The sequence below is a fragment of the Magnolia sinica genome, chromosome 5, assembly GCF_029962835.1.
Source record: "Magnolia sinica isolate HGM2019 chromosome 5, MsV1, whole genome shotgun sequence".
Taxonomy (NCBI): Eukaryota; Viridiplantae; Streptophyta; class Magnoliopsida; order Magnoliales; family Magnoliaceae; genus Magnolia; species Magnolia sinica.
The window spans coordinates 51,682,628-51,753,131 of NC_080577.1; the positions used below are offsets into that span (position 1 = coordinate 51,682,628).

The 70,504-nt window shown below is 42.3% G+C and overlaps 2 protein-coding genes across 4 annotated transcripts; both read right to left on the reverse strand.

Annotated features, from left to right (window-relative positions):
- Window positions 1-17,027: 17,027 nt before the first annotated feature.
- Window positions 17,028-23,280, reverse strand: LOC131246041 (protein ASYMMETRIC LEAVES 2). 2 transcript variants are annotated; one of them, XM_058245908.1, is made up of 3 exons: window positions 22,713-23,277; window positions 20,809-21,561; window positions 17,028-17,342 (listed from the first exon to the last, which is right to left on the reverse strand). In XM_058245908.1, exon 2 carries the CDS (start codon window positions 21,457-21,459, stop codon window positions 20,854-20,856), a length of 606 nt encoding a protein of 201 aa, XP_058101891.1. In that variant the 5' UTR covers window positions 21,460-21,561; window positions 22,713-23,277; the 3' UTR covers window positions 17,028-17,342; window positions 20,809-20,853. The 2 variants fall into 2 exon arrangements, with proteins under 2 accessions (XP_058101891.1, XP_058101892.1); XM_058245909.1 differs by lacking the exon at window positions 17,028-17,342 and adding an exon at window positions 19,849-20,185 and having other exon boundaries at window positions 22,713-23,280.
- Window positions 23,281-30,557: 7,277 nt separating this feature from the next.
- LOC131247308 (ethylene-insensitive protein 2.2-like) lies at window positions 30,558-48,502 on the reverse strand. 2 transcript variants are annotated; one of them, XM_058247677.1, is made up of 3 exons: window positions 48,303-48,502; window positions 46,788-46,874; window positions 30,558-30,683 (listed from the first exon to the last, which is right to left on the reverse strand). In XM_058247677.1, exons 1-3 carry the CDS (start codon window positions 48,333-48,335, stop codon window positions 30,573-30,575), a joined length of 231 nt encoding a protein of 76 aa, XP_058103660.1. In that variant the 5' UTR covers window positions 48,336-48,502; the 3' UTR covers window positions 30,558-30,572. The 2 variants fall into 2 exon arrangements, 1 of the variants encoding a protein (XP_058103660.1); XR_009171623.1 differs by lacking the exon at window positions 30,558-30,683 and adding an exon at window positions 31,112-31,157 and having other exon boundaries at window positions 46,760-46,874.
- Between the last annotated feature and the right edge of the window lie 22,002 nt (window positions 48,503-70,504).

Below are 70,504 nucleotides of genomic sequence, written 5' to 3' on the forward strand. Positions count from 1 at the left end.
TATGTGCCCACAGTGCTCAAACAAACATTTCCGGTGTCAAAATTTGGCCATCCATGATATGCCTGTGGAGGCTACGACCCTGATGAAGCAAGGGCGAATATCAACTGTGCTATGCAATGTCAGATACATGAATCATACAAATCAACCATGCATCAATCCTGCTACTCCATCACTCAGGAAGTCCCATAACAGCTTGCCCAATGGCATAAACCACGACCAATCACATCTCAACCAAGCACACATATGATGCACATGAGAATGGGTCATGAAGATAACAAAGTACGCCATGCGATGATATTGTACTCTCCTCATAATAAGGTAGGGTCTAGGTACTTAGACAATTTTACATGACATGAAAGGAGCACAACTACTAGTAGGGGCCCAATAGTTTGGGGTAGCCCAGTAGGACTAAATAAACAATACCATGGGCCTGCCTAACAAGGGTCTAAGGTGGACATTCAACAACCAATGAATGAGAATGGGCCTAATAAATGGGCCTAGAGGGGTCCACAATGGGGACATTTAACCACTGTTGTCCCCTAGAAGGCAGCCCAACAAAGATTCTACCTAAAGCAAGGCCTAAGGCCTAAGTACTACCTTAAAAATAAAATGGGCAACGATACATATATATCATATCACATAATGGCCCCCAAGAAAATGGCTCAAAGCCCTCACACAACATTATGGGACCAAAAAGGCAAACTATGGCCTAAGAACAATGTCACTGAATCCATGCATTATGTTGGGCTTAGTGGGCAGCCCATGAGCCCAAGTACACAGGAAAACACATATCCAAGATGGGCTAAATGGGCCTTACAACATTAGCCCAAACCTGGATAAATTAGGTGGGCAATCGAGGACCCAATCACATATTCAAATCAACCCACAATCCAGTAAGATGATGAAAACAGCCCATATACACAACCGGGCCAAAGCTGGACGTCCCCAGCCCATCTGGGCCTGCTGGACATCCCAAAATCTGGTCTATTTATTTAAGACCAAATAATCAACTAAAAGGTGGGCCTTACTTGGCAATAATTAAGCCCCAAAAGGCCTTAGAATCAAAATATAATATATGCACACAATACTTCTCCACTTGGTGGGCCCCACATCCTTCAAATATTCACGCACATACACAATTTCTTTCTTAATACCTTGCTAGACTTTCAGCCTACTCAGTTTCCTGGGCCTGCTGAGGTCCAACAGATAATAATTTTGGAGAAATATAAATTTTATAGTGGGGCCCAACAGATGGAGAATGTGGATGCAACACATAAACTCAAGTGGGCCTGGGCGTCCCAAGGGCCTGGACGACCAGCATAAAACACATCAAGGTGGGCTCCACACGTGGACGTCCCACTAAGGGACGGTTTACACTTTAGTAGGCCACACAAGGGAGGATGGTTGGGAATAAACACATACATCAAAGTGGGCCACAAGGGGTGGATGGCCATGCCAGCCCATGGCTAGACGTCAGCCCATCTGGACGTCTAGCATGGTGTTGTCATCCTACCCCCACCCTAAAATTTTGATGATTCAGGTGGCCCACATGCACTTGACGTGGGTCCCCATAAGTGGGCCACAAAATGGGGGAAAGAGTATGGCCATAGACACTCCTAAATAATTTTTATACAAATGGACAACAAGGTTGTAAATAGAATTCTACTGCTGGAAAATGTTGCTGGCCCCATCTTTTACACCCAATGGGGTGGGCCCAGGCCTGCCAAATCAAAGGAAAAATAAGTGGATTGTATGTACCCATATATGGACAATAAATGGAGTCCACCAAAGTCGCCCACTATCCCCAAAACTAAGCTAATACATGTGTATTTTTTGTATGCAGGACTGCTGGACAGTCCAGAAAATTTGGACCGTCTAGCCCTCTTGGGCCTACTCTAAGGAGCTCAAATCAAGGGTGGATGGTGTGGGCTCTATCCTACATCAAGGTGGGGTCCACACTTCAGAGAATACCATAAAAAATCTGGAAGAAAGGCATTATAAACAGGCCTTACAACAACATAAAGAACAATACAACAATGGGCCTAAAATCTGGACAACAACATGTTGCTATCCATTTCCAGCCTATTGTAAAACAAATGGAGGGATTAAAGCTTAGATTTAACAAAGTGGGGTCCACCTAGACGGGCCACATATACTCCAGACCCAAGTCCCTTACAAAATCATCCAAGAAATCAGGCCTTAGTGGCCATCCAACCCATGCAAACAGGATGGGCCTAGACGTCCACCAGGTGGGCCTGGACGTCCCAAAAATCTGGACAGTCTGGAATTTATGGACACATCAGGTGGGCCACATACATCAGGAACAAAATAGGGGAGGAGAGAGAGAATCACGACCATAGGGAGGACTCCGCCACTATGAGTCCTCCACAACAATCACAACCACATTTGCATGATCATGGGTCTCATACAAGCATGACCCCATATAAAATCAAAAATCTGAGGTGGGGGTGTTTATGCATGTGTAATAAAAAAAAGAGGTGGGGATACCATCGCCACCATGGATCTAGGGTTTAGATGACCCACAAACCTATAAATCAAAGAGAAATCTCATGATGGGGTCTATGGAGAATGGCCTCATCATGGCAATCATGTATGCATAATGTGGGCCATTGGCCACACTCATGGAGTTATGTAGGACCTCCACCATTGATTGGTGGGTCCTACACACTCCCAAACAAAAGAAAAAGGTTCATGCAAGAAGAAAGGAAAGAAATTAATCATATGAATCACCCACCTCAAGACTTCTTCTTCTTTCTCCACACTAGAGATCTATAGCACCATAGGAGAGGTTTTAATGGCTAAGATGGGATTTGGAGGATTTTAGGGTGAAAGGGGCTGGAGAAAAAGCTCTCTCTCATGGACGTCCAAGGAGGCTTAGAGAATAAAATGAGAGAAAAGAGAGAGAAGAGAGGGAGAAATTGTAGCTAGGAATGAAATGATGAGTTTTTTGGAGGATGGGAGCATGCTTGCAATCATGACAAGCAAGGCATGCTCTAGGTTAGGTAGGGATGATATAATGCTAGACTAGGGAGTCCCATTTTTGTATAGAGTAGGTTCCTTGATTTTTATTTTGTGAGTTTCTCCCCGTGATCTTCATGGCTGTAAAGCATAGTTACCATTGGAAATAGGGGGTTCATGTTGGGTGAGGTCCATTTCATTTTGTTGGGACCCACCTGTCGGGCTGTATATCTCTGTGTTTAGTGAATTTGTGGTAAGAGCCCACTTCCTAAAAAAAAAGGAAAAAAAAGACTAGGGTGGCTATAGGCTAGCTTGTAGCTTACATGGGGAATGAGGAATACTAGGGTGGGCCCACATAGGAAAACGTACAACAAGGTGGGTCCCAGATCATGATCAAGGGTCCAAAATTTGCTTGGCCTATATCTTTTGATCTACAACTCGGATTGACGCACGAGGCACGGCATTGGAATCACGACATCAATGCAGTTGCAACGGTATAGGTTTCGGGTCGATCCGAGTCGGGTTTACGTGATGGGACTTAAGGATGATCTCAAATGAAATCTAAAGGTCGTGAGTCGTCGAGATTTGACTAGTAAGACCGCGGGACCTAACGAAACAAACGGACACTAAGGTTAAGGGTCTTACAATTGCTGCCAAGTATTGTCTTCGGGCTAGATAAATTTACCCTGACTTACTTGTAGAGTGAAATAACCAGTCAACTCAAGTTTTTGATGGGCAGGATCCGAGGAACTCAGCAAGCCACAGAACATACACTCAAGTTAATTAGGTAAAAAATGCTATGTATGAGATGTTGTGTCAATGTGTCACGCCCCAACCTTAAAAACCAGGCTCAAAGAATTCTTGATTGCCGAATCTGGCACTGACAGCCTCCGTAGTACCCCATTCTCGGTTCCCAACTCCCATACGCTAGATTCCAATCCTGGGATCCTATAAGGAGGATTTTCAGTGTGAAATTTTTTTTTGTAGAGGAGCATAACCACAAGTGTACCCAAATCACAAGAGCAACAACATCATCACATATCCACTAATATAAATATTACAATATGGTGCTGAAAGGGAAATGCATAAATAATAAAATCTTCAAACCATCTTCCACAAGCTCCTGACTCAACGCTGCTACACCCTAACATCACCTGCACGCAATGGTCATGCATAAGCTTACTAAGAAGCTTAGAGGGTGGTGGGTGTGTACGCAATACATGTACCAAGCACACAAATATCAGAGTAAGAGGAAATACTGGCAAGTCCATGAATACTGTCAACCATAACAAGGCTATGTGATGCCAGATATAGTATGTTAAATGTCATATGCTGAGGATGTAATGCAATGTGCAAATCCTGACAAGTCCACGAATACCATCAACCTTCTCTAGGCCATGTAATGTAGAAACATAGTAAACCAAATGCCATATACAGAGGATGCAATGCAATACAATACATAATGCAAAAGAAATGATAAAGCTGGAGTGTGTAGTCGGGATGATAGTACGTGGTATCGTAAGTCGTGGGGTTCATCACAAGGGACTTCTATCCAAACCAGTCCCATACCTAAATTTAGATAGCTAGACTCAATGTGGTAAACTCCTGATCTCAGGTTGGTCGCGCGCCTAACCGAAATCGTGGCTATTGCGAAGGTACACATAATGATTTGGTTGCGCACCACCAGCTCGAGTGGATAGTGAATGAATGAATGAATGAGTCAAGTGCTGAGTACACAACTACTGCTCAACAAGTCCACATATGGCCACCACAATGCTTCCGATGTAGGACAAGGTTTCACCTCATTGTATGCACAGTAGTCTGCCAACCACTAGTAGCTTACCTAGGCCCTTAAGCCCCACCCACATCAACGTCCGCTCATGTGTGCCCGCACACATGTGCAACAGTGATGGGGCGTCACAATATCAGTACCGTACATCTCTGAGATATCACCGGGGTTTAGTACACTCTGCACTGACTGCCGCCTCCCTAGCCGCACAGCCTAGCAAGTGGAAGAGACCTCACTTTTGCCTAACCAGTAGTCTGCCAATACCTACCCGGCTCGTCGATAGCGGACCTATTTACAAGTTGTTCATACTCATCCTAGCTTATAGCCCCCTCACTTGGGTGGATAAGGCCACACCTTATTCCAACCGACGACAACATAGTGGAAGATGCGGTCTACTGGTATTCGGCACTCGAGTACTCATGTATCCACTCGGTCTAGACGTTGGAGCATCCCCTAGCCACGGAGGTTTAGGAATTTTCACCCACAGACATCTAAGTGCCCATATGCTGAGTCCCAAACATTTTCGGTGTCCCATCTGGTCATTCACGATATGCTTGTAAAGATCACAGCCCTTGTATCGCTAGGCATACAATGATCATGTAACACAAAATGCGAGATGCATAAATAATATCATCCAGTCATGCATTAACCTACGCGTACCGCATAATCATGTGGAAAAACTCCATCTCGCAAGGAGTCCCCTAAATAACTCAGCCCAATGACAATGCTATGATCAAACATTCCTTACAACAGACATACAATTGATGTGTATGAACATGTATCATGATGTAATACTAAGCATGTTCTCAATGTGTCCTACTAGACTAAGTACACTAGCATGATTATAAGATATAACAGGCGATGATTGGCCTTAACCGTATGTCACTTACAAGAATAGGGGCTGAACGATATGCCCCACTAGACATATAGAAGTCTATATGGAATGGTCTATGTTAGACGATCATAACTTACTCAAGGTAATAGCATAACATATATCCTAAGGCGGGGTCCACTAAAAGGATGGTGGATCTAACCCATGTATTAAGGTAGTCTCCACACAGTGAATATACCAAATCTGATACTACATATTCTTCCATCTACGGCAAGGGGTGATGATGAACTCTCCTCCAAATAGCAAATGGCCTAGATAACACACTAATCTCAAGGGTGGACCTCACACTCGTCTTAATAAGGAGATGGATGGTGTGGATGATATGTACATGTTACGAGGTCCTAACAAATGGGGTACAATGGTAAGATACATTTCTCATGGTGAGTCTAGTGGGTATATAATGAGGTGAGTTTATAGGGTGAGTTAAAAGGGTGAACAATTGGGATTCCTCAATCTCTTATCATGAATAAACTAGGCTTCCTTATGGGGCCCGATACATACACAAAGTGGGCTTGGTGGAGTTTATACATCTAAGACGATGTGTCCTTTTAAGCGGATTGGGTAGCTCGCTCAACACCTAAGTGGGCTTAAAGAATGGTCACTAAACTTAGGCAAAACATGTATCTAGGTGGGACACATTGCTATGGAAGGCCCGATATGAACACAAGGTGGGCTCCGAGGTCTAGGATGGCCTTACAAGGTATGGTGGAGATCGTTATCATCAATGGGGTCCCAACGGTTTCGGATAGCCCAATATTTATATGGTTGGGGTGCTAACACAATGAGGTCTATCTACCACACATGTGGGACCCTATTCAAGGTTGGTTGAAAGAAGAAGGGACAAGAAATGGGCTTCATGGTGGGCATTTAATCACCACTATTCGCCACCACTATTCTTATTATGCGGTCTACTTGGGATTTGGATCTGACTCTTAATGGGCCCCACGACACTGATAACTGGCAAGAATGGGTGGACAACGTGTATATACACCGTGGTGGGCCTCTCAAAATAGCCCCATGGTGGGACGCCTAGCCTAATTGTTCCCCTAGTGGGCGTCCACCTGAGATTTGGATATGCTGCATAGTGGGGCCCATGGCCCTCTAGAGATGGGAAAAAGGGATGAACAATGTGTTGTAACACCTTGAATTTCGAGGGTCGAGCAAAGCTCTACTCCCGAGATTCAGAACATCACTTATGCAGTATGGATGATAATATTCAGATTTCGTCCATTTTACTGAGTTAAGCATGCGTAGGATTATACTGAACAACATATCATACTCTAGATATAATCAAGTTAAGCAAGTGAAAATCTAAAACATATCTATTTAAGTATGTAGGTGTTTCACAAAACCTCATCCAGAGTATGAGTACGTAACCGGGTCCAATATATACATGTATCATTCCAAAATGAATAAAAGATGAAAATGTAAATGTGTCCAACTAAGCCCAGATATCCCAGTGATCCCTGCGTATCTGCACGAGGTCTACATCGTCCTGCCCGAGAGTTGAAAGTAGGAGAATTCCTCCTCCTCATCCAAGAAGTCCTGCTCATTACATAGTCTTCATCTGCACCTGCATCTAAATCAAAGTCTGGTTGGTATTTTAAAACACCGTCCCAAAGTGGGAGTGAGTGGTCAACTCAGTGGTTCTATAAAGTAAAAGTTAACATGTTATCAAGTCAATCAAGCAGTAATGATAAAGCAATCATAACATTCACTTCCTAATTACTCTTTTTAATGTAGGAATAGAGTGCAGTAATGATGCATGCCCTCACATCAAAGCTCCCTCACCTGCGACTTCGATAACCTATTTCGCATATGACAACACTTCCTCAAAATGGTGTAACTCTTACTCCTTTTAAGCATATCCTAACTAATGTAGTGTGATGCATGGTCGTGTTAGCCAAGTAATTAATTAAGCTCATTCATATAATAAGTTTGAGAAGCTAGGGTACCTCCTTTTATATCATTGACCCAAATCGAATACTCGGCATTGGACAACTGTAGTAGTCCTACTCCTGTGTTTTAGATCCATTTAGGTTTGTCACTCCTAGTCAAACACATACGATAGGTAAGTTACATGAAGTTGTGCTTGCGGTCACTACGGGGAGGCTCATTACCTCAGCGTAGGCCGACATCACGAACATGGTGTCCCATACCACCATGCCCAGCTCACGAGGCTCATCACCCCAGCATAGGCCGATAGCTCAAACACGGTATCCCATACCACCATGCCCGACTCATGAGTCTAGCGGATCATTGTACCATGGTTAAAATGGATCTTTACATTGGTGAGGGGTACCTTAGATTCAAGTAGTAGCATCCATACATGGTAAACACACAATAGGTCAATTGGTTCGTTAGGCAAGCTCGATTTGTACGGGTGCACGCTGACTTAATCGACATGGATCATGTAAGCACCCCTCATGGCCTAGCCACTGTCGACAATCGTCATGCGACTCGGATCATCGAGTTTACCCAAGGTGGCGAGACAAATTCGGCCACCCGAACAAGGACTTTTACCGATTGCCTGGGCTACGTTTGTAGCCCCAATCCTATCCAGATGCTGCTACAACCACGTGTGATATCCATCTCAGCATTCAGCAAAACAATTCAAGTGGATTTCTCATTGGGGCATTTCATCAAACACATAGAGCATGTTAATACAACATGCTTTCATTAATTGATTTCATAGAGAAAAACATACATATGTATAAGATAACAGGGAATCCTACCTTAATACTTATAGTAAATACAAATCATCAGCAATTTCTCATTTAAACAATTTAACAAACACAAAAATTACGTTAGTTACAACACATGTTTTATCAATTCTTTAGACATAGAAATCCATATACACATAATAATGCTGGATCCTAGATTAGAAATCATGGCAAACACAAATCATTTTCAATTATTCATTTAAGCATTTCAACAAACATATAGATTGCATCATTTACATATTACCGTTCATAGGTGTATTTCATATGGAAATCGGTGTATTTAAGGCAATACAGTAGCAATCAAGGTAAACACAAATCATTGGCTGACATGAAAGCATTGATAGACCGCAACCTAAGCGTTTAGAGTCCACACCTTTTGTTAGTATGCTCGACTCGGACTCTGTCCAAATTCTACGCTTTCAAAATGGAACGCCGGGCACCTAAATGGTGAAACTGGTTAGCTAGGTTAACGAAATCTATCCTAGATCTCTACAACGATATTTGGGTTAGTATTTCTTACTCGAAATCATAGCCAAACGAGATTTAGTAGTGTAACGGGCGATGATTCGGCGTGTGGATTTGTGGTAGAAGGTTTCTGCACCGATCTCCCACAATCATTCCTCTCTCTTTCCTCTTTTCTCTTCTTTTTTCTTCTCTCTCCCTTAGGGTTTTACAAAATTCGTATATGGGAGAGGGACAGTGAAATGAGAGCTATTTATAGGCCTAGTTGTGATATAAATGGCCCCAGGGCCACTTTATGCATGGTTCATACCCAGGGGGCGGCTGTTTCTGACGAATAGGGCTCATAAGGAGGCCCACGACTCATCTACATCATGGGGTACACTCCCTGACAATGGATCCATGCTAGGACATGATTTTGGTGCGATCGGATAAGCCCATCGACCATGGAGAGCCGGTGTCAGATCAACGGTCGTACGTACTCAATCGGGGCCACTGTTATACGGATATGTGTAGGGAAATTTCCTTTCCCCATGGGTGAAGTTTGGTCAGAAACTGATGGTCCGAAATCCTCAACTTTGCATGAGAGCGAATGGCCCAATTCACTTAAGCTCTAGTTTATTTTCTAAAGATATTCGTGTTTCTCACGCACTTCACTCAGGGTTCATGTTGGACGTTTCTGGACAATATCTGAGCTTGATTCCTGCGATGGTTGTCAAGTCCAGTAGGACGGACATAGTCCTATAGTTTCGTGGTCATCAAACCCCCGACGTGCTGTCTAGGTCCGTTACAGAGTTTCAATGTACTCCCGAGAGTGACAGGCCCTTGGGATTTCTCCAAGGTCTTAAGATGACATTGAGTCAGTAGTACTTATGGTTTTAGGCCTTCCTGTTTGTGAAAATGGTGGCCCAAGCTTAATCCACCGATTATTTAGTTTAGTACTTAACTAAATCCTGTCTAAATTATACGACAGGATGCGGTTCTTGGGTTATTCTACTTGAGGTTGTACTTGGGTCTTTGTACGAATTTTTCTGGGATGTTACATGTATATACATACATCATGGTGGGCCGCACAAAGCAATGGGGCCCATAGTGGGACGCCCCAGCCCAAACTGTGTGCTGGTGTGTGTGTCCACTTAAGTTTCGATCTGCTGCCTATATAATCTGGGCCCCCATTATAAGGCGGGCCTAGGAAAACTAATAGAGGGTGTGGGGATCCCACTTGCCATCAATGGGCCCCAAAATGGATGGACAACATGGATATAAAACATATACAGCACGGTGGGCCACTTTGGATGGTCAACCCAATTGTATGCTAGACCTGACGGGCGTCCAAACAGATGGGAAACTTGGATAAAATACGTACATATGGTGGGACTCGTACATCACCAATGGGCCCCACCAACTGATGGTCAATGTTGTCATAAAATACATGCATCAAGGTGGGCCAGCTGTTGGATGTCAGTCCAGCAGCGTCCCTACCCTGCTGGGTGTCCAAGCAAATGGACGGCCTAGATGAAACACTATATAGGATGGGTCCCATATGGGGATGGTCCCTCAGGGTGCGGGACTGTCCAGGTGGGCCTTGAGATGGATAGACGGAGTGGATAAAACATATACATTATGACAGACCCCAGCCCAGCAGCTGCTAGACGCTGGTCCAGCAGGAAGTGAATCTACTAAGCTTTGGGCTCGCCCCAAGGGCCGTGTAGGTGAGATCCTTACATCATGGTGGGTCCCGCTTGGGCGTGGGCCACCTAAGAGGTGGACTGACCCCGCACTCCCACCCAGATTAGGTGGATCGGCCAGATATAAAACACATACATCATAGTGGGCTTGACTGCCTGCTGGACGGTACCCTGCTTCTAGGTCTTTCTAGGTCTTGGGCTCAGCCCAAAAAATGTTCTCACAAGGTGGACGGTGTGCATACAGATTACATACATTAAGGTGGGGTCCACGTGCATGGCCCACCAGCTTAGAATCAAGCTGACCTTTGTGTTTTCCCCTTCATCCAAGTCTGTGTGACTGACTAGTCACACGGGCCTAAAACAGCCAGCAGGTTGGCCCTGCTTAGTGGATGGATGGGATGTAATACATATATCAGGGAGATGTCCACGGCTGCTTGACAGCTTGGATTAAACACGTACATCACGTGGAGTCCACAGTTGCTGGACGACTTAGATTAAGCACGTACATCACGGTGGTTCCCACCGTCCAGATAGCTGGATGGTAAGGATATAAAATACTTACATAACGGTGGGTCCCACCGTCCCTGCTAGACGGTGTGAATGCCACACGTGCAGGGTAGCCCTGCAGATGGTCAGCATGGGTTAGAATACATACATCAGGGCCCCATGGATGCACAATGTGGATTTAACACATACATCACGGTGGGTTTCCACCTCCAGACAGTTGGATGGTGTGGATTACAACAGATACATTAAAGTGGGTCCACATGTGTGGCCCACCAGCTAAGGATACAAGCTAATATTTGTGTTTTCTCTACGGTCTAGGCCAGTCTAAAACAGACAGCAATGGCCCACCAACCACACATATCAAGGCGGGGTCCATCTCGTGGACGGCATGGATAAAGTGGGCCATACAATCATCATCATCATCAAGAACGAAGAGAGAGAGAGAGAGAGAGAGAGAGAGAGAGAGAGAGAGAGAGAGAGAGAGACGTGTGATGGAGGGCTCCACCACTATGAGCCCTCCCTTAGAGATACAATACATACATCATCTTAGGTCCCAGTTCTTGTGGGCCCACCAATAAAAATCAACGGTGGAAATTCCTTTCCCGCCAAAATAGCAAGGTTTAGATGACCTCTACATGTTTTGCATCAAATAAACATCATGGTAGGGTTCATGGAGAATGACCCCATCATGAATTTAAACATATGAATCATGGTGACCCATTGGCCACACCTTGGGTCCAAAATGAGATCCGTACCATCAAACGGTAGGCCCCACTTGGCCCATCACTAAAATCACAATCTAATCCTACAAAACACCCACCTATGATCCTCTTCTTTAGCTCCTTGGAATCCTTACCTCCTAAACTCTCTCTTTGATGGAAGATGATGAAGATTGAAGGGTTGGATGGTGAGATTTGGTGGTAGGGAGATGGGCCTTGATCTTGGATTCTTTTTCTTTTTTTTTTCGTTAGAATTTCTCTCTTGGTTGTTTAGGATTTAGGTAGAGGAATGAGGTGGGATGGAGTGAAAGATGGGAGAGAGGAATGGTTATGTAAGAGGGATGTGATGAGAGGTATGGGTGTGTAAGGAGAGATGACATGAAGGTTGACTTGGGAATGGGAGAGGTATGGGTTGCCATGCTTTGTTGGTAGGAGAGGGATGGGCTAGGTATGGATTTTGATGGCTTATACTTGATTGATTGTTGTGATAGATTAGGTAGAGATTCCTCTCTCAGGATTCACAAAGCACGGTGTTTCCTTGAGATATACGCGGGCCCACAACTCCTGGCCTGGGTATCACATTGGTGCGTAAGACACGGCATTGGAACAGCGGTGACGGCGTGGTCGTGAGGGTATAGGTTTCGGGTCGAGTCGACTTAGATTTACGGGATGAGACTTAGGGTTGCGCGCAAATGCTGTCTATAGATCACGGGTTACTGAAATTCAACGAGGAGGATTGCAGGAGTCAAAGGAATGGTACAAATTAGGATACGAGCCTTACACAATGGATATGATTAGCAGGGGGATTGAGAGGAGAATGGATATTGCATGATGTCTTATGGAGGACTGGATCAAATTGATCTTAGACTGGATAGTTGGTTGAATTGATGTGTCACAAGGATGGGATTATTCGGCTTGGATCAAAGCTTTGGTAGCTCAGGTGGCTAAGGCCTGGGCTAGGCTAGGTTGACTTGGGCTGTTCTCTTTCCTGCTGCTCTTTCCTCTTCTCGGTGGAAGGATGGAATGGCTTGAGAATTCCTAGGATGGATGAGTTTCTTGGGTATTAAGGGATTATCCAAATGAAAAAGGGAGGGGCTATTTATACCCCTCAAGCTTGGTTTTCTGGTAATTCCTAGCAAGCTAAGGCAGGACAAGGTTTAGATGGCCTGGATTTAAAATTTCCATGTGGTGAAATCTCAATGGTTGATTTGGATGGCATAGGTTGTAATTTTGGCTAAAGGGAAGGGGCATCAAAGTCAATTCTGTTTGGCACATGGTTGAGGGTTGCAAAAGGATATAGGGCGCACGTACCACACCCTTGCCAAAATAGGGGCCTTGCCACATGGCATACGACACTCTGGTGCCATGCCACACGGGCTCCCTTATTTTAGAACGGGAGCCTCCCCAAGTGTGTTGTTGGAGCTCCAAATTTGAAATGGGTTTTGGCTATATGGGCTTGATTCTTTTCTTGGTTTTATGCTTTAATTTAATTGTGGGTTGACTAGGTAGACTAGTTGGATGGGTTAACTGGGTGGGTTGACTTGGTGTATTGACTTGGCGAGTCGACTCGGTGAGTTGGCTGGATTTTTGGTTTTTAGGGTTTAAAGTTCTAGAGTTAGGTTTAAGGTTTAGAGGTAGGTTTTAGGGTTTATAGTGGATGAGTTGATGGGTTTGGGTTTGGGTTTGGGTTTAATCTAATCTAATCAGCTTGTCAGCTCGGGGTGGGGGTGTCTATAGTCCTGCAATGATATATGCATGTGATTTACATCATCTATCCATTTTACCATCTCATTATAGAGCATGAGACAAAAAAATGTAGTAGATCAAAAGCTCAAGTGGACCACCCCACAAGAAATGGGGGTTAGTGATGTCCACTATTCAAAATTGAAACCTTCGTGGGGGCCCATAAGAATGTGTATCTATCATTCTACCCGTTCATAATATCACACTAACATGTATGAAGGGTATACATAAATATCGGCTTGATTCGAAACTTCCGTGGGCCCCAAGAAGTTTTCAATGATTAGCATTCAATTCCCACAATTTTCTTTGGTGTGGTCCACTTGAGCTTCAAATCTGCTTCATTTTTTTTAGCTCATGCTCTAAAATGAGCTAATAGAATAGATGGACAATTTGGATAAGATACAAACATCATGGTGGGCCTCACAATTTTTATATGTGAGGATTGTAATAATTCAATTATCTAAAATTGGAAGCTTTTCAAACAAGCTCACGGTAACATCAACCTTTGGACGGATGCTGCGATTACATAAGTAAATAATCACGGTCTATTTACTTGTAATTACATACCTAAATGAGAAAGCAAACACCAGTTGAGGTGGCCATTATGGAAATAAGTGGAATAATAATTATATTAATCAATGAAATAACTTTTTCAAAATCCTTCAGGAAAGCTTTTTAAATAAAATTTTCATAAAATTCTATAGAAAATAAAAATGAGAGGAGGACATGTAGAAAAGTTTTCAACATTTTCTATGAAAAAAAAAAAAAGAAAAGAAAAAAAAAAGTTATATTCTTGAAGTGGAGATGGAAAACGGGAACTATCTCTAAAAAGATGGGAGATAATATATTGAGCGCACCGTTGTTTAGCGAGTCGGACGTGCATAGAAGTCAGTGCTTGAAAATTTCTCAAACATGACACAGGATCCTAGTAGTCCAGTTCGCCAGACTTCCGATATGACTACTCCCGATATGACTACGCGCGCATGACAAGCACCTTTTCATGTACAAGGGCATTTTTGTCTTTTACTCTTCCATCCTTTCGTATCAGAATAGCCGATAGGGTGGTTGGACTCTATGATGCTCGAACATGCTGCCCCCACCAGACGATCATCCAAGCCGTTCAAGTCAACGCTCCCGATAAATGTGCCACTGATAAAACATCGTCGTCATCATCATCATTCCCAGGCATGTCTCAAAATCTGGAATGTCGTTTTACCTTACTTTTGTATAGAACCCTTGTGATCTCTCTCATACAAATACAAGGCATGGATCATCACGTGCTGGGCCCACATAGCCGCCTCTCGAAGTTTGGATGATTTCGACTGTGCCCGCTACATGATCACGTGCGTTAAGTAGCTCAATTTAAAGCATCCGTAGATTAGGACCAATGCTACATAGGTCTCACATACAACCATTTTTCATCCCTTCGATTTCGGTTTTCCAATTTCATTAGCGTCGTCACATGTGAGCTCTTCACTTTTTCTAACCATACATTCTATGGACAGTGATAGTACACTTAATAACATTCTTTCAGGGACGGATGGGAATTGCCTGTGCCCCTAACCATCCATTTGTTTTGTGGAACCCACCATCCATTAGTTTTTCTAGTTCATGTTCGAACGTGACTAAAAAATGAGAGAGATTCAGAACTCTTAAATGGGGTAAGCCACAAAAAGACAGTAGGGACATAACCTTTATGGACCAAGTGTTGAATGAGGCTAATGTTAGCATTTTCAGTTTAGTTGACAAAACCTCATGAACGGTTTGGATGGCACATAAATATTATGGTGAGCCCCATTGGGTGTTTCCATCCTCACTCTTTCCTGTCATATGGCTCCTTTCAGTTTTGTGCCTCAGGCATTTTTCAAATCATACGGTAGTATGAGCTGAAAGAAAAAAAAAAAACTGAAGGGAACAGATGTCACACAGACTGCAGTGGCCCTCACATGGCTGCAGGAGGTACAAGCAATTCCCATCTTCCTATTAGTGTGATTCTGGGGGCATAACCATCAACAGCCAGCCCCACAAAAGTGAATGGCTTGTAACTCGGCAAAAGCAACAATATCCTTTGGCTGACCAGGTGATTTCCGTATACTTAAGGAGCACCGGTTCTTCCTCTTCCAATGCAAGCAAGCAACCAACGTGCATGCCGGCACCAAGGAGTATATGCCATGGATGTATGCATGCATGCATACAATGGATGACAGGGCATGCATTTAAGGATATAGCCATCATTACACAGGTACGTCATCATTATCATGGCATGCTATTTGACTATGTCTGAATGAACAGTAAGTGTCTTTTCTTTTCTTTTTTTTTTCTTTTTTTTTCTTGTTTTTTTTTATAATTTTTTTTTTTTTTTTTTTTTCAACGATCTCCCCCAGTGCCTTGGTTATGATTTTGCATGTAATAAATGGGCTTCCTGCAACGGCCTTTCATGCCTTTTGATTTAACGGGGGTTTGGAGGAGAGGATTTTGGGGTCCAGGGCCAGTGCCAGGCATTTATTTTCCCAGGGAAAGAAGACCTTTCATACCCTCCCTGTCTTGAAATATTGTCTTCTCTTCTGTTTTGGAAATACCTTTTGCTTTGCAGAAGTGCAATAAATTTACAAATAGTAGGGCGATGAATTGCATGGATAGAGGAGTTCAAATAAAACCCTAATTTTCATAGTGTGAATGTTTACATCTACATCAGCATAAAAAGGCATACACCCATTTGTCATTTGGGAATGAAAATGATACAAAATGAAAATTGGGAGGGTACATCTACCGATAAAAAGTGAAGGTTGTATGGGAATCTAAAGAAAACGAGCTTGTATGGGAGTTGAAAGAAAACCCTAACTTTATAGTGAGAATGCTTATACATAAACTGGCATACACATTTGCAATTTGGGAAAGAAAATAGTACAAAATAGTTTTTTAGTTAGTAAAATGGAGAATTTGTGGGTGTCATGGAAAATGGAAATGTGGGGTTGCAAATTCAATATGTCGCGGGTTCGAAACAGTGATTCTTCAAAACACAAAGGGTCCATCTCTCTCTCCCTCTCCCCCTCCCAATCCGTGACGTGATTACAAGATACTGAGGATGGAATATCAGTAATTTGTTACTATTACTCAAATTTGGATTAAGAAACATATTCTACAATTTGAAAGAGGCAAATTTTCTAAGTTATTGCTAATGAAGATAGATGGGGTTTCATGCTAGCTAGATCAGCAATAGGCACCTGTCCCATAAATCTAACATGTTGCATGTGGGGTCAGTAAGCTAGACCGTCCATTCACAAGCCCTACCTTTCGACGGCCCACAATTGAAAATTACACTGAATGGCTAGCCCACTGCAGGCACACAACAGCCGCCTTAATTTGAATAATGAAAATGAGAACGTGCGTGAAAAATCACACAATTAGGATCACCACTAGGTCCAATTATCAGCCATTAATGGACACGATCGACATGATAGACTTAATAGAGACGGTCTAGAACTGCTGCCCAACCTTGAATGTGTTGATCATTAGCTGACAGACACCTAGAAGATAAACGTCTTATTAAGTGTAAGGGAAAATGGATAAGAAGCCTTGAAAGTCAAGTGGGTAAGCAACACGAGTCCAACTGACCCACAGTGCAATTTAGAAGGACCCACACAGCTATAAAACAAGCATTTCTTGCCATGAGCTACAATGCACACTAGAAAATACAAAATGTCTATAGAATAATAAAAGGCTACACTAATTAGAAACAATAAAATGGAAATAAAATTCTATCTTGTTTTCACTTTCATGATTTGAACAAAATCGAGCTTTCTCTCGCTTTTTATCCGTTGGAAAAACTCCATCCTCCTAATCCTGCATTGCCAAAAAAATACAAGTGATTAAAATGGAATTATGCAAAGAGGAATTGTAAAGTCCCGATTGCACCACCAAGGAATAGTCTCCTGATGCGCCTGTTCGTTCATGTAGGGCATATGATGCCGAGATCCAAACCATGTATATCAAGAAACAAAGGAACTTCCAAGATGGGACGATCCTATCCGTTGGGCCGGTAGATAACACAATAACGGTGAAATCCTCGAATTTGAAAAGTTTTTGGGTCATTATCGGTCTTTCCATGGTGGGGCCATCATATCAATGGCAGGAAACTTAATGGTTTTCAGTTTTGTAAAAGTGTGTCCCACTAAAAATCTCTCAAACGGGAGGATCCAACGCGTATCTGGACCATCCAGAATGGGATATTCATATCAATGATATGGATAAACAGGATCATGGGTCCCAGTTTAAGGCACTCGCAGAAAAGATATCCTAAGGTTAGGATTTCTAGTATACCTCTTTTGGTAAAAACATCCACTGGAAGAAGATTACGACGTTTGAACTTTGAATACCAGAAGCTTAAGGGTTTTTGCTAATGTACGCTGGATAGCACAAAAGCGCCCTCATATGATGTTTATAATCAAACCCCAAAAAGAATTGAAAGGCCCATCAATATGCACTGTACCTTTTTCTTGCATTTAGTGTGCAATCATTTGTAACATTTGAAAAAACCCTAATTTTGGAGCCTCACTGTCGTTCAAGGCAATAAAACCCTAACCCTAGTTCCTCAGCTTTCCCAACATTCTCTAAATGGACCAACAAATCTAAGACAGATTTCCCATCATAACAACGATGGTTGCTAGTCCCACACATACCACCACACTCCAAAACGCAATCTTGTATGCCAACTTTGGAACTCTCCACACACGACTTTACAGGCACTACACGCGCCAGCTTGGAGTTTGTGTAGGACACCCTAGCAGTCCGTAAGGTGGGCCTGGCCATGAAAATGGCCATACCTTAAATGTGAGTTTAATGTGGACCATTCACGAGTTTTCTTCATTTTTCTCTTGTAAATCGTCCATTATCTTTCGAGATGGGGACCACCTTATGCACTGACTCAGATATCCCACACGCATGGGATGTTGGCACGTGTTCTTCGAAAGGAGGGTGTGGATAGGTCGCGTGTATGGGTTGCAAAAGTCTTTAACAAGACTGCAAAAGCATAGTGTAAATAGCCACGAAGAAATGATGAGAAGATCTCCAAACGCATTAGAAATATCTACCTGAGCTTTTCAAGAAGGGGAAAAAAAACTGTGAAAAAACCAAATGCAAAGAACATCACTTAGGGCCCGTTTGGCCGGGTGGATTGGAAGGGATCGAATGGTATTAGGGTGGATGGCATGGATTTCTCGGTAATGATGGTGTTGTCAGTGGATTGTCTTGAGATCCATGGGATTGCTATATACCTGATTGCTATATCCAGTCTGTTTGGCACGCCCGGCCAATCCTGGGATTAAACGTTCCCATCCCTTCCAATCCCTCAAACCAAACACGCCCCCAGCAAATTTGAACGGATTAGGGTGGATTGGATGGGATTTAAAGGTAATGATGGTGTTGTCAGTGGATTGTCTTAAGATCCATGGGATTGGGATCAGATCGTTTGGCACGTCCGGCCAATCCCGGGATTTAACTTACAATCCCTTCCAATACCAGCAAGTCCCTTCCAATCCGACCGGCCAAACGGGTAAGGTAAATGGACTGATTCTTTGTATTTTCAATCAAAATCAAAAGTACTTTCCGTGTATTTCATTTATTTTTGTAATATCTTCTGTTTTAGACTACTAGAGCCCTGCCCATCCACACGTGCAAATATGGTACTCCTGTTCTTCATCAGATCTCTCCATCAGGTGGGCGACACTTTTTATATCTTCTGGCCTGAAAGTCAGGCCATTTCACACTTCTGGTGGGCCGGAGCATTCCAGACCAAAATGGAAAGCCAGAAAAAGAAATCATTTTAATAGTCGGTTTACTTTGCACATTGCAGCCCACCTAAGGAGCGAAACAGCATGGTTTTAAGGGCAGAAGATCACAGCATTGTTTCCAAACAGATGGAAAGCCCGGAACTTGCACATATGTTCCTTATATGCATATCTGTGCCTGTGTGTGGATGGGCAAGGCCCCACATGCGTCACAAAACATCTAAAAAGTACTTTATAAGATTTATTTTATATATATATATATATATATATATATATATATATATATATATATATATATATATATATATATATATATATATATATATTTGCCATTTATGAATTTTCATAAAATTTCAAATTTCCTATAAATTCTTCTCACCTATCAATTAAAAAAAATTTCTGTAAATTAAGAGTACACTTCTCTATCTTAAAATTTTAGTAAAAATATCAAATTCTGTTATGTACTTGTCTCTATTATCATAAATTTCACTTACATTTTCTTCTTTTTATAATGTTTCACCATATTTTCTAGAACATTTCATGAATATGATACTTGGAGTCCATTGTTTTATAATTTATATCTTTTACGTGTGTGAGTGTGAGATCTCTACAGCTAAACTTCTAATGAAATTAATGCTGATAGCGCATTCGTAGCATTTCTTTTGAAAGCATAAGCTGGAAGTTTATGAAAACAAGTTAGGGCAAGACAATATCTTATAATATGTTGTATTAAATAGAGTAATTTCTCCACAATTGATTTACAAAGATAATGAATCGAGGCCGATTCACGACAACTGCTGTAGATGATAGTTCCGTCCACTTACCTGCGTGTGGGGCCCAACCTGTGGTGTGTGCATGTCATCAAATCTGTCGAGTAGGGGCTGCTCTAAAATAACACAACTGGATTTGGAAAAAAAAACAGGGTAATCAAGTCATTAGGTAGTCCCAACCATAGAAAACAATGGGCAACCATCCAAAAACTACACGGCCCATTAGGTAATTTCATGGGCCTGATTTTTGGGATTTCCAATTTTCATTATGGGGTGAACATGGGGAGCGGGTTGGTTTGCATATGCACACCACGGTGGGTGTGCCCCGATTTGCAATTTAAATAATGAGTAAAATATTATAAATTTAAATATCTTTTAAAAATATCCCCCAAAAAAAAAAAGTTCTAACAATTATTTTTCAGTATGATATTCCGAATGCTTTTATTTATTTATGTTTGTCTCTAATGAATTTCCTATACCTTGAATGGAAAATCAATATTATATCTTTCTTTTAAAAAAAAATATATATTTGGACTGCAAGTCTCATTTTCGAATGAAGAGGATTTTTATTTTTATTTTTATTTTTTTAATGTCCCGTGTACTTACTACAAAATTGCATATATTGTTTCTATGTGAAACCCTATTTCAGTTTTGTGGTGTTTTTCTGTTATAAGGTTTCATCGTTTCTACACCATGAATTCTTCCACAAAATCTAAATTCGTAAAGGAAATGAAATCTTCAATAGAAGTATACCTGTGATGAAGTTAAGCTGAGTATAAGATCCATTCATCACTAGTCCTAAGAGGGCCCGATGGTCCGGCGTTCATCGCCACCAGCCCGTGGCTGAGGGAACTGACCCAACGGCCCGATGCTCGCAGACACGTTCATGGCCAGAAGGCTCGCATCATATGCACCATTAACGCCCAGCCTTGCCATCTCCGAGTCATAATTCCGCATCATCATCTGCTGCTCCCGAGCAAAGAACTGGTCACGGCCGAGCCCAATACCCATCTGGGTATTGGCAGCAGCGGCGGCGGCAATAAGGCCATGCCCTGCGATGCCAACGTTCTGGTACTTGGACAGCTCTGATTTCGCGCAACTGAGGTCCATTTGCAGCTGCCTCAGCTGGTGCTGCAGCAGGGAGATGACACCAACGCAGCCATAAACAGGGTCGCGAAGGCGCATGTCAGCCTCATACGCGAGTGAATTCACAGCATCCTCACGCTGGTGTGGGTGGAGCTCGTTGAGGAGCTTGGTAACATTGCTGGCACCGAACACCTTGTGTACATTGGCAAATTTCTGGGGCTGGTCCGGTGGGAAGTAGGGTGCAAATACGCACTCTGGGATGCACTTGCGGCGGAGGAACTTGCAAGCAGCGCAAGGTGAATTCGACGACGACGCCATTCGCTTGTGGCAGAGAGAAATTACTTGCGGAATAGAAGGGTTTCGTTTTTCTTCTGGGTTTTGTTTGAATTGGTGGGCCAGAGGGGTGCAGTGCAGTTCCAACTGCAAGAGGAAAATATGATGATATTCAGGGATCTTTATCTTTTTCTCTCTACCATGAGAAAAGAAATTTCAGGAAGTGGCAGAGTCGTAATTTTTATAGACGAGGTGGGCCTTTTACTGGGTGTTGTGTAGATTCATCCAGTAAATACGATGACGAACACTTGAAATTCGGTTTTTCTCCAGAGGCATAAGAGATTATAAAAAAAGTGGCAAACACGTAAAACTTTCAAAGTGTGTGAGATTATTATTATTATTATTATTTGTGTGTGTGTGTGTGTGGGTGTGGTCTTGTGAAAAGGATGTATGAAATGCAAACTTAAAATCGCTGACGAGGTAGAAATGTAATATCTTGTAAAAACGTGTGCTTTTAATTTTCATTTCTAGGGTTTTTTTTTTTTTTTTTGTAGAGAGAGATGTATGGATATGTATACGTAACGCTAGCAAGAACAAGAAGACACCTCGGCAGTGGAATGATGGTTATTTTTACAAAGGATATGGACTTTTCTAATGTCATTGTTATTTTACGTGGTAGAGAGAAGTGATATATTCCTAAGGATTGAAGAAAAATCGATGGAGATTATAATGGCAGAGAAGGAGAAGCTGAAGGCGGTGGCAGAGGCGTAATTTTTGTTAAAAGATATGGCATTTTATATACATTTCATGGGGAAAAAAAGGAGAATAAAAGGACATAATCCATGAAGAGAAGAGATTGCGTACCTGTGAAAGAGAGAGAGAGTTCGAGTGTTGGACAACAACGACAGCGGGCAACTATAGCGGCTGCAATGGCAACGTCGTAATTTCTGAGAAACAGGTGGGCCTTTTACTTTCCTCTCTATCTATTTCGAACGATGATTAGGAAAAATAAAGAAAGAATGAGTTGTAAATTAAAGAGAGAGAGAGAGAGAGAGAGAGAGAGAGAGAGAGAGAAACGGACAATACGGGAAACAAGAAAAGATCCGACGGATCTGAACGGATTTTTAACAAAGTAAAACGAATTTGAAGTTGAGATCCGTCCGAGATCTGAATGACAAATCCACTTCCGGAAATGTCACCGGAGAAGTCAGTTTCCGACAACGACTTCCACTGGGTGGGAGAGAGAGAGAGAGAGAGAGAGAGAGAGAGAGACGAGATTGAGTTAGCGAGAATATTACCGCTGGGTTTGAATCGGATCTCGTGAAATCAGCCTCCCTTTCTACGAGGAATCGCGTTCCCAAGAGCAGATCTTCGTTTCTCTATTCGATTAAAGAAATCGAAGAGAAATGCTGCCTAAAAAGGAGAAAAAGGAAGCGATCCGAGAAGGGTTTTATCTCGTCTTCTCTTCTCGATTTCTACATTCGCCTTTTTCTATTCTCTCTTTTTCTCTTTTTTTAATAGCTTTTGGACGATCTTCGATTGCAAACGACTTTCACCTTTATCTCTGAGAGAGGGACTTCTGCTTTTTCAATCTCTTTCGTTTTCTTCTGACACTTTCTTCGCGATTTCCCTTTCACGCAGGTTCTCCCCGTTTGAGAGAGAGAGAGAGAGAGATATTATCAGAGAACGAGCATGGAAAGATGGTGGAGAGATTAACGGCGAGAAATATGAGAGAGCGAGAGTGAGAGAGGAATGAAATCCGGCAGCTACCCGTCGGATATATGACGTGGCAAGCGATGAATATGGAGGGAAATTCCCGCATGGGAGTCGCGAAAGGCAACACGTGTGTATCACATGAGCATGTCGTGACATGACTGCCCCTCTCTCATAATAATAAAAATTTCCAACCCTACTTGCGCCAGCCTATGCTCCTTTGGCTCACGTGTGTGCGGTCTAGGACGTTCATCAAACTCCCTACCTTACGGAAACGGATTGGCTACTCCACCTGCCACCAGCCAATGGCTGGTGGTCGGTGCTCCGTGGGCTCCACCATGATGTATGTGTTTCATCCATGCGGTCCATCTATTTTTCTAGATAATTTTATGATAGTAAACCAAAAATTAGATATATCCCAATCTCAAGTGGACCACATTATAGGAAACAGTGTTAAATGAGTTTCGTCCATTAAAAAATTTTTGGGGCCCATAAAAGTTTTGGATCAAGCTGATATTTATTTATTTTCCCTTCATCTGGGTCTGTATGACCTAGTCAACAGATTGGATGTCAAATAAACAGTACACTGGGCCTTCGGATCATTTGAATGGTGGATATCCAATCAATATATATATATATTTTTTCCTGTGGTGTGGTCCAAATGAGATTTATATCCCTCTAATTTTTTAGATAGAGTCCTAAAATTATCTTTAAAAATGGATGAATGGAATGGATGAAACACATACATCATGGTGGGGCCGACATAGCACCGACCACCAGCCACGGGGCTGGTGTCAGGGGGAGTACCCAATCCGTTCCCCTACCTCACGTGTGTATTCTCTCTGCCCTAGAAATTAGGCTGCTCTAATCATTAGGGATTTGTGGGTATATTTTAAGTTGAACGTGGACCGTGAATAATCTTAACCGTTAATTTTCTTACATGAATGTCCATGGGGGCAGGGACCCATGGTTGGTCCACCTGATTACCGTTCTAGATGTCTCGCACGGTTATACACGTGTCTGACAGCAGAGTTTAGCACTATCCACCCGTGCGACCCTAGCAGGCTCGGAATAAATATTATTTAAAGCTATTTATAACATGACGAGGGATTTTCCCTTTGAACCATTCGTTTCAAAGGAACGCACGAAAAGAACAATCAAGAGCTCCAGAGCCGACATTTACACTTGGGAGATGATACAGTAGAGCGCGAAGAACCGAAACACGGCACAACTATCTTTCAAAGAGTACACGTGGCAGCGTATTTCATCGATCGGGTCCATCCAGCTACTCCTCCCTAGTATGGATGGCTTACGTGACATGCATCACGTTTCTTCCATTTAACCGACTATCTCACCACAGACCATTTTCATCTCCTATCATTACAAATCGATGGATCGGATCCTTTAGTAGATAAGGCCCATTGGATATGGATGGACCAAATTGATAAATAATTGAGCACCTTTCCATGTGTATCATGGAAGAAGGGTTCTACCATTCTTCGGTAGCGGATTGCCCACCCAGTAACTTGGTACGCTAACCGTACTGAGTAAACTCTGTGGGGCCCACCGTGATTTATGTCTTTTATCCACGTCGTCCATCCATTTTACCATATAATTTCGAGCATAAGCTCAATATTGAAGCATATCCAAAGCTCAAGTGGACCCCAATATAAGAAACAATGTGAATTGAACGCTGACCGTTGAAAACTTTTCGGGGTCACGTAAATTTTGGATCAACCTGATATTTGTGTTTTCACTTCATCAAGTGTTATCTTATGAACAGGTCCACTGACAAATAAACGTAACTGTGGGCCCTAGGAAGGTTTCAACGGTAGACATCATTATTCCCACTGTTTCTTGTGGTGTGGTCCACTTCTGCTTTGGATATGATTCAAGTTTAGGATTATAGACTACAATGATATGGAAAAAAGGATGGACGGGGTGGATAAGGCACATACATTTTCACAGTGAGCTTCACAGAAGTTTACTCACTAGAACGTAAGCATACCCAGTTAGTACGCGATCCTCTTCCCCATTCTTCAGGATCTCACTTATCTATCTTCCTACGGACGCGGATTGGTTACTTACGTACTGAGTAATCTTTTTGGCGCCCACTTTGATCTGATCTATGTGTCTCATCCACGCCGTCCATCCATTTTTCCGGCTCATAATTCTAAAATTAAAACATATCTAAAGCACAAGTAGACCACATCTCATAATACAGTAGGAATTGGATGCCTACCATTGAATAATTATAGGGTCATAGAACCTTTGAATTAAGCTGATATTTTGTGTTTTACCATCCATGTTTGTGTGACCTTATAAACTGGTTGTATGAAAAATAAACATAACTGTGGGCCTTAGGAAGGTTTTAAAAGTGGGACAGCATAACTGTGGGCCTTAGGAAGGTCTTAACAGTGGGACGTCATTATCTCCACAGTTTTCTGTGGTGTGGTCCATCAATAGATGAGCTGGTGTAATAGATGGACGGTGTTGATGACAAATCTAGACGACTCCCCGCTCCGACTCGCGAACTTCGAATTGCTTCAGCCTCTTGGACCTGCACACTTGCAATGAGCAAAGGAGACCCTGGTCTAAGCAGAGGATCCTCCGATGCCTAAGTCAGGTCAAGGGAATCTGGGTCTAAATTGAAGAGTAGAGGGAGAGTACAAGATGTTGCGTACTTGTAACAATGGAGTTTTCCTTGTATTTATACTTGACCATCGGACGGACTGGGTCCGTTAATCTCGACACAATTCGCTCATACTAAAAAAAAAGCCACTTTTACCGATGAAAATTTTCGTCGCTAAAAGTCGATTTTTCGTAGGTAAAAAGTTTTACCGATGAAAATGTTCGTTGGTAAAAGTCCGAGGGTAAAGGTTTTTACCGACGAAAAATTATTTCGTCGGCAAAGGTATGACTTTTATCAACGAATTTTTTCGTTGGTAAAAAATTAAAAAAAAACTTTTCCCGACATTTTTTTTGTAGTTAAAAATATTACAAAATTTTTACCAATAAATTTTTTCGTCGAAAAAAATAAGTAAAAAACTTTTACCTATGAAAAAATATTTACAAAACTTTTACCTACAAATATTTTCGTCAGTAAAAAATCAATTAAAAACTTTTACCGGTGAATTTTTTCGTAAGTAAAAATATTAAAAAACTTTTACCAACATATTGTTTCGTCGGAAAAAAATAAGTAAAAAACTTTTACCTACGGAAATTTTCGTAAGTAAAAATATTTACAAAAAATAAGTAAAAAACGATTTTTTAAAAATATTTCACGATACTTTTACCTATGAAAATTTTCATAGGTAAAAAATTTGGATGATTCTTTTACCTACGAAATATTTCGTAGGTAAAAGTCTCTCTCTCTCTCTCTCTCTCTCTCTGTTTTTTTTTTCCAATATTCTAGCTCAAAATTCCTAATATACACCTGTCACAATATATTTTATCATATTCTTCCTGGTATACACCTGTTATATAATATATTTCATCATATTCACATTCGCATCCATCTAAACCCAAACTACGTAAATTCATCCAAACATAAACTACATGCATCCAAACATAAACTACATCCATCTAAACCCAAACTACGTAAATTCATCCAAACATAAACTACATTCATCCAAACGTAAACTACATCCATCTAAACACAAACAATCTTATCCATATCACATTCATCCACGCATAAATACATATAAGTTTAACATCATAAATAAAAATAGAAAAAGTAATTCATAGCCTATTTCCTGGTGGGGCTCACAAAATTCAGTGTGGTGAACACATCGCCGACTGTGCACACACACCTAGGTCCTTACTCATGCCTTCATGGTAGATTCAAAATAGTTTCAATACAAGGTCACGAGTTCAAGTACCTATTGTGGCTGTAAGCGACTCTGGTGTGTGAGTGTGTGTTAAAAGAAAAAGAAAGAAAGAAAGAAAATGCTGATTTATCTTTTCGGGTTGAGCCTAATGGTACTTAGTGATTTCTCATCAGGTAGAAATTATTATTAGTTGTTTTTAGAAAGGTGAGATTAGGCCACTTATAATTATATTAATATGATAAAATGTTGTATGTGAGCAGACACTACGAAATAAACAATCTTATGGGAAAAAAATAAATGAAAAGAGAGAAAATATAAGAGAGGCGATCCTTATCTCCTTTGATGGATTCAAGCTGCATGTGCCCTACCCAACTTCCTATAAGGAGAAGTTATATAGTTCTTGGAATAATGTTGGTGACAAATCTACCTTGTCTATTAATATTATCATAATGTGTTAGGACATGACTCCAAAATTGAGATAAATCCAAATCTCAAATAATCTATGCTATAAGAGATAATGGAGATGGAAATAGATGCATTGTGCTGCTTGAGTTTGAGTATGCTTGCCAAAAAGTAAGATTTTCTTGTTTGTTGCCATGTGATTGGGCTACATTATTACATCAATCTGGTTCGGGTTCGGGATCGGGTTTAGGTTTGGGTTTTCAAGTTTAGGTTTAGGTTTAGGTTAGGGAGTTGAGATTAGGATTAGGTGTAGGTTTAAGTTTAGTGATTTGAGAATACATTTAGGTTTTAGGTTTAGGTTTAGGTTTTAGGTTAAAGGTTTCGGTTTAAGTTATGTTATAAGTTAAGGTTTAGGGAATTGAGAATAGGTTAAGGTTTAGGTTTAGGAAATCGGGTTCGGGTTCGGGTTTAGGTTTGGGTTTTCAAGTTTAGGTTTAGGTTAAGGAGTTGAGATTAGGATTAGGTGTAGGTTTAGGTTTAGGGATCTAAGAATACATTTAGGTTTTAGGTTTGGGTTTAGGTTTTAGGTTTATGTTAAGATTATAGGTTTAGGTTATAGGTTAATTTAGGTTTAGGTTATAGGTTATAGCTTTAGGGAATTGAGAATAGGTTAAGGCTTCAGTTTAGGAAATCGGGTTCGGGTTCGGGATCAGGTTTAGGTTTGGGTTTTCAAGTTTAGGTTTAGGTTAAGGAGTTGAGATTAGGATTAGGTGTAGGTTTAGGTTTAAGGATTTGAGAATACATTTAGATTTTAGGTTATAGGTTTAGGTTTAGGTTATAAGTGTAGGTTATAGGTTTAGGTTCAGGTTAGGTTATAGGTTAAGGTTTAGGGAATTGAGTTTATGTTATAGGTTATAGGTTATATGTTATAGGTTAAGGTTTATGTTTAGGTTATAGGTTTTGGGATTTGAGAATAGGTTTAGGTTATAAGTATAGGTTTAGGTTAATGTTGTAGGTTATAAGTTTATGTTAATGTTGTAGCTTATAGGTTTAGGGATCTAAGAATACATTTACGTTTTAGGTTTAGCTTTAGGTTTTACGTTTAGGTTAAGGTTACAGGTTTAGGTTTAGGTTTAGGTTTAGGTTATAAGTGTAGGTTATAGGTTTAGGTTTAGGTTAGGTTATAGGTTAAGGTTTAGGGAATTGTGTTTAGGTTATAGGTTATAGGTTTAGGTTTAGGTTTAGGTTATAGGTTTTGGGATTTGAGAATAGGTTTAGGTTAATGTTGTAGGTTATAGGTTTAGGTTATAAGTTTATGTTAATGTTGTAGGTTATAGGTTTAGGTTATAAGTTTATGTTAATGTTGTAGGTTATAGGTTTAGGTTTAGGTTTAGGTTTAGGGATTTGAGAATACATTTAGGTTTTAGGTTTAGGTTTAGGTTAAGGTTACAGGTTTAGGTTATAGGTTTGGGTTTAGGTTATAATTGTAGGTTCTAGGTTTAGGTTTAGGTTAGGTTATAGGTTAAGGTTTAGGGAATTGAGAATAGGTTAAGGTTTAGGTTTAGGAAATCAGGTTCGGGTTCGGGTTCGGGTTTAGGTTTGGGTTTTCAAGTTAAGGAGTTGAGATTAGGATTAGGTATAGGTTTAGGTTTAGGGATTTGAGAATACATTTAGGTTTTAGGTTTAGGTTAAGGTTATAGATTTAGGTTATAGGTTTAGGTTATAGGTTATAGCTTTAGGGAATTGAGAATAAGTTAAGGTTTAGGTTTAGGTTTTGGTTATAGGTTTAGGTTAAGGTTAAGGTTATAGATTTAGGTTTGGGTTTAGGTTATACATTTTTAAGGTTTAGGCTTAGGTTTTAGGTTTAGGTTATAGGTTTAGGTTTAGGTTATAGGTTATAGCTTTAGGTAATTGAGAATAGGTTAAGGTTTAGGTTATAGGTTATAGCTTTAGGTAATTGAGAATAGGTTAAGGTTTAGGTGTAGGATTTTGGGTTCGGGTTTGGGATCGGGTTTAGGTTTGCGTTTAGGTTTTAGGTTATAGGTTAAGGTTTAGGTTATAGGTTAGGTTTAGGTTTAGGTTATAGGTTTAAGTTAAGGTTATAGGTTTAGGTTTGGGTTTAGGTTATAGGTTATAGGTTTAGGGATTTGAGAATACGTTTAGGTTTTAGGTTTAGGATTAGGTTTTAGGTTTAGGTTTAGGTTATAGGTTTAGGTTATAGGTTTAGGTTTAGGTTTAAGTTTAGATTATAGCTTTAGGGAATTGAGAATAGGTTAAGGTTTAGGTTTAGGAAATAGGGTTCGGGATCGGGTTTAGGTTTGGGTTTAGGCTTTAGGTTATAGGTTAAGGTTTAGGTTATAGGTTAAGGTTATAGGTTTAGGTTTGGGTTTAGGTTATAAGTTATAAGTTATAGGTTATAGGTTTAGGCCATAGGTTTAGGTTTAGGCTATAGGTTTAGGTCTAGGTTATAGGTTTAGGTTTAGGTTTAGGTTATAGGTTGAGGTTTAGGTTATAGGTTTAGGTTTAGGTTATAGGTTTAGCTCATATTTTTAGGTATAGGTTATAGGTTTAGGTTTAGGTTTAGGTTATAGGTCTAAGTTTAGGTTTAGGGAATCAGGTTCGGTTTCAAGTTTGGATTGGGTTTAGGTATTCTCTAGTATTATCTACTATTGAACCTAGTATTATCTATTACATACTAGTAACATACAACCAATATTAGGGCACCATACCATAAGCTATAAGAATTTCATGTCCTCCTAAACAAGGTATCCTCCATTGATAACACACACACACACATATTATACGTTCTTTATTTTCATTTACATTTGCAAATACATTCATCATCCATCCAAGAAAATTGAGATAGGTGAAAGATACACATAAAAGAGCAGACATGAAAAAGAAAATAAAATCTACCTACACGATATAAGAGTGGAGGTAAAAACCATGAGGCATGATATTCACACCGAGTAGACTCATGAGTGTGTATGCATTCTCCCCCTTCAAACTTGGAAGATTCCAACTCATATTAAGGGGGATTTCTAGTTGACTGATAAGCACTCCAAACACGTAAAAAAGCAGTGCAAGGCTTGCTATGCTCGCAAACAGCTTTTCCATCTTGCATTTGTCCTAAAAATCAAGCACCAGTTACAACCATCATGATATGCATATATAACTAGTTGGCATCAGTGCTAGATAGAAGAGTCAATCTCACTAAGAGGGTATAAATAGTGGAAATAGCACAACATCAATTGCAGATAAAAAGACACATATGAATAGGTCCTGTTCAAAAAGAAGATTGAGTCCACGTGCAATGCCGAGAATCTGGTACAGTCAACATAAATATGTTAGAGATATCCAAAAATGGTTCCGTATTTCAGAGGCACTAGCCCATCTCTCTAGTTTAACCTTTCCAGAAAGAATTTGCAACGATGATTCTTGTGAGGAGAGAAGTGAATCACGGCAAACTTCCCAACTTGGGCACAAGTGTACGAGATCATGGCCACTCTTAAGGTGTGGCTGACTGCAAACATGCCCTCATAATAAGAACAATCCACTCATCAGGTGGGCATTCGTAAAAGGCATGGGCAGTTAGAAGTCAAGACTTATATTCAATATAGACATGAAGACAACCTGATCCTTGACCAGCCTAGATTTTACAACAAGGTATGTTACATCAAACCCCACCTGGAACATGGCCCGGATCCCACACAAGTGCCAATGCTGTGATTAACCTCAATCTGTCCTCATGCAAATCACTTCAGCAGTTCTCTTTTGGAAAAAGAAGATTCCTGGATTCTAAATTGTAACGCCCTGAAATTCAGGGATCGAGCATAACTCAGCTCCCGAGTTCCAAAACATCACTTATGCAACATATTGAATGATGGATGTATGTTGTCTGTATTAGTACATAAAACATGGAATAGATTAAGCCAAATAGTAAATATAATTTAGGGATAAGTGAAGAACGCAAGCGGAAGACTTAAAGAAATATATGTGTACATGTGCAAATCCCTGAAATACATATACATACCAGGTCGTATTACAAGTGTTGCTATCAAAATTACAAGTATCAAATTACATCATTTAATTTCCAAAAGAAATCCCAGAATCTCGCGCATTAGAACAAGGCTCACTAGAACCCGTCTGAGAACTGCATGAAAGAAAATACAGCCTCATCATCCTCGATCTCCAGCTCTGCCTCAAAGGTTGCATCAACATCTGCAACATCAGCAACTAAGACAGAGTCTGGTGGGTGTTTAACACCGCCCCAGAACGTGGGAGTGAGTGATCAACTCAGTGGAACAATAAAGCAAAGGTTAACATGTTATCAGTTCAATCAAGCAATAATGATAAAGCAGAACAATCAAATATGTCCGAAGTACTCTTGTTAATGCAAGGATGTATGTAGAATGATGCGTGCCCTCACGCGTACACCCTCAGCGTCTTCATCTTACATTACGCATGACATCGCCTCAAAGTGCGCCACGTCTACAAAGCATATAGAAATGCGGTGCATGAACATGATTACCAAGTTGTTATTAGTCCTTTTCATACAGCAGGATTGGGAAGCTAAGGTACCTTCCTCATATCAACATCCAAACAGTGATCCATTCTAGGGTCGTCAGTCCTAGACATCTTATATGATCATATGGTTTCAGGTCATTGCAAAGGGCTCGTCACCAATCAATGCACACCTATCATACCTTCGTCACCACAATAAGGCTCGTCACCTCAATGCGGTATCTAGGCATGCTCGAGGTCACTACAAAGGGCTCGTCACCAATCAATGTAGGCCGACAGCGCGAATATAGTGTCCCATACCACCATAATCGGCTCACGAGTTTGGTTGCTCACTGGTCACTACGGGGAGGCTCGTCACCCCAACGTAGGCCGACAGCTCAATGTTGAACTGCCTTCCCAGTTCATGGAAAATTGGTGTTATCACAGGTACCATGGTCTAAACGAAATTCCTCCCTACATTATATTTCTTAAGCCAATTCCATGCAGTAGCATCCATCCATGGTGAACATACATCGGACGATCGGGTTACTTGACGAACTCCGACGTATGCACGGATTTCGCACGTGGAATCTCTACGACATATAAGTGCGCATCAATCATCATTCAAATGGCCAAACCTTATCTGCAAGTACAACTCTAACCATGACCTCTTTCTTCTACAAAGTCAACTCTCTCTCTCGTCACCCATCCCTCCTTTACTCACTTTTCAAACTTAAGGCCGATGCCTCGATTAATCTAGACCCATCACTCATCAGTCCCATATCACATTCCATCCTCTACAGTATATTCATCTCAACAATTTTCATATAGCTCCAATGGAACCCCAAGCCCCAAACTCAAAGCTTTCTACTGGTCAGTGTAAGCCACCTTCATCAATATCACACCCTCTCTCATCCTCACCATCAGGCCCATCATCCTCCATCATAAGTTGAAGAGCATTGGAAGTCTAAGAGACCAAGAAGAAGGAATATAAGGTTGATCCACCATTAAATTCTTATTTTTACGGCCCACTTGTTGGTGGGACCCATTATAGGATGTATGTGATCTAATCAAGAGGGCCCATGTGGCGGGGCTCCTCTATCTCACCGTATATCTCCCTATTATCTCTCTCTAGTCTCATCTCTTTGTACATGGTGTGGATCCCACAATCCCCCGGGCGCCCCTTGGGCCACTTTTTTTTTAAATATATAATGGGCTGGAATCTCCGAGGGCCTTTTTAAAAAAAAAAAAAAAAAAAAGGGGCGCCCTCTTTTTGGTTAAATATTTAATTCATAAAAGTATTTACGTTCAAATAAAACAAACTTTAAAAAAAAACGCACCACGCCCGCGGGGGGGGCCCGCCCTCACACCTTGCCCACCAAACAAAAGGGCCAAAATCAAAAAATGGGGCCAATTGAAATCAGGTGGGTGGTGTAGGGCCAAAAAAAAATAGCGCGCCGGGGGGGCCGCCGGCCCCTTTCCTTGGGCTGCCCAAAGATGCGCAAAATACTAACCTTGGCAGTTCGAAATTTCCCCTCCCTAATGTTAAGTTGGCTCCAGCACTAGTGTTAAAATGGGCCGCCGGCTTTCTGGGCCCTAGCGTGCCTGTGGCACCAGGCTCCTTTTAAGGCCTAAGCCAGCCTTAGCCGCCTTAAGGGCCATCTTTCGAGTGGGACTGGAATGTCTAGATGTAACTCTAGCCGTTTCTGCCTTTGCCCTTCGTTCGCATCTTGTTTGCCATCCAGTGATTTTCCGCCCGGGTGGCAATTTACGGCCCGAAACCAACCGCGGCACGGTGGCACGGCCCCGGAAGGCTCCGGGGAGTCGAGGCTCGGTTGCGGTTTTTGTTGGACTTGTACCTCAACTTGTGTATTTGCTTTGGTTCCTGAGTTTCTTCCTTTTCTTCTCCCATTCTGTGGGCTGCGTGCGCGTTTTTTTTTTTTCTTTTAAAATTTTGTTTGGTTTTTGGTTTTTTATTAACCTTCGGACGAGGCGCAATGGGTGGGCGTGGGATTTCCGTGGTGGGGCCCAGCCCGTCCCCCTGAGCGTAGTTTTGATAGAGAGAGGTTATAGGTGTAAAAACGGCAACCGAAGTATGAAACTCATAGCTCTTCCCAATCAGTAATTAAGAAAAAGATTAAACACTTAAAGTTACATAGTTAACTTAAATAGACGTATGTTGAAATACACACATTTGGACAATTCCTTTTACCAAGGAGTTGCCGCACATATAATTAGCATAAGTACACGACAAATAATCATGGCAACACATGTTCATATTTTATACGTTTACGGTACTTTATACATACATATACATAAATACATATATAAACACACATTTCGACAATTCCTTTTACCAAGGAGTTGCCGCATATACAATAAGCATAGCAAATAATCATGGCAACCACATGTTCATATTTTAACCATAGACTTATACAGTGTTAGTCTGCTTCTGGACCGTTGGGAAGCTAGGATTTCTTACAATAATTCCATTTCTCGTCGCATCTAAAGCTTTATCATGTGATGTTTTGGTTTGCTAGAATTGTCCATATGCAACCTATTCCTTCGCACCACAATAAGGCTCGTCACCTCAATGCGGTATCTAGGCATGCTCGAGGTCACTACAAAGGGCTCGTCACCAATCAATGTAGGCCGACAGCGCGAATATAGTGTCCCATACCACCATAATCGGCTCACGAGTTTGGTTGCTCACTGGTCACTACGGGGAGGCTCGTCACCCCAACGTAGGCCGACAGCTCGACCACGGTGTCCCATACCACCATGTCTGGCTCATGAGTCTTAGCGGATCAAGGTACCATGGTTAACAGGATTTCGCTGGTAAGTTCGGTACCCTAGATTCAAACAGTAGCATCCATACATGGTGAACATACATCGGACAATCGGGTTACTTGACGAACTTGACTAGCACGAGCGCACGTTAGGTTGAACGACATAAAGTGCGTAAACACTCCGCGTGGCCAAACCACTGCCGACAACTCTAATATGACTCGGGTTCGTCTAATCACGTCTTACGTGGCGAAAGCAACCTTAGCCACGAACTTAAGGCCGATTACCGATTTCCTAGACTACTCATAGTCCCAAACACATTCCACTATAACAGATATTGATATCAACAATTTAGAATAGTAATGGAACAACAACTCAAATCATATGGTATGTAAGCATTTGAAGAATATCAACTTAACATGGATTTAAGCATAAGTAAGACTTGAAATTAAACAACAAGGAATGTAACTTGCATGAGGTAAATTCTACACATCAATAGGAGTGTTGAGAATCACTTCTCAACGCTCGCAAATAGTATAATATATTACACTTTAGTTCATTCAGGCATTTCTACAAACACTTAGAATACATAGTTCAACATACATGACGTATGTTGAAATACACACATTTCGACAATTCCTTTTACCAAGGAGTTGCCGCACATATAATTAGCATAAGTACACGACAAATAATCATGGCAACCACATGTTCATATTTTATACGCATACGGTACTTATACATACACATAGAATACACAAATCTCAATGTAACACATGCATATCAGGAACGCAAAATAAACATAACATTTGGCATGCGAAATCTCATCCATAGCAAGAATAAACCATTCACTGGCATTGAAAGCCTTGAAAACCATAACCTATACGATTAAAGTCCGCACCTTAACCAGAAATGGAACACCGAACTGATTCAGACGATATGTCTTCGTCAACGGCGACAAGACAACCTAAAGCAAGAATAGAAATGAGCAACAACAACACAAAGACTATTCTAAGCTCTAACACAGATTAGGGTTAGGTTAACTTACCCAAGGATGAACTCAGAATCGCCGGAATAACGATTCAAAAGTGAAGGTTTAAGGATGAAGAAGAACAGGAAAGAATCTAAGATGATTCACCAACTTCTTTCTCACTTTCTCTCTCTTTTCCCCTCTCTTTCTTAGCTAGGGTTAGGAAATTCATGTAGAAAAGAGAGTTAGGGTTTTAAGGTCTATATATAGGCCTAACATTGATGAAAACAACCCCAGGGCCAAGGTATACTTAGGGTATAACCAAAACAGGCCTCTCTCTATCCAACGGAGCACTTCCGGTGGGCCTATTACCACGAAAGGTCGGACTTAAGCTCACTGACCATGGATCTAGGTCAAGCTGAGTTTTCGTACCGATAGGATCTTCAGATCAGCCGTGGCGGACCACACTCAATTCAACGGTCATCGAAACTCACAAGCACAAGGACATGCCTGGGCCACCTTCCTTGATCAGAGGGTGAAATTGGGTCAGAATCCAACGGTCAGATTGTTTAAAATCATCGCGCAAGCGACACGACTCAGATTTCATAAAATCTTAATTAATTTCCAACCGTTCTCACACTCTTCACTCCGGACTCAAACAAATTGACCCAGAACATCATCTGGACTTGATTTTTGAGGTGATGGTCAAGTTCAACATGGTGACCGCAACAGCCTAAGATCATCGCTATCGGACTTTCGACGCACGGTCCAGGTCCAATCCAGAACTTTCAAAAAATTTCAAGAGCAATTGGCTTTAGCGATGAATCCCAGATTTCAGAGTAACCTAGCGCTAATGATCCTACAGATTTTGAGTCATGCAGATCAAATTTAAAGTGATTGATGCAAATTTCACAAGCAATCGAGTTTAGCGCTAATTACCCAATAAGCTTCTAAGGAAAATAGAGGTAGTACTCGGGTCTTGGCACAAAATTTTCAGGGTCATTACAATCTACCCCCCTAAAAGAAAATTTCATCCTCGAAATTCATACCTTCTTATATTCCTCAAGGATCTGAGGGTAGCTCTTTCTAACCTCAGCTTTAGATTCCCAAGTAGCCTCTTCCTCACTATGATGCGTCCATAGCACATTCACAAGAGGGATAACCTTGCTACGCAATACTTGCTCCTTCCTGTCTAGAATACGCGTCGGTCGCAGTACATATGTGGCATCCTCGCTCAACTGCACCTGCTCCTAGCTGATAATATGCGAAGGATCAGGAACGTACTTCTTCAGCATAGAAACATGAAATACGTTATGCACACCCGCAAGAGGTGTGGGCAAAGCAAGGCGGTATGCTACCTCTCCCACTCGATTCAGAACTTGAAATGGACCAATAAATCTCGGCGTAAGCTTTCCCTTCTTAACGAACCGCAGAACTCCCTTCATAGGAGAGACCTTCAGAAATACATGGTCTCCAACCTCAAACTCAAGCGGTCGCCGCCTCGTATCAGCATAACTCTTCTGCCTACTCTGGGCTGTCAGAAGTCGACGTCGAATAATGTCAACTTTCTCTGAAGTCGCCTGCACCAACTCTGGGCCAATCAAACTACGCTCGCCAACTTCTGCCCAGCAATGCGGTGATCTACACGGGCGACCATACAACGCCTCATAGGGAGCCATGCCAATACTCGCCTGGAAACTGTTATTATATATGAACCTCCATATATCTCAACTGTCCTTGAAATCCAAAACATAAGCTCGCAACATATCTTCCAAGATCTAATTCACGCGTTCTGTCTGCCCATCTGTCTGCGGATGAAACTCGGTGCTGAACTTCAATTTCACACCCATCTCTTCCTGAATACGAGTCCAGAAGATAGATGTGAAACGCGTATCTCTATCAGACACAATCTCCAAGGGAACTCCATGCAGACGTACAATCTCCTTAATATACAATCTAGCCAACTTGTCTGCAGAGTTTGTGAATCTGATCGGTAAGAAATGAGTCGACTTCGTCAATCGGTCGACGATCACCCAAATAGAGTCATATCCCTTCCTCATTCTCGACAACCCAGAAATAAAGTCCATAGAGATGAAGTCCCACTTCCATTTTGCTATGGGCATGGGCTGCAGCACCCCAGGAGGTCGGCGATGCTCTGCCTTGACTTGCTAGCACGTGAGACAACGAGATACAAACTTAGCAATATGGACCTTCATGTTATCCCACCAATAAGATCTTCTCATATCCTGATACATCTTCGTGCTACCTAGATGTATCGCAAGCTTAGAACTATGGTCTAACTCGAGAACCTTCCGTCTTAAGTCAGGGATGTCAGGAACACATAACCGGCCACGAAATCGTAGGCCCTCATCAGAACTAACACTCCAGTCGGAGTTCTCATCTATACCAACCTGCTTCCTCATTTTCGCCAAAAGCTCATCATCTGCCTGAGCTGCAACGATCTTCTCGTCGATAAGGGGCAGTACATGAATGTGTGCGATAACCTCATACGGTTCTTCCACCGTAAGCTTCTGCTCAAAGTCCCACACAAACTCTAACATATCCCACTCTGCTATCATCAGCGGAGCCGCAAACTCAATAGCCTTCTTGCGACTCAACGCATCTGCCACAAGGTTCACCTTGCCCGGATGGTATGAAACATCGAACTTAAAGTCTTTCAATGTTTCCATCCATTGGCGCTGCCTCATATTCAAGTCACGCTGCGTGAAAATATACTTAAGGCTCTTGTGGTCACAAAAGAGCTTGAACTCCTATTCATAAAGGTAATGTCTCCAAAGCTTTAATGTGAAAATGAGAGCTTCTAACTCTAGGTCATGCGTAAGGTAATTCTCTTCGTGTTTCCTCAACTGACACGAAGCATAAGCAATCACCTTGTCCTTCTGCATAAGGACACAACCCAGACCAACGATAGAGGCGTCAGTATATATAATATACTTAACCCCTTGCTCTAGCAATACTAGCACAGGGGCGGACGTCAACTTATCCTTTAGCTCTTGAAAAACTTCCTCCGCCCTCTCATTCCAAGCAAACTTCAAATCTTTCCGTGTCAACTGCGACAACGGTTTGGCAATCTTCGAGAAGTCTTTAATGAAGCGTCGATAATAGCCTGCTAGACCCAGAAAGCTCCTTACCTCGGTAACTGAACCAAGTTGCTTCCAGTCCTGCACTGCAGCTACCTTAGTAAGATCGACCACTATCCCTTCCTTGAATACCACATGCCCCAGGAACTTGACTTCCTCTTTCCAGAAATCACACTTCTTGAATTGCGCAAAAAGCTGATTCTTCCTAAGAGTATCCAAAATCGCTCTTAAGTGCTCCTCGTGTTCTTCCCGACTCGCAGAATATATCAAGATTTCATCGATAAAGACAATGACGAAGCGGAACAAGAATGGCCGAAACACCCTGTTCATCAGATCCATGAACACGGCCGGTGCGTTCGTAAGACCGAACGACATCACAAGGAACTCATAGTGACCGAAGCTAGTCCTGAAAACGGTCTTCTGCACGTCCTCATTCTTGACGCGCAACTGGTGATACCCTGACTGCAGATCAACCTTTGAAAAGTACCGTGTCCCCTTCAACTGATCAAACAGATCATCTATCCTAGGCAAAGGGTACTTATTCTTCACAGTCACCAGATTCAACCTGCGATAATCAATACATAATCGTAAGGAACCATCTTTCTTCTTCACAAACAAGACAGGTGCTCTCCAAGGAGACACATTAGGCCAATAAAACCCAAATCTAACAAACCATCTATCTGCTTCCTCAACTCCTCCATTTCACTCGGAGGCATACGATAGGTGGGCAATGAAATGGGCGCCGCACCAAGCATGAGATCGATAGTAAAATCAATCTCGCGCTGAGGAGGTAATCTAGGAATCGACTCAAACACATCTTCAAACTCCTAAACTACCGGCGTACTATCAAACGCCGATTCAGCCATACTCTCCAACAGAGAAGTATATAATCAAGACCAAAAGGGTAACTGACCTGAACTGGGAAAGTAACTGTCTCGCCCTCAGGTCCATGGATTGTCACCGACCTTGCTTCACAATCGATCTCTGCTTGCATCCTCGTGAGCCAATCCATACTCATAATAACATCATAATGCAAAAGATGTGCGACAAAGAAATCAACACGAATCGATCCACTTCCTAAATCAACTAAACAATCCATACAACGCTTATTCATAGCAGAGGAAATCCTTGTAGCGGTAGTAAGCGTCACTCCTTACATAGCAATAGTACTCAAACCCAAACGCCTAACTGTTGCATATGATATAAGAGAGGTAGTGGACCCTGTATCCACCAACATAGAAATGGAAATACCTTCAATATGTGCTGTAACCTCGAAGGATCTCGGCACCAAGTCAGACATAGGCGCTTCAGCTGAGAGCGCATGAACTCGAGCCTGCTGCTGACGATTCGGCGGAGGAACCATGGGCCACTGAGGTGGCCTGAAGCTAGGTACTGCAGGTCTGAAGGATGGATGAGCTGGCGCTGAACGAAGAGGTGGAGGAGAAATAACCTGAGGCATCGGACGGCTAATCCTCTGCGGTGGAGTAAAACCACTAGCCCGCATACGCGAAAAGCAAAAATGATCCAAATGCCCCATCTTCCCACAATATGAACAGCGAAGATCAGCTTGCATTTGCTAAGCGGGCGGCGCTGAATGCTTAGGAGGAGAATCTGTTCACGGCCTCTTGCCGAGAAAAGGTGCACCCTGAAAGTCAGGTCGCGGCCTAGGAACTATAGGTTCTCGCATACGAGACGACATGTCCCCGTCCTGCTCTGCTCGCAAGGACATGCTTACCAACTCCGCATAAGAAAAAATGCTAGCACAGCATATCTTCGATCAGATCTTAGGCCTCAATCCCTCAGAAAAGCGCCGCATCCTCATCGGCTGATCACCCAGAATCAAAGGAACATACCGACCTAGCTCAGTGAACCGGTTCTCATACTCCGTCACCGACAGCCCTCCCTGACAGAGGTGAAGGAACTCACTCTCCTTCTCATGTCGATACATAACTGAAAAATACTTCTCGTGGAAGCGTGCCTCAAACGCCTGCCACGACCACTCAAATCCTTCCTCGACAGTGCGAAGAACACTGTCCCACCATAGACTGGCCTCCTTCTTAAACATGAAGGAGGCAAGCTCGACCTGCTCAACCTCTGAACAATGTAGCAGTCTCAGCATCTTAGAGATGCGATTAATCCAATACTCAGCCTCCTCGGGTCTATGAGAACCCGTAAATGTAGGAGGTTGTAAGCGCTGGAATCACTCAAAAGTGTCGCTCGCACTGGCGCTCCCAGATGGGGGCATAGGTGAAGCAGGAGGAGTCGCCCCCACTAACTGAGCAAAGATGCCTGCCATGGAAGATAGAAACTGCTGCTGCTGCTGCATCAACAGCATCATCTGCTCAAACCTATCAGACGGTGGAGCAAATAAAGATGCACGGCTCGGCTTAGGAACTGAAGGCGTGACTGGAGGAGCCATAGGTGTCGGCCCAACACCTGCATGAGACGGGCCAGTCTATGGATCCATCTGGCTACCGCTCAAGGGAGGAACCCCAGCAAGCGACTCAACCAAGGAGAGACGGGTCGAAGTCTTCGAACCCTTAGGAGGCATACCCTACATTCAATAGAGGATGCAACCTGTAAGATTCTACGTCCACATAATTCATCCACACAGCATTCATAGCACAACCTCAAAGATAAACAACATGCATTCCATTTAACAAAATTTATCGCAATACAAGTACTACAACATTACATGAATCACGACAGGGAAAGCATGTGAACTTCAAACAACAACAAACAACTTCCAACTACAAAAGCCAATAATGGCTATACACAGAAAGAAACAACAAACAAAACAAAGGACGACTACAACGACAACTACTCGTCGAAATCAGGAGATGGAGGCAGGGCACCCTTATCCTACAAGCAACATAGGATAGACTTCAGAGTTCGAGTCATCTTCTTGAACTTATGCTTCACAAGGCCTCGAAGATCTATGATATCCTGGCGTAGAACAGCCTGCCCTTCCTCAAGCCGAGCAATACAGGCATCTCTGGCAGCCTGATCTGCGCTCTGCTCTGGTGCCACAGGAGGAGAGCTCTCACTCCTATCCTGTGCCTCAACCTCTTCCTTCTCCTGCTCTGTTTTTTCTTCAATCTCAGCACCACCTTCAGCATAACTCTCATCCTCATCACTCTCTGACTCATCCTCACTCTCTGAGGCCTGTCGATGAGGACCAATCTCCATCTGCTTAAGGGTCATCAGATTAATATGATGAACAGGAACCGGCTTCTCTGCTCCAAGCCTACAGCTAAACTCATGTGCAAGCTTACAAATGAGTCGGCCAAAAGGAAGCGATTTGGTCCTCCTAGTCAAATGAGCGATAAGGATAATCTGACGCAAGATGTACGTCGGCACACATAACTTCGCTCCTTGCCCCACCTAATATAGAAAATCTACCATCAGGCGCGTACACTCACTGCAATTACTCCACCTTGGATATACATTGAACGTACACATGTGGTGAAGCAAGCAAAAGTCGTCCGTTATGTTGGTAGCCAGAAGACTTCTATTCGGCTGCCATTCGACTAGATGACCAGACAAGAATTGGGTGCGATGATCTCTCTCGCGCATACTGTTCAAATTCTTCTCACTGGCATGCACCTCACCAAGTGGCACATTCAGGAGTCGGGATATCAAAGCGACGTTGACCGTGGCCTCCCGACCGCTACCACAAGAAATCTTGAACTGCAGAGGCTCCAGCAACGGATCATGAATATTGACATAAAAAGCTCGAACAGTACTTGCATTCGCGCGATACTCGCCCTCAAACAAGGGACACCAACCAGCTTCTTCCAGGCGCTCCAACAACAAAAACTCGCCATATAGCCGCGGATTAACATGAGCCTCAAAAAGGACCTTACGACCTTCATAGACTCCATGCGACAACTCCGCCAACAAGGTTCTACCAATGGGAGCTCGAGAATCAAGGTCCCGCTTGGTCTGAAACTCACGGGCGGCGGTCGTGCTCGCGGCGGCACCTCTCGGCCTCCATGCACGGGTTGGGCGGCTAGGCCCGGCTTCATTCATGGGCGCTCTCTTCTTCCCCATCAAAGAAACAAGGGTGAAGATAGAAAATATGGCCGTGATAAAATCAAAGAGGGTCATGAGAAACGAGAGAAAAAGAGAAATAAGAAGGATGGTGAAGCTTCGACACACTTGAGGTCCTAAAGGAGGATTTGAGAGCCCAAATGAGAAGAAAAGAAGGTGTAAACAGCAATGGGGGATGAGGTTTTGAGATGAGTTAGTGGGGTGTGCACGAAAATGGAAGAAGAAGAAGATTTGGAGGAGTTTTGAGAGGAACTTGAAGGAAAAGAGAGCTTGGGAGGGAGGATTATGAAGGAAGTAGGGCATAGAAGGGGTTTTAGTTAACGAACCATGGAAGGGTGGGCCACACTAGGCTAAAAACTCATCAGCCCGAGCCGGCCCGCCCGGCCTTGCCCGCTGATCGGCGAGGGCTCGCCCAATCGGAGAGGACATTGCCGGTCTCTGGACTGTCCGATGATGCCTCACCGTTTGGGTGAGGTCTTCTTGGTCCCTTATGCTCTAAATGAGGTGGGCCCCCCTGGGTCCCCCTGGAAATGCCTCGATTGGCCTCTTTGCTTGGTTCGACGCCTATCGGGCCATTCGAGCAGAAATCTGATATAAACAGAGATTCCTTGAAGATTGAAGGGTTAAAATGGGTTGATAAACCATATAGACTCATTAATAGATGGTCTAGAAGAGATTTTGGGTCGCTGTGTGTGATCAGGAGAGAGCACAGACTCGATCTCGGTGATCGTTTTCAGTAAACTTTCGCCGATAGAAGCAACGAAGCACAAACACACAATCTATAATAAACTCGCACCTAAATACACTAAAGTGACGACAGCATGCGGTGTGTGACCATAACCCAGGTCCGGTTTAATCCAATTCATGCTCTGATACCAACTTGTAACGCCCTGAAATTCGGGGGTCGAGCATAACTCAGCTCCCGAGTTCCAAAACATCACTTATGCAACATATTGAATGATGGATGTATGTTGTCTGTATTAGTACATAAAACATGGAATAGATTAAGCCAAATAGCAAATATAATTCAGGGATAAGTGAAGAACGCAAGCGGAAGACTTAAAGAAATATATGTGTACATGTGCAAATCCCTGAAATACATATACATACCAGGTCGTATTACAAGTGTTGCTATCAAAATTATAAGTATCAAATTACGTCATTTAATTTTCAAAAGAAATCCTAGAATCCCGCGCATCAGAACAAGGCTCACTAGGACCCGTCTGAAAACTACATGAAAGAAAATGCAGCCTCATCATCCTTGATCTCCGGCTCTGCCTCAAAGGTTGCATCAACATCTGTAACATCAGCAACTAAGACAGACTCTGGTGGGTGTTTAACACCACCCCAGAACGTGGGAGTGAGTGATCAACTCAGTGGAACAATAAAGCAAAGGTTAACATGTTATCAGTTCAATCAAGCAGTAATAATAAAGCAGAACAATCAAACATGTCCTAAGTACTCTTGTTAATGCAAGGATGTATGCAGAATGATGCGTGCCCTCACGCGTACACCCTCAGCGTCTTCATCTTACATTACGCATGACATCGCCTCAAAGTGCGCCACGTCTACAAAGCACATGCAAATGCAGTGCATGAACATGATTACCAAGTTGTTATTAGTCCTTTTCATACAGCAGGATTGGGAAGCTAAGGTACCTTCCTCATATCACCATCCAAATAGTGATCCATTCTAGGGTCGTCAGTCCTAGACATCTCATACGATCATATGGTTTCAGGTCGTTGCAAAGGGCTTGTCACCAATCAATGCACACCTATCATACCTTCGTTACCACAATAAGGCTCGTCACCTCAATGCGGTATCCAGGCATGCTCGAGATCACTACAAAGGGCTTGTCACCAATCAATGTAGGCCAATAGCGTGAATATAGTGTCCCATACCACCATAATCGGCTCACGAGTTTGGTTGCTCACTGGTCACTATGGGGAGGCTCGTCACCCCAACGTAGGCCAACAGCTCGACCACGGTATCCCATACCACCATGTCCGGCTCATGAGTCTTAGCGGATCAAGGTACCATGGTTAACAGGATTTCGTTGGTAAGTTCGGTACCCTAGATTCAAATAGTAACATCCATACATGGTGAACATACATCGGACAATTGGGTTACTTAACGAACTCAACTAGCACGAGCGTACGTTGGGTTGAACGACATAGAGTGCGCAAACACTCCACGTGGCCAAACCACTGCCGACAACTCTAATACGACTCGGGTTCATCTAATCACATCCTAGATGGCGACAGCAACCTCAGCCGCGAACTTAAGGCTGATTACCGATTTTCTGGACTACTCATAGTCCCAACACATTCCACTATAACAGATATTGATATCAACAATTTAGGATAGTAATGGAACAACAACTCAAATCATATGGTATGTAAGCATTTGAAGAATATCAACTTAATATGGATTTAAGCATAAGTAAGACTTGAAATTAAACAACAAGGAATGTAACTTGCATGAGGTAAATTTTATACATCAATAGGAGTGTTGAGAATCGCTTCTCAACCCCCACAAATAGTATAATATATTACACTTTAGTTCATTCAGCCATTTCTACAAACACTTAGAATACATAGTTCAACATACATGACGTATGTTGAAATACACACATTTCGACAATTCCTTTTACCAAGGAGTTGCCGCACATATAATTAGCATAAGCACACGACAAATAATCATGGCAACCACATGTTCATATTTTATATGCATACGGTACTTTATACATACACAGAATACACAAATCTCAATGTAACACATGCATATCAGGAACGCAAAATAAACATAACATTTGACATGCGAAATCTCATCCATAGCAAGAATAAACCATTCACTGGCATTGAAAGCCTTGAAAACCATAACCTATACGATTAAAGTCCGCACCTTAACCAGAAATGGAACACCGAACTGATTCAGACGATATGTCTTCGTCAGTGGCGACAAGACAACCTAAAGCAAGAATAGAAATGAGCAACAACAACACAAAGACTATTCTAAGCTCTAACACAGATTAGGGTTAGGTTAACTTACCCAAGGATGAATCAGAATCGCCGGAATAACGATTCGAAAGTGAAGGTTTAAGAATAAAGAAGAACAGGAAAGAATCTAAGATGATTCACCAACTTCTCTCTCACTTTCTCTCTCTTTTCCCCTCTCTTTCTTAGCTAGGGTTAGAAAATTCGTATGGAAAAGAGAGCTAGGGTTTTAAGGTCTATATATATGCCTAACATTTATGAAAACAACCCCAGGGCCAAGGTATACTTAGGGTATAACCAAAACAGGCCTATCTCGATCCAACGGAGCACTTCCGGTGGGCCTATTACCACGAAAGGTCGGACTTAAGCTCACTGACCATGGATCTAGGTCAAACTGAGTTTTCGTACCGACCGGATCTTCAGATCAGCCGTGGCGGACTACACTCAATTCAACGGTCACCGAAACTCGATCAGGTCCACAAGCACAAGGACATGCCTGGGCCACCTTTCCTGATCAGAGGGTGAAATTGGGTCAGAATCCAATGGTCAGATTGCTTAAAATCATCGCGCAAGCGACACGACTCAGATTTCATAAAATCTTAATTAATTTCCAACCGTTCTCACACTCTTCACTCCGGACTCAAACAAATTGACCCAGAACATCATCTGGACTTGATTTTTGAGGTGATGGTCAAGTCCAACATGGTGACCGCAACAGCCTAAGATCATCGCTATCGGACTTTCGACCCGCGGTCCAGGTCCGATCCAGAACTTTCAAAAATTCCCAAGAGCAACTGGATTTAGCGATGAATCCCAGATTTCAGAGTAACATAGCGCTAATGATTCTACAGGTTTTGAGTCATGCAGATCAAATTTAAAGTGATTGATGCAAATTTCACAAGCAATCGAGTTTAGCGCTAATTACCCCAATAAGCTTCTAAGGAAAATAGAGGTAGTACTCGGGTCTTGGCACAAAATTTTCAGGGTCATTACATAAATTTAGATGGAACAGAACAAATACCATAGTCAGGTCTGAAACAATCACTGATAACTCTGTTTGAACACCTAACAACATGTATGTGGGCCTATTGTATTCCTCGCTGCATATCTTTTAGATCACAAGAAAGAAAACATATAAATAATAAAATCAGCAGAGAAGTTGTGTATGTCTGTGTAAAGAGAATCCAAAGAGACAATAAAGACAAGTAAATCAGCATCTGAACAGACTACAAAACGCTATAATTGAAATTTTAACATCAAATTAACTATGCTCACAAGTGCCAAATTTTATCAGAATAAAAGGAGTGGCAGCAAAATTTTCTCATACATGACCACACCCATGACTTGTCATAAAAATAAAAAATAATAAATAAATAAAAACTATGTTTGAGGAGACTCTTGGAGTTCACAGTTAGGAATTTCTCAAGGGATTTTCAGATTTTTGAAGTTTTTCATAGTGTATTTATTGGGAAAATCTCACTTAAAACATAAAATTTTAAAATAAGATGTTTGCAGACGGACTTATTTGTAAAGATGCAACATGCATTATAAGTTCTTGCCTTAATTGTTTATCTTTACAAATATCACATTCTATATATTGAAAAAGAATCATTTTACTGGAAAATTTTAGTAGATAACAAAGATAGCTGCAACTTACAGTTAATATATTGGAAATGCATATCCTACAATCATATCCCATAAAAAAAAAAAAAGAATAGATTTCTTTAGATCATCAATGTATCAAAAGCTTGAAATAATAGCTGATTTCTACTTTCGAGAGAAGTTTGCAACAAAAGATCCCAGAATGAGGGACATACTCATGTACAAAGTTAACCCAATTTGCTCTTGCAAATAGATCCGAGTTCAATACCTTCAAATGAAAATCATTATTTAAGGAATTGTAATTTTCCTTACTATGGAGAAAAAGGGGCAGAATTCATTATATATATAAATAAATAAATAATCCTTCATCGACCACCATATCGATCATCATATATATATAACTTGAATTTTCTACCAGGATTTGACCCAATAGCTACCAAACAGTACACATCCAATGTCAAAAGCTTCAATGACATATTATAAGGTATTTGAATTGGATCTTGCTTGCTCACTTGAGGCTCATTGTCATGATAAAAGCTATGGGAATGAAACTTTCCAGAATCATAGAGAAGATGTAATCTAAAATCAGAAATTGAGAATTTCGATCCCTAAATGAAAAAATTAGGGATCTCCATCCCCAAATAAGGAATTGGGATTTCAATTCCCAAATTCGATGCTTAGGGATTTTGATCCCCAAAAATTCGGTATTAGGGATTTTCTAAATTGGCATATCTGGAATTGGGAATCTCATAATCCAATCAGGGATTTCGAATTTCGTCTAGAGAATTGAAATTTTAAAAATCGAATAAGCAATTTCAGTAATCAAATCAGATTGCATCATGGATTTATGAATCCATTAAGGAGTAAGGGTTTCTTCTTCTTTTTTTCTTCTTTTTTTTAAAAGCGATCTTTCACACAATCCTGAGACTCATACCTTTACTATGAGTTGGCCGCTTATGACAACCATTGATTCTGGTCACTAATTATCGGAAGCATGGAGGCGATGAAGATGATGGATCTGAGAAAGGGCTCGACCGTAGAGGGAGAGGGAGAAGAAGAGGCGCAGAGAGAGAGAGAGAGAGAGAGAGAGAGAGAGAGAGAGAGAGAGAGATGAAGGGAGAGGGAGAGGTAGAGAGAGAGAGAGACGTGGGTATCCTCTTTTGGATATGATAAAAACTTGAAATTTGAATTATGTGAGTTTTCCATTATTTATAACACAAGCTATATTAATTGTCGTACATGCATGGGACCATTTTCTAGATGGTTAAGATTATATTATATAATAAAATTATAAATAGTTACCATCTACAACTAGATCGATTATTTGGATGGTTTAGATAACTCTAAATCTTTGCCACTATTGTTATGAATGAGTCACCATTATTTTAAATCAAATACAAAACTCACATTCTTTCATTCTCACCTAAAAACGGTACTTAAGCTTTAGATCTGGTATGGCTTTGTGTGCCCCACCATGATGCGTGTCAAACATCTACTCCATCAGTTAGATGCAACATTCCATGGTGGGGGATTAAAAATAAAATCAATATGTGACTTGTGTGGGCCACACCACATCAAAAGTTGACAATGGTTACCCTCCATTAAAACATTCATAATTATTTTTTGGGCCCACGGAGATGTGGTTCACAAATCCAGCCCATCCATTATGTGTGTGCCACTTAGATGAGGGGTCATACCAAGTTTCAGACGCATCCAAATTTCAGGCGGGGCCTCACCAAGTGCTTTTATATGTTTTAGGCATGTCTTCACATGATTTTAGATGGTATGGCCTACTGGAGTTCCATATATATATATATTATATTATTATATAATATATATATATATATATATATAATATTTTAAAAAATATAAAAACCTATGATGTATTTGTTATATCCACATTGTCCATCCATTTTGAGATATCATTTTAAGTAATGAGCTAAAGAATGAGACAGATAAAAATCTGTAGTGGACCTCGTCACAAAAAACAATGGGGAGGATGATTCCCACCATTGAAACTATCCTAAGGCCCATCGTAATGTTTATTTGAAATCCAACTGCTTCAAAAGTTTTTTAAAAAATGGTTGAACTAAAATGATTGTTTGTGCTAGGGTCTCTGCTAGGGTCCACTGGAGCTTTGGATTTAACTAGTTCTTTGGACATTGCTCTAAAATGATCTCTTCAAATGGATGGAAGGTGTGGATACAAAACATCTAAATATCTATTATCAATTCAAATATCATACTTAGATCCTATTTTCATGCCACCTAAACATGATTTCATATCATTTTGGTTAATCTTAATTGTGTATTAGGGTGCATTTGGTATGTCACGTACACATTGTTGATGGCCCCAACAAAGCTCTTTGTTGCCCAGCTCTGTGGTCTGACCTCAGCCAACCTGATGCCAGACTTGACCTTGGGCCCACTTTGATTTATATATTGTATATCCATATGGTCCATTTGTTTTGCCAACTCATTGTAGGATATGAGCCCAAAAATGAATCATATTTTTATCCGACTTGTTGATTAGGTTAGACGTACCCGAACAAAGGAAAATAAAAAAATAAAATAATTGGAAAAAACAAATATCAGCTTCATCTAAAATGTGGTGTGGTCCAACAGAAATTTGGATATGCTCCATGAGCTGACAAAACGGATGAATGGAGTGGATATACAATACTTACTTCAAGGTAGGCCCAACAGTTAGGGCCGCACCTAAATTAAGAGGTATATAAAGATCATTTTATGACTTGATCCCAAAAATGAGAGGTTTATAAATCGATATCTCAGGTGCACCACACCACATGAAATTGGACCATCTGAAAGAAATTTCTCAATGGTTGTTTTTCTGAGTCAAATACGTGAGGTAGCACCTCTACATGCCATTACATCCGCCAAAGTAGCTAATGGGTACAAGATCCAAGCCATCCATCTTATGATTCCCATCTGGAAGGTGCAATGTCCCATCTGGAAGGTGTAATGTCCCAAAAATCAGGCTATTCTGCTCTTCACGTAGGCCACAAATTAGAAAAAGAAAAATGATATCTAAGAACAAGTTAGCCCATTCATGGCCATTTGATCATCTTCTAAAATGTGATCCACTTGAGTAGTAAGCTGGAATCAGAGACATACACGGTGGTACTCACCTGATGTACAGCTTAGATCTTACACGCATAGGCTACTTTGGTACAAATGGTAGTATCTTCTCTCCATTTCTTTGATTTGTGGGTCCATTGTTACAAAGTTGCAATTGGGCCAGGCCAATGCCTATCCGTTTATTGACTATGGGCTAAGGACTCCAGCTTTAGCTTACTCTCATGGCCTGCTAATTAAGGATCTAATCTTGAGTTCAGCCTCTTTCATTAGCCATGTGTGTTTATCGACCCAGCCCGTTTGTTTTGCCCGGCCCAACTACGATTTTAAATGTGTTTTTGTCATGGGTCGCACTTTACGAACAACTCAGATGTTGCATAAATTAGATGATCTGGCCTCAACCTGGGGTCCTTCACAATCATGTGGGCCCCACCAAGTGCTTTTATATTTTTTTAAATGTCTTCACATAGTTTTAGATGGTATGGCCCACTTGAGTTTCGTATACGGATGATTTTTGAGATATCTCATAAGCTAAAGGGGACACATCAAATGCACGGTGTTGATGTTCGACACACATCATGATGGGACCCACAAAACTTACTAACATTAATTCTTAGGTTCTCAGGGTGCAAATAAGTTAGGTCACAATTTTGACACGAATATTTGACCCATTTTACATGTCTGGTCCATTCACTCTATTTTATTGATCATTACCCTCAATTTGACTGGTTACTCACCCTAATCATGCTACATATGAGAAAGATATTGGGCAAACAAGATTGATCAACAATTTGAGTGAATTTTGATTTAAACATCTGAAGTTATTTACTCTTCAATATGGACTGATCGGATTGTCCAAAAATAGTTAAAGGTTGTTCATAATATCAAAAATATATGAATGAATAGAAAACACAAACATCAGCTTGATCCAAAACTTCTATGGCCTCCAAGAAATTTTAAATGGTAGAGGTTCAATCACTCTATTTCCTGTGGTGTGGTCCACTTGAGCTTTGGATATGCTTCCTTTTTGTTCTTTAGACCTCAAATTATCTGTTAACATGGATGAATGGAGTGGATAAAATAAATAAATAATAGTGGACCCCACAGAGTTCACTCTGGTAAGGGTAACGAGTAACTCACCTAAATGCAGTGGAGAAGGGTTTCCTTAAAACATTCATAATCATATATTGGGCCTGCCTAAATGTGATTCACATATCCAACCCACTCATTATGTGTGTCCCACTTGGATGAGGGGTCAGACCAAGTTTCAATCGCATACAAAACTCATGTGGGCCCCACCAAGTGCTTTTATATTTTTTAGGATGTCTTCACATAGTTTTAGATGGTATGGCCCACATGAGTTTCGTTTACCAATGATTTTTGAGATATCTCATAACCTAAAAGGGACACATCAAATCCATGGTGTTGATGTTCGACACACATCATGATGGGCCCCACAAAACTTACTAACATCAATTCTTAGTGTAACGACCTTGGAAATTTTTGCGCTAATCTTTCCTTAAGTAGTTGTTTTTGGGGTAATTAGCGCTATACTCGATTGCTTGTGAAATTCGCATCAATCACTTTAAATTGTATCTGCATGACTCAAAACTTGTAGATTAGTTAGCGCTATGTTGCTCTGAAATTTGGGATCCATCGCTAAATCCAGTTGTTCTGGAGAATTTTTGGAAGTTCTGGATCGGACCTGGACCGCGCGTCGAAAGTCCGATGGCGATGATCTTAGGCTGTTGAGGTCACCGAGTTGGGCTTGACCGGGTCGATTTGATTGAGTTCGGAGTGAAGAGTGTGAGAACGGTTAGATATTTATTAAGTATTTATGAAATCTGAGTCGTGTCGCTTGCGCGATGATTTTAAGCTATCTGACCGTTGGATTCTGACCCAATTTCACCCTCTGATCAGGGAAGGTGGCCCAGGCATATCCTTGTGCTTGTGGACCTGATCGAGTTTCTGTGACCGTTGAATTGAGTGTGGTCCGCCACGGCTGATCTGAAGAGCCGGTCGGTACGAAAACTCAGCGTGACCTAGATCCATGGTCAATGAGCTTAAGTCCGACCTTTCGTGGTTATAGGCCCACCAGAAGTGCTTCGTTGGATCGTAAGAGGTTGGTTTTGGTTATACCCTAAGTATACCTTGACCCTGGGGTTATTTTCATCAATTTGAGGCCTATTTATAGTCCTTAAACCCTAGCCCTCTTTTCCATACGAATTTTCTCTAACCCTAGCTTGGAAAGAGAGTGGAAAAGAGAGAGATAGTGAGAGAGAAGTTGGTGAATCATTTTGGATTCTTTCCTATTCTTCTGCATCCTTGAACCTTCACTTTGAATCATTATTCTGACGATTCTGAGTTCATCTTGGGGTAAGTTAACCTAACCCTAATCTGTGTTAGAGCTTAGAATAGTCTTAGTATTGTTGTATCTCATTTCTATCCTTGTTTTAGGGTATTCTATCGCCGTTGACGAAGACAACTCGTCTAAATCAGTTCGGTGTTTCTTTCCTTGCTTAAGGTGCAGACTTTAAGTGTATAGGTTATGGTTTTCAAGGCTTTCAATGCCAGTTAATGATTTATTCTTGTTATGGATGAGATTTCGCATGCCAAATGTTGCGTTTATGTTGCGTTCCTGATATGCATGTGTTATATTGAGATTTGTGTATTCTATGTGTATGTATAAAGTACCGTATACGTATAAAATATGCACTTGTGTTTGCCATGATTATTTGTCGTGTATGTATGCTAGATGCATGTATGACAACTCCTTGGTAAAAGGAATTGTCCAAATGCTTGTTTTTCAACATACGTCATGTATGTTGCATCATGTATTCTAAGTGTTTGTAGAAATGTCTGAATGATCTAAAGTGTAACTTATTACACTAATTGCGGGCGTTGAGAAGTGATTCTCAACACTCCTATTGATGTGCATGATTTCCTTTACGCAAGTTACATTCCAGGTTATTTAAATTCAAGCATTACCTATGCTTACATTTATGTTAAGTTGATATTCCTCAAGTGCTTGTGTACCATGATTTGAGTTGTTGTTTCCTTTACTGTTCTACATTCAATTCATATATCTGTTGTAGTGTAATGTGTTTGGGACTATGCATTAGTCCAGGAAATCGGTAATCTGCTTCATGGTCGTGGCTGAGATTGCTTTCGCCACGTAGGACGTATTAGACGAACTCGAGTCGTATTAGAGTTGTCGGCAGTGGTTTGGCCATGCGGAGTGTTTGCGCACTCTATGTCGTTCAACCCAATGTGGGCTCGTGCTAGTCGAGTTCGTCAAGTAACCCGATTATCCGTTGTATGTTCACCATGTATGGACGCTACTGCTTGAATCTAGGGTACCGAACTTACCAACGAAATCCTATTAACCTTGGTACCTTGATCCGCTAAGACTCATGAGCCGGACATGGTGGTATGAGACACCGTGGTCGAGCTATCGTCCTACGATGGGGTGACGAGCCTCCCCGTAGTGACCAGTGAGCAACTAAACTCGTGAGCCGATTATGGTGGTATGGGACACTATATTCATGCTGTCGGCCTACATTGATTGGTGACGAGCCATTTGTAGTGACCTCGAGCATGCCTGGATACCGCATTGAGGCGACGAGCCTTAGTGTAGTAGCGAAGGTATGAAAGGCGTGCATTGATTGGTGACGAGCCCTTTGCTACGACCTGAAATCGTATGATCGTATGAGATATCTAGGACTGACGACCCTAGAATGGATCACTGTTTGGATGGTGATATGAGGAAGGTATCTTAGCTTCCCAATCCTGCTGTATGAAATGGACTAATAACCACTTGGTAATCATATCCATGCACCGCATTTACATGTGCTTTGTAGATGTGGTGCACTTTGAGGTGGTGTCATGCGTAACGTAAGATGAAGATGCTGAGGGTGTACGCGTGAGGGCACGCATCATTTTGCATACATCCTTGCATTAACAAGAGTACTTAGGATTTATTTAATTTTCTGCTTTATCATTACTGCTTGATTGAACTGATAACATGTTAACCAGTGCCTTATTGTTCCACTGAGTTGATCACTCACTCCCACGTTCTGGGGTGGTGTTAAACACCCACCAGACTCTATCTTAGGTTCTGATGTTGCAGATGTTGATGCGACTTCTGAGGCAGAGCGGGAGATGGATGATGATGAGGCTGCTTTCTCTTATATGCAGTTTTCAGACGGGTTCTAGCGAGCCTCGGTCTGATGCGTGGGACTCTGGGATTATTTTTGGGAATTTAAATGATATAACTTGATACTTATAATTTTGATAAGTAACGCTTTCATACGACCTGGTTTGTATATGTACTTCAGGGATTTACACTTGTACACATATTTTTCTATAAGTCTTCCGCTTGCTTTATTCACTTATCCCTGAATTATAACTGTGTTTTGGCTTAATCTATTCCATGTTTTATGCGCTAATACAGTCAACATACATCAATCATTAAATATGTTGCATAAGTGATGTTTTGGAACTCGGGAGCTGAGTTATGCTCGACCCCCGAATTTCAGGGCGTTACACTTAGGTTCTCACGAGGTTAATAAGTTAGGTCACAATTTTGACCAGAATATTTGGCCCATTTTACGTTTGGTCCATTCACTCTATTTTACTGATCATTACCCTCAATTTGACTAGTTACTCGCCCCGATCATGCTACATATGAGAAAGATATTGGGCAAACAAAATTGATCAACAATTTGAGTGAATTTTGATTTAAACATCTGAAGTTATTTACTCTTCAATCTAGACTGATCAGATTGTCCAAAAACAATTAATGGTTCAATTAGTGGATGTGCCTAATAATTTAGTAATTTTATTTTTCAAAGATAAATTTCAATTTCCATTTAAAAATAACATTTTTTTTTTCAATATGTATATTTTTTTACTTTTTTAACAAAATATATCATTTTTAATAAAAAAATATTTCAAAAAATATTTAAAATACAAATTTTGAATTTTTATTTTCAAAATCTCAAAAATTTTCTCATATTTTCATTTTTTCTCAAAAATTTCAAATTGCCTATTTTTTTCTTTAAAAGCATTATTTTGTTCTCAAAATTTTTCTCAAACATTGTTAAAATTTCTAAACTTCTCAATATTCTTTTTCATGTGATATTACAAATCATTTCAATATTACCTTATATATATATATATATATATATATATATATATACACACACACACACACACACACACACACATACATTTTTACATTATTACTGACGGTTTTCAGCAATCGGGAAAAATATTTAGGAAAAAGACTTTTACCGACGAACATTTTCATTGGTAAAAGTCTCACTGCAAACATTTCCAAGATAACGTGAAAATTTGCTACGTTAAAAATCAAAACATTTTTACCGATGAACCATTTTGTCGATAAAAACATTTTTACTGATGGTTTCCAGCCGTCGGGAAAAGGATTTACGAAAAAGACTTCTACCGACAAAAATTTTTGTCGGTAAAAGTCTCACTACCAAATTTTCCAACATAGCGCGAAAAGTTTCTATCTTAAAATTTAAACTTTTTTACCGACGAAAATTTTCATCGGTAAAAGTCTAGCCGCCAAATTTTCCAACACAGTGCGAAAAGTTTAATTCAAAACACCCTTTACAGACAAAAAGTTTCATCAGTAAAAAAATTTTCCCAACAGTTTTTGTTTGTCGGTAAAAGTTAGGGTGAAAATTTTGTAACTTAAATATACAACACTTTCATCGACGAAAATATTCATTGGTAAAAATATTATTCTCGACAGTTTTGGTTCATCGGTAAAAGTCATGGCAAAAAGTTTCTAACTTAAATATACAACACTTGTACCGACGAAAAGTTTCGTCGGTAAAAATATTTTTCCCGTCGGTTTTTGTTCGTTGTTAAAAGTTAGGGCGAAAATCTTAAATATACAACAGTTACTGATATACAACACTTTTACTGACGAAAAGTTTCGTCGGTAAAAATATTTTTCCTGACGGTTTTGGTTCGTTGGTAAAAGTCTGGCCGAAAATTTGCTAACGTAAATATACAACACTTTTACCGATGTTTTACCGACAAAATTTTTTTCGTCGGTAAAAATTTCATCGCTAAAAACACTGTTTCTTATAGTGTCAATTAGTGGGATTTTTGGATCGTGGAGATATTGTCTGCAATCCAAGGATCGTGTAGCATATCGTGCGTATCTGTGGACGAAACAATCGGTCATGTCTGCTTTAGGTAGTTTCCCAGTTCAACACATGAAGCGTCTTCATCCTTCCTTGCCCTGGCTTCGGCTTGGGATCCTTAGTCAAAGAAGTCTTGACTCCAAGCCTCAGATTTAGGCCATCATGCACATGAGCTTTAGCCATTGAGTTGTTAAACATCACGTCCCGAGTCTGAGCCGAGCCTAGGCCAGGGTTCACGACCTGGCTTTCCTTATCTGTTGAGTATTCCAGTGGTCTCCCCTATGAGTTCTGAAGCAGACAGCGGATCTATCATGCTGAGTCGAGTATTCCCGTAGGATAAAAATGGGACGATCTGATGTCTCTGGTCTGAGATTCATGCTAACTATTTCGGTCTTAGATTGCTCCGATCTGTCCACCAAACTCTGAGCGAGAGCTCAATTGTGACCTAGCTGGGAATCTTCCTTAAACAATATTCATCGTTTCGGATTGGCTCTCATGTGCTCGATTGGATTAAGGGGACGTCGGTCCTCAGAATTTATAAGGGCTCGGATCTTCCTATAATAGAAGCACCCTACTCTTCAAGTTCGGCTATAGATTCGGAGAGTAAATACATACGGAAGATCAATCGCTCCCACTGCCCCATCTTCCATGTGTGCGATTGTCATTATGAATTCCACATTGAAGAGAGGCATCCTCGGGGTTTCCTGCACATGGGTTAATCTCTAGCAAATGCGTGGCGATGGTTAGGATTTCAAATAATTGCCTGGCCTATTGATAGTTGACACGTAGGCTCGGGGAGGTGTCTTAGCAATGCTTCCCCTGCTCGGTCACCGCTTCTACCTGATGGAGCTCGTCACCAAATACCAGAACTATACGGCCTGGCAGAGCTTAACCCTGTGGTATGTAGCCACGTGTGCTTGGGAGTCGGTTCACGATGATTCGACTGCAGCCATTATGCCTTGCCATTAATGTGAAGATTCTTCCCGGGCTATATAATCTCCAATGTTTCGGAAACGCCTCCCATTTCCACATCCTGAATTCCTGTGATTGTTCATTCCTTGAGGAGACAATTTTTGGCGAAGGCGATTCCGGCCGATTCGAAGTTTCCGGCCTGACGATTCTGATCGAACTAAGGTTTTCCGGTAGAAGAGATTCCTGGTGATCGTCTGGTGAGTTTGTCCTTCTACCAGCAGTTTTCTCTCATTTCTCTATAAGATGTCCTTTGATATGGATATGGTTCGAGAAGACTACAATGACTCTGAGCTGGTGAGCTCGGATGATGGGAGGGGGGCATTTGAGGGCCCTTTGGAAGCAGTGCCCCTATTCCCTCCGCCCCGAAGAAATAAGGACGTAGGGGCTCAGACTCGCCAAGTGAGCATTGACGGAGTCTTAGATAGGATGGATCCGTTTAGAGTTTGAGATCCCAAACTCCATTCAGATAAGGGTGTCCGAGCCCCTTGATACCGCCAATGCACCTGCTGAAGGGGAAGTCGCCATTTTTCTCTATGCCTTGCAATGTGGGCTTCGACTTCCTCTGCACCCCTTCGTCTGGGCCTTGACAGCCTACTTGGGGTTAGCTCCCGGCCAATTCACCCCCAACACTTGGAGGGTTTTGATCTCTTCCTTCATCATCTGGCGTCAAGTCAGAAATCCAGAGCTGACAATAGAGGAGTTAATAAGTTTGTACCTGGTCAAGCACGACAGTCAAGAGCCATGGTACTACTTCGCGACCCAAGGCAGCAAGGGGTCGGATTTGGTCTTGAATCTTTCATCCTCCAACAAGGAATGAAAGAATAAATGGTTCTGGGCTTCGGGCGAATGGGAGGCACCGGCTGTGGAGCTCGGAAGCTTGATGACTCGGGTTCCCACCCGATTTACTTCACCAGGTCGGACCGCACGCATGTTCTTTTTCACGTCTTTCTTCCTCCTGTTGTAATTGAACTAAAGTTTCCTCTTATTTCTGCAGACTTCTCGAGGGGGCTCGCCTCTCCTATCCTCTGACCATAAGAATTAGGTCGCTAAGGCCCGGGCGTGATTAGGAGACCTGCGCTCTTGGTTAGATCTAATCACGGCCACCAACCTTCACTGGTCCGGGTTGTGCAAGTTCACACTGCTCCCTACTTCTTTCAGTAAATCTTTCTGTCTCCTCCCTTTTGGAAGTATCAAACCCCTTATTTTAATTGTTGATTTATTATTGCAGGCATGGCCGAGGCAGATGGGTCTCAGAGGAGGAAGGCTGCCTCGACCGTTGATGAGATGTTGAGGGTTGAGCCCCAAACGAAGACAACCGTTTGGAGGAAACAGGCGGCTGTCCATGGTGAGGGCCGTTCGGCCCTAATTTTTGTTGCTACAGATCCAGCTGTGGCTTCAGTTTCTATCGCTGCAGCTCCGGTTGTAGCTTCAATTTCTGTTGCTATAGCTCCGGCTGTAGCGCTTATTACTGCTGCTAATGCTCCGGCTCCAATCCTCCCTCCTGCCACCATTCCCCCCCACAGCCGAGGCCCCTCCCATAGCCTTAGAGCCCTGCATTGCCGTCCCTTCCTCATCTGAGCGGGAGGAGGCCGTTCGGATGGCTGACGCCATGCTCTCCCCTCCCGAGGCTCAGAATGATTTTAGGGCCGAGGGTCAGGCCTCGGTAGGCAGCAGGACTGGGGCTGAGGAAGCAATAGGGTCAGCCCAGGTGGGAACGAGCGGAGGAAGATTTGAGATGGGCTACCACATGTCTTTTCTGGTGTAATGGGCCAGCAAACATGCCTCAGAGGAGGATATCACCGGCCTTTTCGAGAAGGTGGATGAATCTTTTGTTAATGACTTGGCCTCCGTCTTCTATCGGGTAACTCGTTCAATCTTTCCTTGCCTTCAATTTTTACTTCATTCAGATGCTCATTCCTTTGTTGTCGCGCAGTCCGTTCCGAGGCTCCTCCTGACTCGGGAGAGATTGAAAGAAGTCGTCAAGAAGGATGCTGAGGTGGAGGCCCTCAAGAGCGAGGCCGGGCTCCTACGAGATGAGGCCACCTTCCTCCATTTGGAGTAGGTGGAACTCCGCCAGCAAGTTGATGATGGGAAGGCCCGAGAGCTCCAGCTTTAAGGGGTCGTGAGCAATCTTGAGGCTCAATGTGGTGCTGCTGAAGTTGAGCTGACCCGGGCCAGGGCCCATGCGGACTCACTTGCCAAGGAGAACGCTCGGCTGGGGGAAGTACTGGAGCGGACAAGGGCTGAAGCCACAGAAAAACTGCACAGGGCGGTTTCCCAGGTTAGGGACGTCCAGCGGGCTAAAGATGAAGCATCCCTGGCCTCGGCCGTGGCCACTGTAATAGAGGCTTTCAAGTCTTCGAAGGAGAGGGCCGCCGAAGCCACTAAGTTTTATAATTGTGGCTTTAACGCTTGTCTCAAGGCAGTCCAGGACTTGTACCTGGACCTCAACCTTGAGCCTCTGCTATCTAAAGACGCAGGAGAGAAGTCTATTGAAGATGTCCCCCCAGATCAGGCCCCTAGCTCCCAAGCTCCTCCTCCAATTGCATAGTTTTCAGCATTCTCTTTCATTGACTTTTCTGAACTTAGTTTTTCTTTTGTTGGTGAATGGTTTGATGGATAATATTTTTTGACCCTCTGGAGAGGGCACATGGATGATGATGATTTGAATGTTAATCTACACTTAATTCTTGGATGTTGATTGCTGAGCTAATTTGTTGACAGGTCGATTTTCTTTGGGGCACTGCCAAACCGACTCCTCGACGGGTCAGCTCGTTTTAGTGCCGTTTTGTAGAACTTTGAATCTTCATAGTATTGCCATTGTTATGTCCGGACCCTTAGGGGATTGGCTCCTCTTACGATTGGCGAGTAACTTTTAACTTATCCGTGAGTCGGGTGATGAGCTGATCCCTCTACTGGAGAGTCGGGTTATCCATTAGCTTTTCCCTTGATCAAGAGGGGATGCCTTGTAGAATTTTTGTGGGATAATGCTCTGATCCCTTATTTAAGGGATCAGCTAGTTTAGTCTGCCCCTGCTTATGAGAGGTAACTTTTCCTTAGTAGATGATCCGTTAATGTCGAAAGGAAGAGGTGAATTTTATTACAAGCCTTAAAGGCTGGTTGCCCGGAGGTGTTTATTGAGAACCTTAAAGGCAGGCCGCTCGGAGTCATACACTTATTGGGGGCCATTACATCAGGGATAGTAGAGTTTTAGGTGCTCGGCATTCTAGGGGTGGGGGAGCTAGCAGCCCTCGAGATCTTCTAAATGGTAGGAGCCTAGTTTGGTCGATCGGACCACGCGGTAAGGCCCTTCCTAGTTAGGCCCGAGTGCCCCAGCTCCTGGCTCGGCGGTGTTCTGAAAGACTCGGCGAAGGACTAAGTCCTCTGAATGGAACCGCCTGGTTTTAATCATAGTGTTGTAGAATCGCGCCACCTGTTGATGTCAAGTAGTGGCTCAGAGTCTGGAGACTTCTCTGGCCTCTTTAAGTAGATATAGGTTGGCCGCCACCTGCTCGATGTTCTGATTCTCTTTGATAATTTCTGACCCAAGCCGTAGGGAGGCTGATTTCAACTGACACCATTGCCTTTGAGCCGTAGGATAGTAGTGAAAATGGGGTCTCCCCGGTAGACGACTGATCTGTGGTCCTATAAGCCTAGAGGACGAATGGGAGCTCCTCGGCCCAGTTACCTTTTGCTTTTTTCAACTTTGTCTTGAGATGATATTTGATAACCTTGTTAATAGCCTCTACCTGTCCGTTAGATTGCAGCTGTCGACCCGAGGAATATGTGTTGGTAGTGCTGAGCCCCCAACACATGCCTCGGAACTTGTCGTTGTCGAACTACTTGCCGTTATCAGACACAATGGTGCATGGAATCTCGAACCGACAGATGGTGTTTTTCAGACAAAGTTGATCACCTTCTGCTCCGTGATCTTCACAACGGGTTCGGTTTCGGCCCATTTGGTGAAGTAGTCGACTGCAATGATAGCAAACTTGACCTGCCCCTTTCCTATGGGCAGGGGGCCGATAATATCGATTCCCCACTGAGAAAACAACCACGGACCGCTCATGGGAGTCAAGTCCTCTACAGGTTGCCTCGGCACAGCCCCATATCATTGACACTTGTCGCACCTTTGAACATAGTTCTTTGAATCCTCCTTAATGGTCGGCCAGAAATATCCTTGCCGGAGTATCTTCAGGGCCAGGGATCAGCTGCCAGAGTGGTTTTCGTAGATTCCTTCGTGAATCTCTCAAATCACATAATTTACTTCATCGAGTCGGAGGCACCTGAGGTAGGGCTACGAATGCCCTTTCTTATACAATATCCCATCTAGAACTACGTACCGCACTACTCTGACTCTCAGGCGCCTTGCTTCCAACCTATCCAAAGGAGCCTCACCAGATGTGAGGTAACTATAAATTGGGTCATCCAGCTTGAAGTATCATTTATTGGATTGACCGTTTTCTTCTTCGTCTGGTCGATGCTCGGATGTTATATGAACTTCATGGGAATGATCTACGGAATTTTTCCTTCCTTGGCTGAGGCTAACTTTGTTAGGGCATATCGGCCCATGAATTTTCTGTTTTGGGGATCTGATGGATGGTACAACTCCAAAAATCTTTTCATTAATTTTCTTACCTCGTCTAGGTAAGCAATCATTCTTTGGCTTCATACTCGGTAGAGATGTGGTTCACTACTAGCTGGGAATCACATCGAACCTAAATTGACTGGAGCCCCAGGCTTGCCGCCAGTCTGAGTCCAGCGAGCAGAGCCTTGTACTCTACTTCATTGTTAGAGACTTTGAAATCGAGTCGGATCGCATACTAGATGGGTGTGGAATCAAGCGCGATCAGGACAATTCCTTCCCCAGCACGTTTGGCATTAGATGACCCGTCTACGTAGAGAATCCATCCTAGTTCAGATTTCGTCTTTTGATTGCTTGGGAGAACAGGTGAGGGAGCCACTTCAACTTCGACATTGATCCCTCCTTCACTCAGAGTGGTGAATTCTGCAATGAAGCTGGCCACAGCTTGACCTTTAATTACTGTCCTTGGTCAGAACTGAATGTCAAACTCCCCAAGTTCAATGGCTCACTTGGTTAACCGACCCGACACTTTGGGCCTCTAGAGGATCTGCTAGAGGGGAGAATCGGTCAGGATGACGATGGAATGAGCCTGGAAGTACGGACGTAATGTCCAAGCCGAGACGATGAGACTGAGAGCTAGCTTCTCTAGAGGCGGATATCTTGTCTTGGCGGGCACCATGGCTTTACTCACATAGTATACGGGATGCTGCTTGCCCCCTACTTCTCTGATCAGGGCCGAACTGACAGCTGACGTCGAGACCATGAGATATAAGAACAGGGGTTCACCTTCTTTGGGCTTGGACAATAGGGGTGGTGAACCTAAATACTATGTCAGCCGCTGGAAGGCTTGTTCACATTCTAACATCCATTCTGCCTTCTTATTACCCTTCAAATGTTGATAGAAGGGGAGACATTTATCTGTGGCTCTGGATATGAAACGTCCAAGTGTGGCGACTCGTTCTGTGAGGCATTGTATTTCTTTGACGGTCCGAGGTGAACTCATGTCGAGGAGTGTTTTGATCATGTCAGGGTTTGCTTCGATGCCCCTCTGGCTAACCTGAAACCCGAGGAACTTACCGAAGCTAACTTCGAAGATGCATTTCGTAGGATTCAGCTTCATCTGATACTCTCAGAGGATGAAAAAAGTTTCTCCGAGATCTGACAAGTGATCGGACGCCTTGATGCTCTTCACGAGCATGTCGTCGACGTATACTTCCATGGTGTGTCCGATCTGTTCAGTGAACATCTGATTCACTAACCTTTAATACGTGGCCCTAGTATTTTTCAAGCTAAATGGCATGACCTGGTAACAGTAGAGCCCCTTGTTCGTGACAAAGGTAGTCTTCTGCCTGTCTAGGGGATGCATTGTGATCTGATTATACCTGGAGTAAGCGTCCAGGAAGGAGAGTAATTCGTGCTCCGCGGTGCTATCTACTAGCTGATCAATCCGAGGCAAAGGGAAGCTATCCTTTGGACACGCCTTGTTCAGATCCTAGTAATCTACACAGACCCGCCATTTCCCACTTGCTTTCTTGACAAGGACCACGTTCGCGATCTAAATGGGATAGTGTACTTCTCCTATGAAGTCGGCATCGAGCAGAATGGAGACTTCGTCGGCTATGGCTTCGTATCGCTCGGCATCGAATGGTCTCCTCTTCTGCTTGATAGGTTTGTAATCCGGATCCACATTCAGCCTATGGACCATAACATCTAGGGAGATCTCGGGCATGTCCCCATGCGACCATGTGAAGAGGTCTTTATATTGTTGTAAGAAAGCTAGCATTTCAGTCTGTTGTTCCAGGTTCAACGATGTTCCGAGTTGAACCGTTTTACTCAGGTCTGCCTCGTCGAGTGGTACCTTCTCCAAGTCTTCCACGGATGAGTCTTCTGCAGGTCCTCTGAGATCCAGAACATGGACAGTGAGTGCTTGCTTCACAGACCCTTTCTTCACTGCTATAACATAGCATCTCCGAGCTTCGCGCTGATCACCTCGGAGGTATCTTGTTCCGCCCTTAGAGGGGAACTTCATCATCAAATGATAGGTGGAGACGACTGCTCTCATTGCATTTATGGAAGGCCTGCCCAGAATGACGTTGTGTACGGATGGCACATTGACAACAAGAAAGTCCACCATGAGAGTGGCTTGATGTTGTCCTTCTCCCTCAGTCATGGGGAGGGAGATGACTCCTTCAGAGATTACCATTTCTCCGACAAAGTCGTGCAGGGGGGTCTTCACAGGTCTGAGATGTGACATTGGAATCTTCATTCTTTCAAAGGCCTCAGAGTATATTACGTCGGCTGAGCTTCTGGTGTCGACCAAGATGCGGTAGACTTTGCGGTTTGCTATGGTCATAGTAACCACCAGGGCGTTGTCGTGCGGGTGCTGGATTCCGCGCGCATCATCTTCTGTGAAGGTCAGACTAACGGGCTGACTCGGAGTTCTTTGCTAGGTTGCTCGATCAAGAGGATGTAATGCTCCGGATCGGTCTTTCGAGAGTGGGCTTTTTGAGCCCGGTTCGAGTCTCCTCCACCAGATGAGCTACCGAAGAGGTGCGGATTTTGGCTGGCTCTTCTGCTGTGTTACTCAGCTGTTCTCGCTCTCGTTATTCTTTCCAAGCAGTTCTTTCTCCCTTAGTGTATCGACACAGATGCCCCTTACGAATAAGGGTATCGATCTCATCCTTGAGGTCCACGTAGTCTCCTGTGTTATGGCTGTGATCTCGATGGAAACGTCAATACTTGCATTTGTCTCGATGTCCCGGGTCGGCCTTCATGCAGAGAGGCCAATTCAGAAGTTTCTCCCCTCGGATATTCAGTAAGATCTGTTCGGTGGACGTGTTGAGGGGGTGTAGGAACAGAATTTTCCCTCCAGCTTTCTGCTCGGGCGACGATCACAGGGGGCGCGGTCATCTGGTCCCTTGTTGGTCAGTTGAGATTCTTCATTCCTAGGCCTCTTCCCCTTGCCAATCGGATCTGTCACTTGAACATTCTTGTGGGCAGTGGAGAATTCCTCAGCGTTAGTGTATTTTTGAGCTCTGGCAAAGAGGTCAGCTAATGTTTTTGGCGGATTCTTCCTAATAGAGAAGGTGAACCTTCCCTCTTTCAGACCACCGAATACAGCGGAGAGTGCCATCTTGTAATTGTAGTCCTCCACTTGCAACGCTTCTTCATTAAAGCGAGCAATGTAGTCCTTCAACGACTCCTTAGGCTCTTGTTTGATGATGAACATGTGAGTATTTGGCTTCCGGCTCTTCCTACCGCTTATGAACTGGGTGAGGAATAACTGGCTAAGTTCTGTGAAGGAACCAATGGAATTGGGCTTGAGTTGACGGTACCAACTTTGAGTGGATCCGGTGAGTGTGATCAAGAACCCCCTGCACATCATCGCGTCTGTTGCTGCTTAGATTTGCATCTATAAACGATAAGCTTCTACGTGCTCGGATGGGTCTCCAAACCCAGGAGGTATCCAGAACCTCTGCGGCATCACCTCGTTCATGATTACGAGGTGAAGGGAGGATTGGTCTCTTCCATCATCACCTGAACAACAGCGGGAACTGACGTCAGCTGCTTCTTCTTTTCTAGTGTCAGAATTTTGTCATTGAGCTCCGCGAACCATGCTTCTCAAGGATCTTTGTTCTCGACCACTATCTCCTGGGTGTTTTATATTTTGGGAGTCCTTCCCCTCATCCGTTCCAGCTCGTGATGGAGATCTATAGGTGCCAGGGCCGAGGTGACCGAGGTATTTGTCGGAGCTCGAGTAGCGGTATTCCGAGCCGAAACTCGAATTTGAGTCGGGGGAGGATTTTGAACCGAAACCGGCGCCCGAGGGCGTTGAGGCGCCTCGGGTCTCACACTCCTCAATGCGAAGTGAGCTTCCACGACCAGACCAATCGGCTTGGGAACAGGATTTTCCTGAGCATGATTTGGTTACGGCTCTTGCCGCTACTTCGTTTGATTAACTTCATCGCGCAGGTCCTGTATCTCGCTTTACATAGCTCGATACTTAATTGCCCGATTGCGAGAACATTGGGAAGGCCCTGGGGCTGATGTGGCGTGAAGTAGCGAAGAGGAACGGGTCTGCTCATTTTGTTTTAGTTCTGTAGCTACCACTTATTCTTTCCTCTTGCCATTATACTTAAAGATAGGAACCTAACATTTCGTATCAGATTCTCACAGATGGCGCTAAAAAATGTTGATGACAAAATCTGGACGACTCCCCGCTCTGACTCGCAAACTCCGAATTGCTTTAGCCCCTTGGACCTGCACACTTGCAATGAGCAAAGGAGACCCTGGTCTAAGCAGGGGACCCTCCGATGCCTAAGTTAGGTCAAGGGAATCTGGGTCTAAGTTGAAGAGTAGAGAGAGTACAAGATGTTGCGTACCTGTAGCAATGGGGTTTTCCTTATATTTATACTTAACCATCAGACGGACTGGGTCCGTTAATCTCGTCACGATTCGCTCAATCAGTGAGATTTTCGGATCGTAGAGATATTGTCCGCAATCCCGAGATCATGTAGCATATCGTGTGTATCTGTGGACGAAACAATTAGTCGTGTCCGCTTTACGTAGTTTCCCAGTTCAACACATGAAGTGTCCTCATCCTTCCTTGCCCCAGCTTCAGCTCAGGATCCTTAGTCAAAGAAGCCCTGACTCCAAGCCTCATATTTAGGTCATCATGCACATGAGCTTTAGCCATTGAGTTGTTATACATCGTGTCCCAAGTCTAAGCCGAGCCTAGGCCAGGGTTCACGACCTGGCTTTCCTTATCTGTTGAGTATTCCAGAGGTCTCCCCTCTGAGTTTTGAAGCAGACATCGGACCTATCATGCTGAGTCGAGTATTCCTGTCAGATAATAATGGGACGATCTGAAGTCTCTAGTCTGAGCTTCATGCTAACTATTTTGGTCTTAGATTGCTCCGATCTGGCCGCCAGACTCCGAGCGAGAGCTCAATTGTGACCTAGCCGAGAATCTTTCTCAAACAATATTCATCGTTTCGGATTGGCTCTCATGTGCCCGATTGGATTAAGGGGACGTCGGTCCTAGGAATTTATAGAAGCTCGGATCTTCCTATAACAGACGGCATGGATAAGACACATACATCGTAGTGGGGCCCACAAAGTTTACTCCAAGGTATTGAATTCTCCTGTACGCAATCCGCGTCCTCTTCCTACTCAGCTTTATATCTAAACAGTGGGCCACCACTATCCAATCACACCATTCGTCTGGTAGATCAAGCGGTGGCAAATCATGTATTTGCGTCTAAAACTAACCGGTACTTTTTTGCTAAAAATAAAAAATAAAAAATCCTTTTTCTTTTATTCTTGTATGGGAATGTTCAAATCCATCTCAATGGACCAAAAGATGTCCACTGAAAGCATACAGCTGAGCCCACCTTGATATTATTGGGCTCAGAAGTCAGGATGATCCGTTCATCAGTTTGGCCACACATACACTGACTCAAGTCTATTGTTTTGTATGTGTAGACCACCTGATGAGCCGGCCGACCTATTGAAGAACTTGGAGCTAGCTAGTGGACGCCATAAGCACCATTCCCATGCCCAAAGGGTCATCCCTACATTAACATGCAGTTTTTTTCAACCGAGCAAATGGCTGTCCTACATTTTGAAAAGATCATACCTGTTCATCGAGTAGGCCCTGTGACATCACACGTATCATACAACTCTAACCGTCCAATGAGCAGCCATCAAATGCGGCAAGCACTAAGAGACAAAAGACAATAAAAAATGAGCAACGTTTATATTCAACGGGAGAAAGGCTTCTGTCGGGAAGGTTCAGGATCCTTGGGTCAAAGCGACTGTTTCGCTAGGACCATACTCAGTGGGGCCCACCGGACGAACAATCCAGATCTCAAGCGATTCTGCCACGTGTACGGTCACTGGAATTCACTATTTCAGTACAGAACTGTGCGTGCGTGACGGACACGCAATCTTTCCCCAATAACCACATATGGCTGGCACTGTTTTTTTTTTTTTTTTTTAAAAAAAAACTATTTTTATTCCTTTCCCCTCATATTTGACTTGAATCCCAGTCAATGACAGTCTTTGCTAGTTTCAACTCAACTAACTACGTTTCGATTGACGAAACAAGCACCGTACCTCAACTTTTACACACACATCCTGACTTCCCCCCATCTTCTCATTTATCGAAACATCCAAACGGTCAAAACGATGGGTCACGCTGTGAAAGTTTCGTTTCCTATAAGCTATGTTGATGCAATTGATATAACAAGAAAAAAAATATAGCATATTAAAATTGTTTTAAAATGTTTAGAATGCTTTTTTTATGGAGTTAAATAATAAGATGCGGACTACTTGAAAAGAATTTAAAGAAATTCAAAAGCAAATCAAGCTGCAGAAAGTCATGTAAGAGGTTGATCAAGCGGTTAAGTGAAATGTAGCCTAGTTAGCAAATAGGTATGGAGTGGATACTAAGATAGGTGACAAGTTTAGAAGGAAGCCTGCAAAATGTCATATAGTGCCGAAATAGTTACAACAACAATCAGAATATGAAAAACATCCAGAAAGTTAATAATACTAAAATGATTATAACAATGATCAAAACATGGAAAAAAATTCAGATAGTTATGTTAAAATTATAAATAGTGAAGGAAGTTAGTAGAAGAAATTGTATCATACCAACCAAATCAAATAAAACCTATCTTTCAATTATCCTTACAATTATCGATCATGCACATTCCTTAGTGTATTTATTATCTTTATTAGTGATTTACATTCCTTAGTGGAATATTTACCTTTACCTGCTATTTTACATTCTTTTGTAATTTGTAGTAATAATTAACTAGTTGTTAACTTTAGCTGTAATTCGCGTCTACACTCGTAAGCTGGATTCAATTCAAGTATCAAGCGAAGTTCTCTATTCAGAGAGGCATTTTGCAGTTGCTCTCTGTGGCTGATTGTAAGAATTTTCTTTTTGTTTTGTCTATATTGAAGAGAAAAAGTCATTTTGTATGAAAGGCAAATGTGTGACCTATTTTCAGATGATGAACCCCACCTTCTGAATATTGCCATATCATCTTAATTAACATTATGCATGTGGCTAAATAGGCGACCGATCTGATTAAAACTCAGTCATATACGGTCGATTTTCGACATTGCTTATCTTGGCGCTTGGGGTAGTCGTAGCTGTTTGGTTTGAATTGAGCAGCACATTCAATTCTGATACGCCCACACTAATCACGTGGCCAAACTTGAAATAAAACCACAACATAAGTTTGGCATGCCCGATGGGACTAATAACATGAGTTGGTATGAAAGTAATAAGAAAGTGATATGACCAGCATATCTTTACGAGATAATGATGGTTGTGGTACATGATATATAAATGACGAATCAACATATGGTAGAGCAATTACGAATTCAGGCCGAGACCTTCAACAAATGGATGTCTAGCCAGGCCGGAAGCTTGAATATGATGTTTTCTGAAAGAACATCTACCGTGCCGCAATAAAAATGTGCCTTAGCAAATTGTCGACATTAGTTTTGTTAAAAATCTGATGTTATTACCGCCAGTACCATAGTTGTTTATTTCACAACAAAATATTTATTATGCTCCAATCCAAAAGATATGAAACGCTCCGTTGTTCGCCAAGTTCAGGCGACCAGAGCGAGAGGTTAGGAATTTTATCCTTGAAAAGGGAAATAAAGATATACCAAGTGTTACGCCCCAAACTTGGAAACCGGGCTCACAAAATTCTTGATCACCGAATCTAGCACCGACAGCTTCCGTAGTACCCCATTCTCGGCTCCCAACACCCATATACCAGGTTCCGATCCTGGGATCCTATAAGGAGGATTTGAACATGAATTTGATTCGTAATAAGCATAACTATAAGCATAACCCACGAACGATAATGAGAACATGATGTTTTATTTAAACCAATCTGATTTAAATGATTTTAAACTCGCAAGTATACGAATCAGATGTAGATATGGTACGTATTACGAGATCGTTCCCACGAGGACTGGTTATCACAATTTGAAATTTACGACCCTTCTTAACTAATCCAACAAAGGGTTTAGCGAACTATTAAGTAAACTATCAAAAATCTATGAAAAATAACCTAGAGCAATAAGAAAAATTCAATCAAGGAGAACAGTAGGACTTTCGAATCCACCCCTAATTATCCAAACTTTTATTTTACCTGTTGATTCACCCTTATTCAGATTGATGTAAATAAATAGCACACTCTATGTCCTTAGTCAGGCACACAGAATGTATAATCCTTTAAAGCATAAGGATCACATCTTTCCATCTATGGTCAGG

Bases quoted from the DNA above. Each gene is read 5' to 3' on its own strand.
- LOC131246041 (XM_058245908.1), bottom strand. From the start codon at position 21,459: ATGGCGTCGTCGTCGAATTCACCTTGCGCTGCTTGCAAGTTCCTCCGC.
- LOC131247308 (XM_058247677.1), bottom strand. From the start codon at position 48,335: ATGGTTGTCATAAGCGGCCAACTCATAGTAAAG. The intron at 46,875-48,302 runs GTATGAGTCTCA...GTGATCTAAAAG, and splicing joins GCGGCCAACTCATAGTAAAG to ATATGCAGCGAGGAATACAA. The intron at 30,684-46,787 runs GTATTTGTTCTG...TGACTGTACCAG, and splicing joins TTGTTTCAGACCTGACTATG to ATTCTCGGCATTGCACGTGG.